The sequence below is a fragment of the Amblyomma maculatum genome, chromosome 5 (genome assembly GCF_055883805.1).
Source record: "Amblyomma maculatum isolate TAMU_Amacu chromosome 5, ASM5588380v1, whole genome shotgun sequence".
In the NCBI taxonomy this organism is placed as follows: domain Eukaryota; kingdom Metazoa; phylum Arthropoda; class Arachnida; order Ixodida; family Ixodidae; genus Amblyomma; species Amblyomma maculatum.
The window spans coordinates 102407849-102479937 of record NC_139348.1 but is presented as its reverse complement, the minus strand read 5'-3'; the positions used below and the strand labels follow the sequence as shown (position 1 = coordinate 102479937).

Here is a 72089-nt window from a genome sequence, read left to right as displayed (position 1 = left end):
ACTACAGTGATAAAGCCAGCCTGTCTCAAGGACAGAAATACCTACAAGCGAAGAATTAGCGATTATATCGCTTTCTTTCATGCCGCGCATCAAGACATGATTCTGACGTCACCGCCATCTCTCGTCTATCGTAACTGAAACCAGTGGAAAAAAAAATTCAATTAGAAACCATTTACTTGTCGGAAGCGAAAGCTACGTGCGAATCCGTATACAGGAATGACTTACGCATCTATACCAACAAAAAAATAATGCCGCCAAAATGTGGTGTCTATAGTACTTTTAAGTTGCGAAGTACAGAATTGAATGAAATCTTGTACCTGGAAAGTAATAAGCATCATAGATATAACAAAAACGCAAGATTATTACAAGGAATAACTACAACACAAACTTCGCACAGTGAAACAGTGTTCGGTCACAACAGCAACTTAAACTGATATCAACCTTAATGAGGTTGTAGTGCTACACATTGAGATAGTCTTTAACAGCACACGATATTCTAAAGTGAAACTAGAGGAAACATATAGGACTAAAATGATTTCAAATAATTTTCATAACTCAGCATATTTACGAACAACAACATTATGAGGGCATGCAGCCAACAGAACTTTTGTTCATTTATTTTACTACGCCCTTAATTCTGCAGAACATATTCTTTTATGCCCTGCAGCAATACGCTTCACAAAAAACAGGAAACTAACGACGTTCATGAAAGGGTTATTTATTACCCTCCAAATCCTGCTAGGTTTAAAATATTTTTTCATCATTGTAAGAATTTTAGGCTTGCCAATCAAGGCTAAAATAATAAGGTACTACGGTACATTTTCTGTCGACATCTTGATGTCGGTTACAACGATGTTGAATTCATGAGTCAGGTGTGATTTAAAATTTTCGCGGTCATTGTGTGTTTTCAACGCCGAATTGGGTGCAGCAACTGACAAGTTATTGAGTTCCAAAGATTTAACATAAAGATATTTTCTTGCTTATGTACATGTGAAGTATGGTTCATAATTCTTAATCAGAATAGTGTAGCTGTATGTAAATTGTAACGAGCCCGACAGGTGCCACATTCCAGAAGGAAGATAACATTAGTGCTTTCGGATGAAAAATTTTCCTTTTATCTGAAATTTTACAATTGAGGCGGCAATTCCTGCTAATAGATGCTGCATCATCATAGGAGAGGTTTTGTAAATGGGCTTGTTGCATAGTGTGGATATGGTAAAGATGCGGTTAGCACCAGAAGACTTCATTAACTCACGAATTCCACATGAGCCTAGGCACAAAATGCGGCGAAGTGAGAACTTCCTGCATGCTGTACCTCTGGAGAAGGAAGTTGAAGGCGTTTACTGATAATGGCGCTCATACTGGGGACTAATGCCAAATGAGTAAGGATCAAGGCAACGTGGGGTTCAAGGGTGCCTGATTTTGGCAGTTTTCGTGCCAGCGCGGGCCATACATTGAGTTTCTTTGAACTGAATTGTCGACAAATAACAGCGGGCATTTCTGACGTGTCAAACCCCACACACAATTGCGACCAATTGGATTTATTGTTGGTTGGTTTTCGATAAAAAGCTGTTTTAAGTTTGATTTGTGATTGTTAGTTGGATATCGAAAATGAATAGTGGAAACTGAATAGGAATACTAGAACGAAGTGTTAGCATGGGAATTTATGAGTTGCCAATAAACTTAGTAAGTTTTTCCTCAAGATGTACCCACCACAAAAACATGCCGTCTATAAACCTCTTATAATGAATGGCTTAAGTAGGCAATTCTTCGGAAACGGAGCAAACTTCAGGGATGGCTATGAATACTTGTAATTTGGTCCAAATTTGGTGCACAATTATGGTCTGCCTATTTTCACGTAATGCGGACGATTAAAAAGATGTTCTTGACTCCGATATCAATTTTAACTGCTCTTTTACGTGTCTTCATTGACCGGGACTTCCGAATATAAACACTTGTATGAATTGATGACTGCTTTCATGCTATGTGCGAGCGAAATGTTTGTGTACAGTGAGGCGATATTTCAAGTTTGTACTTTATTTCTTACATACAGGAAGATGAGTATAGTAAAATGTCAACGGAAGGAGCTCCACAGTACAAGAATTTCGGGTGACCTCCCTGAACAAAGGAAGTTTGGTGGAAATGCGTGAAACGGGTAGCAGTGTAACAAGCAATTAGTAAAAAAGTACAACTATGAAACAACAACGTTAGAATAAAGACATCAATGAAAAGTAAAGAAGAGAAATACACAGAGCATCAACTTCAGTACATAGAAACATAAAATAGCAAACTCAAAAATGCATTATAGCTGTTGAATCATATTCGCTATGCAGCACATTTAATAATGTGCTTTCATACATTAACGGACTGAGTGAACAGTATACGATGCCTTTATGTCTGAACACAAAGGATTCCAGTAGAATATGCCAACAAACAAGGTAGTAATTATTCCGCAATTAGAGCTCACTTTTGCCAAAGCTAGACTGTTGCGCGGTTGAAATATTGTATGATTAGTATTTACAAGCTGGTTGGTAATAACATCAATATGACATGATTATTGATTAGTGTGTACATGATTATGAAGAAGTTCAGGCTGGATAAATGTTCAAGCAAATATATGCTGAAGTTGTAATATAGTGTGAAATAGTGCGAATGGAATGAACTGACTGATATCAGCCTGATGCCTTGATTCTGAAGGCGTTGAAGTCTTTCATGTGTGCAATGTGTATTTCCGCCCGACGAAAAACTGTCCTTAACGTGACTGTGGATGTAGGCATTATATAATGAACCTATTACGTGAGGTTGAAAATATGCACGCGTTTTGATTATGACGTGAATTGCGAACGCAACTGTATGCATGAACGATTGAACTTGGAGACGAAACGTAAATTCTTATCGAGAGATACGCCCACAAACTTGGAAGTTTCTGAGATAGCGATTGATCAATCATTAGTTTTGACGGACTATTTATGAAAGTTAAAGGAAGGTAAATAACAAGAAAATAATTTCTTGGAGATTTATTTGTAGCTTGTTATTTCTGCACCACATTTAACGTTATTAATGTCAATTTTAAGCATATGCTGGACCTGTATTCCGAGTTTGCGTCGTTATCGAAGTGTCTCTATCTCACGTGACCTCGAGCGATCTGATTGGTCGAAAAGCCGGAACCACTACGGAACCAGAAGAGGTGTCAACATCATATTCCGGTCTTTCCACCAGTCATGGCACTTTCCGCTTTTTGGCATAGGGCTATAATGTCTTGAATCATCATCAGCCTGATTATACCCACTGCAGGGCGAAGGCCTCTCCCATATTTCTCCATTTAATCCGGTTCTGTGCTAGCTGCATCCACTTGACCCCTGCGAACTTCTTAATCTCATCCGCCCACCTAACTTTCTGCCGCCCCCTGCTACGCTTTCCTTCCTTTGGAATCCAGTTTGTTACCCTCAGCGACCATCGGTTATCCTCTCTTCGCACTACATGTCCTGCCCATGTCCATTTCTTCTTCTTAATTTCTACTAGAATGTCGGTAACTTGAGTTATTTCTCTGACCCACTCTGCACGCTTTCTATCTCTTAATGTTACCCCTACCATTTTTCGTTCCATAGCCCTCTGGGTTGTCCTCAACTTAATTAGAACTCTCTTGGTTAGCCTCCACGTTTCAGTCCCATAGGTGAGTACAGGCAAGATGCGACTGTTGTATACTTTCCTCTTGAGCGATACCGGTAAGCTGCTAGTCATAATCTGCGAGTGCTTGCCAAATGCGCTCCATCCCAATCGTATTCTTCTTGTCATTTCCTTTTCGTGGTCCGGGTCTGCGGTTACTACCTGTCCTAAGTAGACATATTCGCCTACTACTTCCAGTGTTTCGCTACCTAATGTAAACTGCTGTTCCTTCCCGAGGCTGTTGAACATTACCTTAGTCTTCTGCATATTGATTTTCAAGCCTACCTTTCTACTTTTCCTGTCTAGGTCATCAATCATTATTTGCAGTTCATCCCCCGAGTTGCTTAGCAAGGCAATGTCATCAGCAAATCGCAGATTACTGAGGTATTCTCCATCTACCCTTATCCCTAACTGCTCCCATTCCAAGTCTCTGAATACTTCCTCTAAACAAGCTGTGAATAGTACTGGGGAGATTGTGTCTCCTTGCCTAACACCTCTCTTTATGGGAATTTTGTTACTTTCTTTATGCAGAACTATGGTTGCCGTGCAGCCGCTATATATATCTTCCAGCACTTTCACATATGGCTCGTCTACCCCCTGATTTCGCAATGCCTGCATCACCGCCGATGTTTCAACTGAGTCAAATGCTTTTTCGTAATCAATGAATGCTATGTATAAGGGCTGGTTATATTCCGAGCATTTTTCTATCACCTGATTGATGGTATGGATATGATCGATAGTAGAGTACCGTTTCCGAAACCCTGCTTGATCCTTTGCTTGATTGCAGTCTAAGGTTGTCCTGATTCTATTAGCGATTACCTTAGTAAATACCTTATACGTAACAGACAGTAAGCTGATTGGTCTGTAATTTTTAAGGTCCTTAGAGTCCCCTTTCTTGTGAATGAGGATAATGTTTGCATTCTTCCATGGTTCCGGTACCGTCGATGACACCAGGCACTGCGTATACAGGGTGGCCAGGTTCTCTAGCACGATATCCCCCCCGTCCTTCAGCAAATCTGTAGTTATCTGATCCTCTCCAGCCGATTTCCCCCTTTTCATAGTTTCTAGTGCTTTCTTGACCTCGTCCTTCGTCACTGGTGGAACGTCTGACTGTTTTTCCCTACCGCCAATCTCATTACGGTCCTGACTACTTTGGCTACTGTAGAGATCTGTATAGAACTCCTCGGCTACTTTGACTATCTTTTCCATATTAGTGATGACGTTGCCCGCCTTGTCTCTTATCGCATACATCTGGTTTTTGCCTATGCCCAATTTCTTCTTTACCGCTTTAAGGCTTCCCCCGTTCTTTACAGCATGCTCAATTTTCTCCATGATATACTTCCTAATATCGGCCACCTTGCGTTTATTGATTATCTTTGATAGCTCGGCCAATTCGATCTGGTCTGTTGGATTGGAAGCTTTCATACTCTGGAGTTTCTTAATCAAATCTTTCGTCTCCTTAGACAGCTTACCGGTATCCTCTCTAACTATCCTACCGCCTACTTCTACCGCGCACTCAGTAATGATATCTCTGAAATTATTGTTCCTTGCCTCTAGGGTAATGTCGCCATCCTCAGTTAGAGCTGAAAACCTATTCTGTAGCGATATCCTGAACTCTTCTGCCCTCCCCCTCACCGCTAATTCGTTGATGGATTTCTTTCTTACTAATTTGTTGCGTTCCTTCTTCAGATTTAGGCTAATTCTGGACCTCACCATCCTGTGGTCACTGCATCGCACTTTCCCGATTACCTCTACATCTTGCATAATGGCCGGGGTTGAACACATTATGAAGTCGATTTCATTTTTAGTCTCTCCGTTAGGACTTTTCCATGTCCATTTCCGGTTCTTCCGTTTGCTGAAGAAGGTATTCATGATTCGTAAGTTATTGCGCTCTGCAAACTCAACTAGTAACTCCCCCCTGCTATTCCTAGAACCAATGCCATAGTCACCTACTACCTTGTCTCCTGCCTGTTTTTTCCCTACCTTGGCATTGAAATCGCCCATTAGTACAGTATACTGCGTCTTTACTTTTCGCATTGCCGATTCTACATCTTCATAGAAGCTTTCAACTGCCTGGTCATCATAACTACGTGTAGGTGCATAGGCCTGTACAACCTTCAGTTTATACCGCTTATTGAGCCGAATTACGATGCCTGCAACCCTCTCATTAATACTATAGAAATCATCTATATAACCCGCTATATACTTATTGACAAGGAAACCTACTCCTAGTTGTCGCCTCTCTGGTAAGCCTCGATAACACAGTACATGCCCATCTTTCAGTACAGTATATGCCTCATTCGTCCTCCTAACCTCACTAAGCCCTATGACATCCCATTTCATGCCCTCTAGTTCCTCTAACAGCACTGCTAAGCTAGCTTCACTAGCTAGGGTTCTAGCATTAAACGTTGCCAGGGTCAGTTTCCAATGGCGGCCTGTCCAGCGGAGCCAGACTTTCTTAGCACCCCCTGCTGCGTCACAGGTCTGACCGCCGCCGTGGTCAGTTGGTCCGCAGCCGCTGGTGACTGAGGGCCGGGGTTTTATGGAGCTTATCATAGGAGGTTGGGGCCAATTACTGCACCAGGGTGGCCAACTCCTGTTCTGGTGAGGGAATGCGTTGCCGGAGGTGTTCACCGGCATCAGGTCGCACCCCAAACCTGTTTATGCAATTCCATCAACACGCGGATTTTTTTTTCTTTCATCCGGTGGAGAATTGCGCGGCACCGGGATTTGAACCCCGGTCCTCTTGCATGCGAGGCGGATGTTGTACCGCTACGCCACCGCTGCACCCTACGCCACCGCTTCAATATACGTCAAATATGATTGGGTCGAAGACTGGGCACCGGATGTGAGGTCTTTTTGTGCGACAAGCTTGCGTCCGATCGGATTTCCAAATAGATCTCGGAGCTTCTCCATGCACATATCCCAGGATGTGAGATCGTCTTCATGCGTCTCAAACCAGACGCGCGCCGTACTCGTCAGATAATAGACGCTGTTTGCAAGCATGAGAGTCGCGTACTAATGTAGTGCTTGCCGATGCGCTCGTACATGGCGAGCTAGTCTTCTACGTCGACGTGGTTGGTGCCGCAAAAGGTACTAGAATCAAGCGTCTGCATTATGACGACGGTGGGAGCTGGTTGTCCCGCTTTAAAAGGTGTCGCTTCGGATGACATAGTGATAGTATCAATCTGGTGGCCACTACAGATATCCAGGTTTGGCTATTTTTGTGCTTCCAGCAATCCTCCATCAAATGTTAAGAAAACGTGAAAACGTACACAGGGGTAAACGCTAGTTCACACTAAGACACACATCACCAGAATGAATCCAGCTCAGCTCCAACGTCATCTCCTTCACCACACCACACCAGCACGTCGTCATCGTCTTATTATACCTGCTCGAAAATTACATTTTTCCATAACATTCATAAAATCCATGCATTTAGCTATTGCCTTTGTTACACTCTTGTTTAACAAACCATCTTGATCATACATAAGCCGAATTCTGCTTTTTACTTCTTTGCTTCAAATTTAATCACGTCTTCAAACCTGTTGCCCGAAAATATGAAGAAAGGCGCCCATTTCTGAAGCTGGACGAAACATGAGCAGCCTCGGGCGTGCCGGCTGAGCAGTAACAAAGGTGGCGGTTGTGGTACTTGTGACCCCCGTTACGGCTGCGATGGCCAGAGACGATGAATACAGCTGCGTCACAACTTTTAAAGCTCTACTGGACTAGACATATAATATGCATATAATGTGGAAGTTCGCACGCCACTTTGGACAGTGTTTCGTAGTTCGAGCCCCGTACAAGCTAACTGAAATCGCGAAACGTGAGAAGAGCTTACGCTCTAGAAATGGGTGAATGTGTGATATGTACTGTGCCTTTCCATTCCTACATGTGTAAAACATGAAAACATGGTGGTCTAATCCATGCAACGCTGAGCTTATTCTACTGCAGTATGAGGGTACCACCCAAGCGCATGCAAAGAATTTATGCAATAACGTTTTTCCCTCACTTACTCTAACACAAGAATGCATGCGCGCTGGCAGATGTTCTGCTGGCATAAACAAAGTACAGATTATGAGCAAACATATTATTAATCCCGTACCTACTGCTGTATGTCGCACTCCTGAGAGGCGACTAGCGGCATGTGATACCTGAAGGAACACATGTGGCACCCGCTGGTTACATCAGCTTGTTATACAAAGTTGTGAATACCACGTCCACTTCTGGCAGTGGCCTCAAGTGGGTTAATAACAGTTGAGAGCCCAAATAGTAGTTCCTGTAAGGACTAGCAAACGCTGTGATTTCTTAGCGTTGTCATTAAAGTCACCGCAGATGATGGCGGCAGTGCCCTGTATTCTTGCGTGATTAGTGTCTCACCTGTCGCTTCCGAAAGTCGTCATGTTCGTCAGGAAAGCTTTCATGACATTCGGCACCAGTTAAAGCCATTATGTGAGGTCATATAAAAGCGACTTAGCAACTCAGGGGGCAGTTTGAGTGGGATATGCAAAATGCAAGGTAATAATTCGTACGAGAATATTCGCGATTCCAGAAATGTATGCGGCACCTGGCGGCGAAGCCATGCATCGAGTTAAGAGGTCCAAGTAGTAGATGCCCCTCGCTCTGGAATGCCGCTAGCACAGCGCTCAGTGCACCTCGAAAAAAGAAGGCGAACCAATTATTCAGCGTTCCGCAGTGCGTGTAAGTGGAATGGCACATAGTTTGACGTCTTTCTTTCATGCTCTATCATTTTGCGCCAGAGAATAGATCTATTTACAATATTCGTGGAACGCATTGTAAGTGACGTCGACCATTTATTTATAGCATCGCCAGTTTTTGTTGTACAATTTCCCTCCTGGTATCAACTGCTTTCAACAAAGCTCCCTCAGGCACGGAACACCTAGGGATAAGCACGTGTAAAAAACAATACGTACTACGAACCACGGCATCTCGCGTCGCGTATAAATAAAGTCGATCGCTGCACGCATAAACACCTCCCAGCTGTGACAGCTTGATCATAGCTCTTTTTAAGTTTGTTCTGCTAAGAACGTCATCATGAAAGGCGTGTAATGGAACAGACTACGACGATCGGCTAAATTCTTCGCCTCATTACGCAGGTGTCTCGAGGTCTGGAGGCCAGGGAGCGCGTGAGAGTGTACTTTATCTTGAACCCCGCATGTAACGAGAATAGGGCCCGTTGCGTAATTGGTAGCCAATGCGGCCGCTCTCTTTCTCTTTTGCAGCTTATCACACTTCAATAATATTCCAAATTGGCATAGTTTGGTCGGTGGCTGGTGTGTGACAATTAGCTCGATGAACACGTCGAGCCGGCACTTTATTTTATTGTATTCCTATATAGACTGAAATTCGCCGGAGACAGAGTCCGCTTGCAGAACTCTTATTTGGTCTAGTGCTTCCCTTCGTATAACACCTCACAAATTACCAAAGCAGCAGTAATTGTAGTAATACATAAAACAGTCTGTAAAAAGAATAGAGTCCGGAGTATATCCTTCTGACGGACTTGTGCCTTTTAATGCATTTCTAGTGCATCGAATCTTTTAGCAGCAAAACATTTTTCTGTCATCTCTCTCCATTTGGAAGGACATATATAGGATACGAAATCAGACGCACTACACGGCTCATAAGCACATCCTCTGAGCTTCACAGTGTTGACAAAGGCTGTACATTTACGCGTCAAATTTAGAATTAGCTTAATTAGTATATTACTGTATAATAAGGGGTCGTTAATTTTAGCTCAAGAAGATATCGAAATCATCAGCTTATATAAGTCAGTGCTCATAAATAAACTTAGATGAGCTCATCTTTTAAACTCAAGTTCTTGACAGCCGTCATACGTGCCATTTAAACGTCTTTGCCCGAACAAATTTTGTTCCATGATATTTTATACATGTAATAAATGCTTGAGTAAAAGTGAAGTAAGCTTTCTGTAGCAAGAAAAGAATATCCGTAAAAGGAATTGTTATACAGATATACCCACCCATCCTCTTGTCAGTTAACTGGAGCGTAAAAGACCCCTGCATGTGAAGTGACAGCGATACAGATTGGCTGCACAAAACTGATGCACTCAACCTTCCTTGCTTGTACTTCGGCAATCAGTAGTGTGTGCTTTCTAGGAGTTTGTAATTATTTGCAAGAAATCAATTGAGGCTGCGCTAGAGGCTCGGACTCATAAAAAGCTATCCGGTGATGCATTATAGGACTAGGCCCACGAGCTGTAGGAGAAAGCCACAACACTCATATGTTTTTCGTGTTTCATGACACACTATTAAATAAAGGTGACGACTTTCTGCACAGCAGCTGAATATAATTCTTACCCTCCTTGAATGGTTCTCTGCATATTCAGAGCGCGACAGTATTGCAGGTGCGCATAAATATTCCCTATATAACCAGAGTACAATAAGGAGAAAATAGAAACACAGTATCATAGAAAAGCAAAGGGCTGAGCCTGAGCCAAAGTTCACAAGAAATCATTTTATTAAGAGGATATATCCTCACCTGAGGCAAAAAGAAGTCAACTTGTTGAAATGTTTGTTTGCGAGCTTCCCCTCAACGGTCGTTTTTTTTTTTAACTTCTAAGCTTCCAATTTCTACTTTTCTAATGTTGAATTCGGACAGGTTAATATCAAGTTAAAGGCACATAATCTGCCACAAAGAGTTAATTGCCGTGTGCCTCTAGACCTGATATCTGAATTCTTCCATTTACGGAGAGTATTTTCAATGTGTAAACCCAGCCAGACATACTGTTGCATCCTGGTAAGCGCTAATTAAGAGAAAGTCTAGGCAACAAGTTAACCTAGAGAGGTATCACAAACACATTTCAGTAAACTTAAACGTTCCTGCTAGCAAAGCACTCTCCTTCAATGTCTAAATGGAAGCGACATACCTTACATGATCACGTGCCTGTGCCTAACATGTAGTTCTCTTGAAAGTTGTTGCTTTCTACACCTGTCGTTAACGGACACACGGCCATTACCATGAATCTCCAGCGGGCACTCACCTCAACTACGCCTTTCTTCGCACCGCTGAACCGAGTATTGTCGAAGAAGCAGCCATCGCTCTGGCCTCCGCCACTAATGCACAAGCTACCATCATGTCAGATTCCCGCACTCCCTGACGTAAAAATCTTTGCGGACGGATCGGTGCCGCCAGCTGCCGAATCCTCTTCGCGAATCCTCCTATAAAGGATCAATGTGATCTAAATTTCGGGACACCAGTCGATGCCCGGCAATGAAGGCGGCCATCAAAACGCTCGCACGCTCGTTCCCCGAGCCTCCCTTCTCCTTCCTATCATCTTGTGTTGGTTCCCGTTAACTGAACTCTTCCATAGTCCACATCTCGGGGGCTCTCCGTCCATTACGCTCAGCAGTCTGGTATTACCGGTTGGCAAGCCTTTCCTCTCTCTGTACGCGCCTCTTCGCTGCTCTCTTCTCCTTCTTATGCCCATTCTTCTTTTTTTTCATCTGCTGTTGGCCGCTTGTTACGCTTTGCTGGCTGCTGCGTTTCGATATGTGCAAATTAAAGTGCCTGTCAGTTCTTAAAGAATCGGATCTTCGAGATCCGCTCATGTCACCCCTCTCGCTCGTATACCGGGACTGCGCACGTGCCTCTATCTCGTGACATCATAAAGGGTGGACTATGGACTGGGGTGTTGATTGATTCCGTTGGGTGTTCGATCCAGGCGTCCGTGTGGCGATATTCACTTGCCACTTCCTTGAAAGCCGCACCACACAGCATATAGAAGCAGAATGAGTGCAGCAGGCATCAGCGACGTGTCAAACTGGTTTACAGAAAAGAAAAGGTGCAGTATCTGTCCCAATTCTCCGCGGACACCTTAACCGAGTCGTAAGGAAAATGATAAAGGTGGGAGTGAAAATACAGAGAAAGAGATGCCGCAGTGGAGGGCTTTAGACCACCGCGCTGTAGAGATTTTTGCCTCAGAAGGACTGTACCGCTCTTCTTCAATCACTTTATTTAAAAGAAAAAAGCCAGTAGTTTTCAGTGCCTGGTCTTACAAGTCAATTCTCCAGTCAAAACATGTATGCTAGGTGGACACTACCCCACGGGTTGGGCTTAGCCTGAACCGAGAGCCCCACTAGCATTACGAACTACATCCAAAACGAATACAGCTGCACTACCTCCTGTAAGGATTTAGAACCCTCTCCTGTCGGGATGCTGTCTTATCATTTGCCCCGTGCACACCATCGCCTCATCAACACATATGTTTTTATACAAATTCTTTCTACTGAGGTGATCCCACGCGTCATCCATATTGTCTTCTGTCAACAAGAACTTAGAAAGGGCTGCAAAGCCGCCATGCTGAACCCGAGGGGAACACGGAGCAGGAGAGTAGAGGAGATGCTGGTTACCACGTTTTGTACTATGCAAGAGTGACGTTTGAATTGCTTCCTCAGGCGCCCTGGCGCCTTTGCGGCGAAGATAAAGGGAATCCCCAATTTCCACCCCACTCATTTATATTGTTACAAGGGCACACTAAGTGTTGTTATGGCGCCCACGTTAGTCCAGGTAGCGGCATGGACGGCTGAACGTCTTCCTAAGATTGGGCTCAGCCCACTACAGGAGAAGTATCTTAGGCAGGTGCTCGAGACATGCGAAGGCACATATCTCTATGTGACTGGCAGACCTACAATGTCTCTACTGCACAACAGTGACATACATATTAACTTTACAAATATAACAGCATCCTTCAAAGTCATATGATACAAATGAACTCCAGTCTCCATCAGCAGTAACCATGTATTAATCTTTAAAATCCAAGCGAACAGAAATGTCATGATAATAAAAGTCAGTGTAATAACTTCGATCAAGATAAGATTTGCTGGGATTAGGAAAATTAACAGCAAATGGTTGGAAGGAATTGAGCTAATTGTTTGAACAATATATGCTATGTGAAAAATGTTGGCAATAAACGCATGGGCTTGTAGAAAAACGGTGAAGCCTGCTGGTCTGCAAAAATTATTTTAAGATAAAAAAAACAAGCTTAATGCCCTTCAGATACAACGCGTGGTTTACATGAGGTACTAGAAAGTGTTTAGGTAGAAAATTGTCACCGTATGTCCCATAGTTTTAAGCCTTCTGCTGAGGGGGGCTTTTAAGAACAAAGTTATGAAGTATATAATATCATGCATAAACACAATACTGAGCTCCACGGAGGCTAGTTTGGCCGTCTAACAGCTTTATAACTCCTTAGTGAAGACCCGTTGCTGGGATAAGTATTTACCATCTCCCAGTGTATATTAGGAATGCCGATCAGTTTTCGTGCAGGAATTGTGATAATTTATGCTTAGTACAGTTTACAAACAAGTGTTCAGGTGCATGGAATGCAGCACTATCGGCACAGATTCACGCAGTATAAAGTAAGAATCACTGCAAAAGACAAAGCCTCCGTTTTTGGATCGCGTTCAGGCGAATTGTGCCGCCTATCAACCATTCACGTGCTTCATAACTAGGTTTATAAAGAACCCCAGGTGGTTGAAATTTCCGGAGTCCTCCACTACGGCATCTCTCATAGCCTGAGTTGCTTTGGGACGTTAAACCCCACAAACCAACCACAAACCAACCATATTTACGACCTTCATGGGCACAAAACAGCCAGTAATAGGAAATTGGTTTGATATGATGCCTATCATGTTCATCTCAACTCAATATTTCATACGCAGCCATTTTTGAATATAATGAATACAAAATTTTCTTTCCGTGTTCAAGTAATAGCAGCTAGTTGTAAAGACAGGTTTACTTTCAAGATTCAAAGAAAAAATTGATAAATGCCTGATAAGAATTTTGCATAACATATGTTTCCACCGACCGCAGATGCATAGTTTGTAAAAGTTGACAAACCATTAAAATTTATTTCTTATTATTGCATTACAGCACCATATTACCTCTCCGTTCTAAACCTGTACAAGCTAAAGAGCACCATTTGTTTTGCATTTTAAGACATTCGAGTCTTTAGGGGTGCTATTTTATATACACTATGTGCGCAAGAAACAAACCTTGCTGCCTGGTAAATCTGGTATGTGCAATAATTGTATTGAAGCGATCCTTTTGATATCCGAGTCACTCAAGATAATGTTTAGTGACATAGACTCGGCGTTTTTCCTGTCGCCATCTGTAGTAAGTGTGTAAACGTTACATTACGTTTACCAAATCTTGTGCAATCTGAATAAAAACATAAAAATTTCACAAAATAGTTTGAAGCTGAAATTTAAAAAAAAAAATATTCAATTCCTTCAGCAAAATTATGTAACTCTTTAACAATTGTGGTTAAAACAAAATATAAAACCATTTCCTGTTGTACTCTTCTATAAAGGTCCAGCAGGTCAAAAAAAGGGGCAAGTAGATCTTCTTGTTGTAAATTTGCATTTCGCAGTGGACCACCAGAGCAAGATGACCAGCGTGGCATGCTCCTCATTCTGAACAGCCCGTGACGAGCTGCGCTCCGAGCGCGCGCTGTAAATCTTTATTTTTCTCTAACACGGCTGGTCGCGCTGATCTCAGCGCCTCCGCTCTATAGCGTCGGCGGGTGTTATAGTCTTAGTGGCATTTCGCAGTCAAAAGAGAGCAACTTATATATCATGAACCAGAAACGTTTGAAGCTCCAAAGCTAGTACCAGAAAATAGCTCTCTTGCCACCCATCCTAAATCAGCGTTGCTATGCTGTTTTAATTGAAACCAAGCCAGTGGCAAACGTAATGAATGGGATGCCATGTAATACGTATCTGAGTGATTTATGCACGCCGATGTAGGCATCCGAATGATAAAGAAACTTGCATTCAGTGCGAGTCTCTTGCTACATTAGCTACAGCATAGAGTGCACAGTAGGTGAAACAAAATGTACCATAACTACACTTTCTCTTGAGTGATTGAATCACTTTGCTTTTCTCCTGCGTTGTTGAGTCACATGCTGCCGTCCCGCTGAAGCATTGGCGAAACAGTAACACCTCGCTTTTCTCCACGATATATTTCATAGAAAACGTTCGTCAGATATATCGCGATTTCTTGAGAATCACCAGTGGTGCCAGCGCCACAACTTCGAACTGGTAGTCCCTGGTCCACTATGCGCGAACCAGAATAAAGCGCGAACCGTAAAAAATACGACCACTCTTCACACAATCCCATACATTTAGCCAGAAGTTAGCAACAGCAATGCATATCTAACGGATGAGTTACGCACGGACCACTGTCACAGTGACTTCAACACTTCTGCCATATTGACCATTGTGGCTAGATTGCGAAGTGCCCCTGCAGTTCATTAGTGTTCTAAATACGGCGAATAATTATAGAAATGGCACTATGCAGTGCAGATAATTTCGGTTGTGATCCAGCTATTGGGCAGCCCCTGGGAGGCACCAGTTGTTTTGGTAAAGAAGACGACACACTTCGCTTTTGCGTTTATTACCGTCGCTTGAATAGCATAATAAAGAAGGACGTTTACACACTTCCCCGCATCGACGACCCACTGGATCGCCTCTGTAATGCTAACTATTTCTCATCGATGGAATTGAAGAGCGGGTACTGGCAAATGGAGGTCGACGAAAGAGACCGCGAGAAGACGGCGTTCATAACACCGGATGGCCTCTTCAAATTCAAGGTGTTGCCATTTCGCTTATGCTTGGCATCAGCCACGTTTCAACGCGCAATGAACACTGTTCTGGATGGCTTAAAGGGGCAGATTTGTTTGGTATATTTGGACAACGTCGTCGTGTTCTTGTACAGCTTTGAAGACCATTATGTTTTTAAAGCACGCGCAATGTTCAAGTTCTGCGGCACACGTTTTTAACGGGCAATCTCCGACATGAATAACGATATGCCTGCACTTTTGATCATTGTTATTTTTGAGCTCTCTCATTCGTTCGTTTGCACATACACCTGTGTGGGTACTGTACTTAGTTCAACATTTAAGAGGTATTGAACACGAAATGCCTTTGTGGTTTCCACAAACCAAACGCGGTGGTCTATTTTGCATCCTTGCTGCTCTACCGTCTCTTCAGAATTTACGCGTCGGCAAAGGCTGTTCCGTTTTTCCAGAGTACAACATTCACACCCGCTCTGAAACCAGACTTTTTCAGGCGATGGAAAATGTTTTGCACATAGGGCATGGTCACAAACCGTTGGTTTTCCGCTTCCGCTCAAGCAGCCTTGCTTGCCTCTCAGCGGCCGACCTAATTATGTGCGAGAGGTAGCCATACTCCCTAAAGTTGGCCTACCTAGCAATGAAAACTCGTTTCCATTACGTGAAGGCACGACTTCCTCAGAAACTTTGTTAACCAAAAGTTTGCGATGGGTCTTTTATCTAGTCTTAACCACCTTTTGTGAGCTGGCTACCCCTCGTACTTCCTAAGGTCGGTCGTCGAACGATTAAATAGGAACCTAAAACAGGAGCGTGCCAGAGGCTAAGAAGATCGCGAGAGTGACAAACTGAAAGACGAACGGAGGTTTTTGGCGCCCTGCTTTAAGTGCACAACATTTCTCACCGCTTGAAAAAGATTGGCACGGAGGCCGAAAGCTACTGGGTACACGCGACTGCCTTTGCAGAGCTCCGGCCAAGAACATTTTGCCATATCCCCTCCAGGCGACCAGCACAGGACGCTGCAGACGCTCCCGCAGTCTCGCTCGACAACCGACTGTGCGCTTAAACTGTCCAATCCGGAGGCAGGAGTTGAACGGCTAAAGAGGCCATATGGCGAACGCGGTGACCTCCTGCCGCGGCGCGATAGGGGAGAGAAGGGCGCTCCTCAAGGGCGCCAGCGTTGTGTGAAGGCGCCATTGAATCTGGCCTACGTGCTCACACGTGTCCGCACACTGAAGCGTCTCCTTGGTACTCGGGGGTCATGTGGAGCAGCACTGGGGCTTGTACAGGAGCGTCAGGAGATCGCCGGCTCCCGCTTGGTTGATGTCGACAGCTGCAGAAGCCGCCTGAACCGCGCCTAGGAGCCTAATCTCAACAGCTCGTCCACCGCCCGAAGAGGTCTTAAAAGGGGTCACACCTCCTCGTTGTCTCCTGAAGAGATCGTATAAGCTAGGCTGGTCTCCTGCTCTCGGTTTTGTCCAGAGGAGGGCTGGCCAGTGGTGGGGCGACCAAGTTGAATACACAGCTCTTGAGCGCTTTCACTCACACGCCCAACCATTGACAGGTTTCCGGAATGACCTTGTTCGAAGGAGATGAGGTGTTTTGATATTTGGGGAAATCTCGACCACCCAGTGACATTATTCTCTTAAGGCCGTGAGATGAGCTTCACTTGTAGGATGACCTGTACAGCACTACCAGCACCAAAACAACTACCAAGCATCTCACCATTGACGACAGTGGCCAGGTCGGCCGAAGCACCACCACACAACACGACGAGCAAACACCCCGACTGCGCCGAGATACACCAGGTTTTCGCAACAGATAAAATGCTGATTGTTAATCTCAGTTATTACCAAAATTTTGGTAATAACTGAGATCCAGAAGCAATAATGCTCTGCTGTACAGCGATGAAGATGTTTTTGAAATATTGCAGCCATGCAACTACAAAAATCAGCAATAAAGATTCCATCGCTGTGGCACAATCGGCACTTCGAAAAAGTCTGCTTAAACGTTTTACCCACTGCTCACACCCTCGTTAGAGCGATTGGCAATGAAAGAGCTCAAAATTGAGATAAAGCAGATCTGTAAAAACACGCACGATCAAGAAGTAACCTACAATATAATATCAAAGCAGATTCCTCTGCTGCCCCCGATATGTGTCCCATTTGACGAAGCCTTGGCCGGCACACAACAACAGTAATAACAAAACTAATCTTGTGCCAGTCCATACCTATACATTCTCTAAAGCACGTATTACTGTTCCGTCCTCTTTCATATGCATAAACGTGATGGTTTGGCTTAGCATAGCCTCACTTACATCACCGCAGCGCGACAAGTTGTACATGTCTCAACCGCGTTGAAAAAACAATGAGTTACTGATGAACGAGAAACCTGAACTACAAAATAGGAAGCAAAAACAGCTACCTTGAAAGGCTATAAATGGATCTCCCCTCTGCTGTGTTCAAATAATTATGCTTTTAGTCTCACCTTTTGCGGTCGCCACCTGTTTCTTTCATATCTGTGAAGGGGGAAAAAAAGAAAAGGGCGTAAATCCCTGACAGGCAGTGCCATCTAGCTGCCTTTCTAAAGCGCTCGAAAGCTGGGCAATACGTAGTCACCAGCACGACAAGCTGCTCTTTGCGGCCGTCTGAAACCAATCTGGCTGTCTCGCTGTGTCAGCGCAATTCCCAGAAAATAGGTTCCATGGGCAGGATGCATCTTTATTGCCTCGTGTTTGCGGCGTATTTGCCTAAACTTGCGACTCTTGCTGTTTGCCCCTACGCAGGACGTCGCGATATCTCGTCCTTTTCACTCGGGTCACCTCGTCCTCCCTAGTTTTCACGACGGTGTGGTCAGCTGCTCTCGCAGAGTGATACAGTTTGAAAAACCTGGCACCTGTACGGTTTGTGAAATTCTGTTTTCCATTACTGCAGCCCTCCTTCAATTCAACTACGCGCGCTACCTGCCAACCGTGCACAAGTTTTCGACGCGTTCTATGAAACGACTGTTCTTTTGCATTGCGCTGTTTAACTCCTCGTGAGAGCCGCCGCTCTTTTATGGACTTCGAGCGTCTGGCGAATTGGCAAAAGAGTTTTTTTTTTTTCATCACTCGTTTGAGAGCGCTAATACCCCGCGTGCTTCGTGTTACCATGAGCAGCGCCTGAGCTTACATGGCACGCGGCGCAAAGGGTTTCTGTTTGGCGCTGCAGAAGTATTTTCCCTCTGTTGTCACGAGCGTCGTTAGTGCCCCCGAATCAAGGGCCTATTATTCCGCCTGTCTGCACCTAGCCTTTGCCATTTTCCTTTTTCTGCGCTTGTAACGCTCTGCGTGCGCTGCCTGTTCAAAATAATCTTCCTCCTGGTCTTGAAATTCATTGTGGGTACCTCGAAATGAAGCCTCTCTGCTGTCGGTAAGCAGCCTCGGCGCTCCTGAATCAAAGGGTTGAGCTTAAGCCTCTAACGATTCTCTTGTTGCATTACGTTGCCACCTCTGTTCTGCTGCGCCTAGCTGATTACTCGTTAGTTGCTCCGGCCCATGTGGCTCATTAACCACTGGTGGCTGCTCGCGATCCGCGTTCGTGCGGCTTGAAAGCAAAGCGCTCTTGATTTCCAATTTCGTGAGTTTTATTTTTACTACAAGTCAACTGTGTTAATTTCGTGCCAGGTTTTATCTATTGTGTTCGAGTATCTAAACTATCCGCACTAGTAGCGCAACCAGAATCTATTTTTGTGACGCACAGTGCGGCAGGCCTTTTCCATGGGCTTAGAACTAGCCTCACCCTTGTTTTCATCCTCGACTGTTAGCGTGCGAAATCAAAAGGCGGGCGCTCTTGCCTCTCTAGTACCATGGCTGAAACACACAATCTACGCAGATGATAGCGCATTAAAGACCACAACTGGCAGCAATGGTCAGATTAGATGATATCCTGCAACGAGCTGTAGAAATAATACAGGCCCTGGCATGTAAAGCAGGGCTAACATACTCGCCCTCCAAGTCCTCATTATTCGTAATGAGAGAAAGCCTAAAGGCCCGCGAAGAAAAAATTAAAACCGCTGTCTCCACTGAACATCTGGGTGAACGGGCTCTCCTGTGGAGGAAACTCAAACTATAAGAATCCTGGCACTCTTCCTTCAGTCGAACAGGAAGAACAAGGAAAAACAGAAAGACATAAGACAACCATCAACATGATAGTAATACCATTTAGATGAACTGCGAGCAAAGCAATTGTAATCAAGAAGAAAAAACTCTGCTAAATAGTACTAGCATTTATGCAAGGTAAGCTTACCTACACACTCCTGTACCTGAAATTAAACATAGTAAAACCGCCAAAGTAGATGTTATACATACGGAAGCTTTCAAGGTAGCATTACGGCTACCAAAATGTACCTCCACTGAAAGGCTCGTGTGATTGAGAGCTTAGATGAACTAAAGGAGGCACACCTAGGAACTCAACGATGCCGGCTTTCCCGCACGAAAGCAGGAAAGCCCATGCTTAACCGTGTAAAACTAGGCATCGAGTTACCACCATAAGGTACCAAGGCACAGATACCCAAACGCATCGCTAAGGCAATAAGAGTCAAGCCACAACCTAAGAATATGCATCCTGCTCACATGAGGAATAAAGGAGGAATAGGGCAATAGCTCCACAGAGCATATTAAACCGAGATGAACTTTTGGCTTATGCCGATGCCGCAGAATATCCAGAAACATGCAAGGCTTCCGTGTGCTGTGCGATGTCAGCGCACGTTAAAGATCCCCAGGTGGTCGAAATTACTCCGTAGCCCTCCACTACGCCCCCCCCCCCTTTCTCTCTATCCACTTTCACTCCCACCTTCATCCCTTCCCTTACGGCGCGGTTCAGGTGTCCACAGAGCAAGTGTGACAGATACTGCGCCTTTCCCTTCCTATGAACCAACCAACCAACCAACTGATAATCACCGGCACTACCAAAACGTAAAGATCCCCGGAAATGGCAGAATTGGCGGCAATTGCCCTTGCCATTGTTGACACTGAAGCAACTACTATATTTAGCGACTCTAAATTCGCCATACGCAATTATGCTAGGGGCATATTTTCTCAAGAAGCAGTGAGGAAATTGGTTTGGTTGGGTTTGTGGAGTTTAACGTCCCAAAGCGACTCAGGCTATGAGAGACGCCGTAGTGGAGGACTCTGGAAGTTTCGACCACCTGGGGTTCTTTAACGTGCACTGACATCGCACAGCACACGGGCGCCTTGCTCTTCGCCTCCATCGAAAAGCAGCCGCCGAGGCCGGAATTCGATCCCGCATCCTTGGGAGCAGTAGTCGAGCGCCATAACCACTGCGCCACCCCGGCGGGCGGAAATTGGCTCAAACCAAGCACTTCGACAGAGATCGAACTGATATGAGGGCATTTCACTCGGGTAACCCTGTTAACGAAGCTGTGCACATCAAAGCTCGAGGATTCGTCAGCCGAGTAGGGGACATGATAGTTACTGAGAGTTTCTCGAAGGACGGACGGCTATCATTTTACGACATTCCTAATCATTTTAAGCTTGAAAGGAGGATATTCCCCCTCTAAGCAAAGCCTTAGATAACGAGCAGGAGACCACACGAAGGCGACTCCAAGTGCGATCCTTTATGACTCCCTGCCTGCTGTCAACGTTCAATCCTAGTGATTCGATCCTGAATACGTATACGCGATGTGCTGAAATAGCCTCTTATGATCACATTTTGTGGATCTGAAAAAAGGAGCCGCCCCTGCAATCTAAAATAAGTTGCTACTCTCAAGCAACGAGAGGCCTTGATGGTCACCTCAGGCCTGATAGTTCCAACCCGGGTCATTGATTGGGGATAGTCAGCCTTAGACTGAGTCACGTAGCACGGATCATCTGCATTCTGACTTTTCTGACCAAAAAAAATGTATTGCAATCTGCGTAATTGTAGCACTTTTCCTATTTAGTCTGCGTCTCTTACACGTGTACCTCGTGTTCGTCAGCTAACTCTTCGGGATTCTCATAAGCAATGCTATATACACTGCTCTCCCGGTTTACCAACGCTCATACATTGTAGGCAAGGCTGACTCGCCAAACTCAACTGAAGGAGTTCTCGCTGTCTCGGAGCTACGCAACTCACTGTTGCGAATCTGTCCTGACTACCTTCCTGCTCGTCTAGCTGTTCTATGTCACACCCACTGAAGTGATACTTTTCTGTATTGCCTTTTGCACTGTCCAAGGCCACCCCTGCACGCATGGGCACATTAATGGTTCTCTTTATACGTGTGTGTCTGATGGATGGTTGGACCAATTAGGCTCTTACTATTCACAACTATCCGACTCGGCAGTGATCTCGTGTGCCGTGTCTATTCGGACTGAGGTCAGCTGCTCAAAGTTTCCTCTCTGCGTCCACTGAACGCTCGCACTGTGTTTCCTACCCTGTCAATGCCATGACGAGGACGAGAGTCAGCTTCTTTCACTTATTCCGAATGTCTTTTGAGAGTTTTAGTATTTATTTTCCATCGTAAACGAATAAACAGTCTTTTCCTGTTCGCAGTGCTAGGGTTTATTTACAGACTTCAACCCCACCTTAGCCTGGTGCGCTGACGGAAAGATGACGAGCTTCCTCTTTCTCACACTTCCTATTTCTTCTCTTAAGCGCTTCCTAACATTTACCCCTAGGCAGACGAAGCCTACGGGGCTGTCACAGTTCCGCAAGTGGCATGCCTTTATTCTTGCGACAAGCACTACTTGCGTTCTCCACGAAGAGTGGCCTTGGGAAAACTGGCGAGACACTGCGTATTTCAAGTCATTGATCCGAGTGAGCACAATATATCGGCCTGTGTAGTGCTACAACTGCTTCTGGGACAAACCACGCTTGCAGAGAGGCTTTCAGAGCAACACTGACATCCTGGTGGCGACGCTCGTAACGCTGCTTGAGCGGTCCTACGAGGCCAGGGTGAGTAGCCAAGCGAGCCGATGGACCTTCTCAGCGCGAATGAGGGTGCTAGAAACAGAGGGTTCGGTGTCGAGAGTGAACGGTAAGGTGGGGTAAAGAAAACTTTGAGGCGTATATGCTTAAAGAGGAAAATGAGTTATAAGCAGTTTCATGCCTGGAATAGGCGTGTGCAATAAAGGGAAGCACATCCTCCCAGCTCTTATGAGAGTCGAGATCGCATGCATGTTCGGCAGTGTCAGATTTGTACATTCAACGAAGCCATTTTTCTCAGAATGGTATGCTGTAGAGTGACGCAAACGGCAAGAACAAAAGTGCCGACGTTTTTCTACATCTCTCGTAAACTGGCAGCCACGGTAACTAATAATGACACGACGAGGCCCATGATGGAGGACGACAGCGTGCAGAAGAGAGATGTCAGCGGGGGTGGCGGACGGGATGGCAGCAGTATCACAGCAACGAGTGGGACGCTCAATACATACCACGATCAAGCAACTGCCTTTGGACGAGCGAGCAAACGGGCCGATCTGGTCAACGCCCACTTGCTCATATGATGTGGTTAGTGGTGCCAGCGGTTGTAAGCGGCCCGGCGCGCAGGTAGTGGGAAGCTTCAACTGCTAGCGCTGCACTTGGGGGGTAAAAACGGTCCTTAATGCGGGTCTAGCTGTGACATCAGCGTACATACCGTGTAGAACAGAGGAGCAGAGGCTATGCGGAACGGCGAGCAGGAAACGCGTACCGTCAGAACAGTATTGTTTTCGGTAATGCAAACCATCGCGAATGTAGAAACGGTACGCAGATGTCCGATCACGAGCTTTTTCAAAAAGCGGTAGCATGTGTTTATCTTTGTACTGTTCTCGCTAGAAAACGGCAAGATCCGGAAATTGTAGGGAATCAGCGGGAAGGTAGTCATCAAAGTTGTTATCAGAAAGAGTAGTCGCGAGGGGCAGTTGCGACGGGAAGTCAGCTTCAGCGTGCTGGCGGCCACGTTTTACGACACAGTAAAGATGCACTCGTGATGAAGTAATGCCCAACAGGCCAACCGACCGCAAGGGTCGCGCAGATTCATCAGCCAACAAAGTAAATAATGAAGTGTGATGACTGAAAAGGCACGTCCATACAAGTACAAGCGAAATCGCTATACGGCGAAAACGATGGCAAGGCACTCTTGCTCCGTCACGGCATAATTGCGGTTAGACTTTCCGAGGGTGTGAATTGCGTAAGTGACCTGTTGATTCCCGCCATGACGTTGTATGAGCAGAGCACCTACGCCGATGCTGCTGGCGTCATTGGAGCTATAGGGCTGTATTGACGCGGTATGGGCCGCTAGTTAAGAAATTTGAGCTGGCAAAAGGTCTGGAGTACATTTGAAGGGAATGTCCTTTTTCAAGAACCATGTAAGCGGGTAAGCTATGTCAGCAAATATGGCGATGAAGCGCCGAAAGAGCAATGTCCCAAAAAGCTGCTAAGTTCTTTCAATTACTTCGGCTCTCTGACGCAGTTGACAACTTCAGTCTTCTGTGGATTAGGCATGACACCATCTTTGTCAACCAGATTTCCAAGCACAACAATTTGGCGTTCTCCGAAGCGGCACTTGTTAAATTTTAACAGGAAACTAGCTTTCTCTACGCAGTTGAGGGCAACTACTAAACGGCTGTTGTGTTCGGCAAAGGTTCTCTCGAAAATAGTCATCTGATAGCACATGCAAATTTGCCACTTCAGTCCTCATAGAAGGCTGTCCATAAATATTTCGAAGGTAGACGGAGCGTTGCTTAGGCCGAAACGTGACATTAAATGGATATAACACATTTGAAGTCAAGAACGCACTCTGCTATTTGCGTTTTAGACGCATTGAGATATGCCGATATCAGACTCTTAATCAACAGAGAAAAAGTAGGAAGCTGAATGAAGGCAGTCAATGGCATCCTCAACGCGCGAGAGTTGATAAATATCCTTCTTTGTGACAAGGTTGAGGCGGCGATAGTGGACACAAAATCGCCATGTGCCATGTTTCGTTATCACAAAAATCACAGGGGTAGCCCAGGGGTTCCATGATTCATGAATAATTCTTATTGCAGCATATAGCACACCAGGTCAATTACCTTATGTTCTGAAGGTGAGGCACAGCATGGCGTCTGTCTAATCGGGTGTGAAGACAAGTTGTCGGTCAAGTGAAAGGGTCATGAAGGTGCAATCGGTGGTGGCTGACCTCGAGCGAAGCCGGCCACGTCCCCATATTTTAAAAGAACTTCCATCAATATCCGGCGTTCGTTGGTGGGTAGTGATTTGCTCATCATGGGAGAGGAATTGGAAATCGCTAAGATCGGGGCGTCTAGTGGGACGAGCAACGCCGACACTCAGCTCGGCAATTGGCACAGAAAGGCGTTCTTCAAAGTCGGCGAGTTTCAAGCGACGCGACAATACGGCAGGCAATGCAAGAGGTACTAAGATCAAACCCAGTCCCTCCACCACGTTGTTAAGGTTTATTTGTAGAGTACGACGCCACCTCAGCCTTTTGCGCTAACGGAAAGATGGCGAGCTTCTACTGTTCCTCACACTTCCTCTTTCCTCTATCTGCGCTGCAGTTTTTCCAATTAGCAGCTCGGCGGTGGTCTGAAATTAAGCGGGTTTCACCTCGACAGGAGTTGCAACGAGCTTCCTCTTACCGTCGCAGCTACTCCGGCCACCTAGGTGCTCGCTCCTAACTAGGAAACGCTGGAACGAAGTCTTCACTCTGGTAATTGTTCATCCTCTCATCTGAGAGACAACTGTCTTCCCCTCGTTCTTTTTTAGTTCGTAGCTCTACTAGCCGCAATCACTGATTTCGCCGATGTCTGTCCAAAGCCGCTCACCCTCTCTCTCTCTCTGCTCGTCAACTTGAAGTGGAGAAAGAGAAGCTGGCGAGGCGCGCGTCGCTCGGATTGGTTGCGACGTCAGGAGATCACATGACATGGCCGAATTGGTAGGCGCTGCCAGCACAAGTTTAGACTTTGACATTTTGATGGGAGGAATGCTTGTACTTTTTGAGGACCCTCAAATCCAGAGTTAGATACCACCAAATCGGTCATGTTATGTAGTCTCTTGACGTCATGAGCAACACAAAAGGACGGCTAATCAGAGAACGGCGATGTCGGTAGCCTACTGTCACTTCCAGAGCATTCTCATTTGTAAGGGTTACTTAAAAGGGAGCTGCGTGTTTTTACGTCGGATGGCGTTTCACAAAATGAAGTGGCTTACTTATTGCATGATACTCTATATGCGCTAGGATAGTATGGACCCAAGTTCAAAGGTCAGTAATTAGGCGAGCCGCAAAGTGCATGTATGTAAACAAAGGTCTGCAATGGTAGCCGGCAAACAGGAGCCATTATTGATGTGCGTCGGTGCTCACGTCAAGCGTGTCGGCAATTTTCTGTGCCATCACCCTGTCGCAAAACAGCATCTCATTTCGTGGTAATAAATTATGTAAAGTTTTCGCACTAATGGCTTGTCTCAGCGATTGGATATGTTGCTTCTGCTATGAGCGACAGTGATAGCGCTTGCGTGCTTGCCTAATCAGATTTCCGCGTTATTTTCGCAGTTGACCATGCCCCTTCACAAACGATTACTCCACCAATCCTTGAATGTTCAGGACGTCTGCTGAACATCGTGTCATTGTCAATTCCAATGCTACAGATCCTGAAGTGACTGTTACATCATGCACGAAAATAACAAGTAAAGCTAAGAGAAGCATGTTTAAAAGTTAAAGTGATATTTATTGGATTAAAAGAGGCACAGTAGATTTGTTCACATCATAAGTCTTCGGGAAAATATACAAATCTTGTAAATTAGAAAACAGGTATTTTCCTATTGCTCCATCAGAAGAATATTGCTCCATTTCTGAAGAATAACATAAAAACACGTAAAACAAACGATTATAGAATGAAAAAAATGCAAGAAACAAAAATAAAAAATGAAAGAATAATGGAAGGCTGAGTATGAGCAGGTGGGCCGCTCGTCACTAAGGAGTTGTTTGCCTACAGCAGTTAGTCAATGCGGTAGGTTTCTAACAGAGGATATATTTTGGTGAGCGCCTCGCGAACCTCTTCACTTGTCTTGGCGCCTGCATGAAAAATAGATTCATCAGCACTCGTTTGCTTCGCAGCCTTTGAGGACAGTCAGTGTTTTGTGCGAGCATGCATACAGCTCTGATTATAATATTTAACTGTCTGGTATATTAGGCTGTGTTACATAAAGACAGGACTCTTAGTGGCGGAGAACTGAATATCGTTCCGCTTTGTTAACTCAATGGGGAGATAGGTTCTGGTTAGGAGATGAAAATCACAAAGCAAATCATGATAAAAACCATTAGCATCGTTTATCTACATTTTGATTTCAGCCGAAAATATATCAAATAAAGTCTTTGCATCCAAATGCGCATGCATCGATCTGAAAAAGTGTCGCCAAATAGTACCATTTATCAGATTTCATAATTGAGAAATAAAAGTAAGTATACTTACACTACCACTAGACGCAAAAATACTGAAAAAAAACTTCTAACTCGCTTATAGAACCAACATACTGCCCTCTGGTATTCTGGAAGTGTAGAACTGTCTTTGCGCTACGCGGCCTAGCCTCTAGCGCTATGAAGCCTCAGAAGACAATTCTTGGCATTTGATACAAGCAAAGTAAATACAGTTTTGACCGGCAAAGTGTGAGTACAATAATATCGTTACAATTAAAGTATATAGGCAGCTTCCGCAAAGCGTTTGCTACCAGAGAGGAGTACGGCAGGCGAGGGGTCCCGCTTGGCTTTCTTGGAAGTTAGCCTTCACAGCACGAAAGAGACGCATTGCGCGGAATTTACTTGCATGAGACCAACCGCACCCGTCACGGAGCCGCTCTCTCTTATCATGCGCGTTCGCTGCGCTAGGGCTACCACCAGATGCCCAAGGCTGAAATGCCGACTTCACTCCACGCGAGAAAGCTTATAGACAGCTCCGGGGTGGATTATCTCATTCATGTGGGCCTGCCGCTCTTGAATATATCTAATCTCTTTTGCTGAGCCTGACTTCGGTAAAAAGGACATCAGTATATTAGTTTTCTGCTTTTTCATTGCCTTTCTAAGGCGGTTTTCCGATCGCTGGACCCAATCAATATTTGAACATATACGCGCTCGGCTTTACTTCACTATCAATAAAATTAACATTTTGCGACACTGTACATGCCCAGAGTCCTATAAGGTACGAAATGAAATGAAGAAAAACGGGTAACCGATCTCACCTGTAAATATCACCTTTCCCGAGATGAATATCGACGCGCTGACTTTCGGCTGCCGGAGTTTGAGGATGAGTGCCCGATTCAACTCAGGCTCGTAGCTGAAACGACAAAGTGCGCGCACCTGGGGTTAATACCAGCGCAACAGGAAGGCAATAGTGATGGGAACGGGTTAGAAGATTTTCATACTATGGCGCAATTTCAATGCGGACACCGGCACAATACGACGACACAGATCCGCTGAGATAACGAGAGTTGGGTGGCAACAAAATAAGCCAACTTTGAAGAGTGGCAGAAGCACAATACACTGCTCGCAATTGTACTCAAATGTCATTCAACAAACTGAGTCCCGTTCTTTATATGCTGTGCACGTCGACAATCACTTTGAATATGTGGTACATACATCGACATGAAGTAATTATCAATATTCTGGAGGCCGCAGCCACAATAATAGCAGTCATGACATAAAATAGGCAAATATTTTGTTGGAAAATAAATTCCTCTTTGAGGATATGACACGATGCGTTAAGTCCTTCCGTCTGCGGCTCCTCTCGCGGATTCCATCATGCGCGTTATTGTACAATCGCAATACTGTTTCGCTAATGACTAATTGATCATTTCTGCCTCTATAATCTTTCTGTAGCTTTGAGCATTATTTGTCAGCTAGACATTATGCGAAGAGCCGCCAACATGAATATAAAGCATGGCTTTAACCAAGCAGCTCTGACTCGCTTGCCTGGCTACGATGCAATATCGAGTCTGGTTATGGGATAATGAGCCCCGGATGCGATTCCTTTCTGGTCCACTGTAAACTCGTTACAACTCAGCTATATTAGGCGATATATTTGTGTCAAAAACAACCATTGAATACTCAGTTGCACGTCCATGTTACCTGCCAAAGACTTACTGGCAGAGACAGTCTCTATTAAAAGCCAACTAATACAATGCCCACACCATTTTTTCTGCGACAATGCCAGCCTCACTCGGACCAAAGTTCACCCTTACACCCAAGAAAACAGCCCCAGAACTGGTCGCCATGATTCATCATGCCTCCCGTTTTGCTGCCGACTCGGAAAAAGAAAGATACATTCCCGAGGGCATGGACGCCAAAAGAGATAAGGGCGATCCAGCTGTAATATTCCTATTAGCCATACAGTCTCCTAGTTAACAGGATAAGTCGCTTTGTTTGTTGATGTTAGCACCCATCCTGTATGCCTCATTGTGACCGTGGCTGTTTAGAACTATGTGGCAAGGCAGCCTTCCTTTCTGAGCGTTCAAACAAATGATAGATCAACGTGGTGTAAGATATCTGCTTACCGCAATGTATCCACAAGGGAAATATTGAGAGAAGAGTATATAATGTGATCACATAAGGGCCTGTCAAAATAGCAAAACAGGACGCAGATTTAGTCTGCTAACAGCGTGTCTTACTGATGTCTACGTCTATGTCATACTGTCCCGATGGTCGTCCAACTCCCATGCCACACCAGCGCAAGCCAACGTGCGAAACCACCCAACTACCGTTCCTATTCGTAATACTTTTTTTTTCTGCCATGCGAAATTCTTCTTTCTTTAACTACTCCAGTTTTTAATTTACTTGATTTTTTCTCATAATCTGGAAGTTAATGGACGCTTTATTTTTAATTCTATTTAATATATTGTACAGTACCAAAACAAGCGCCTCATCAGTTGCGATTATGGGCCGAGACTGAACACTGGCCAGTAGTTCCCGGCTTTGGTTGCTTGGTCAGAGCGGCAGTGTTCGAAAATAAAAGCTGTCCATGAAAAATCATCATCATCATCAGCCTGACTATACTCACTGCAGGGCGAAGGCGTCTCCCATATTTCTCCACTTAACCCGGTTCTGTGCTAGCTGCATCCACTTGACCCCTGCGAACTTCTTATCTCATCCGCCTACCTAACTTTCTGCCACCCCCTGCTACGCTTTCCTTTCCTTGGAATCCAGTTTGTTGCCCTAAGCGACCATCGGTTATCCTCTCCTCGCAATATATGTCCTGCCCATGCCCATTTCTTATTCTTAATTGTCATTACAATGTCAGTAACGTGAGTTATTTCTCTGACCCACTCTGCACGCTTCCTATCTCTTATTGTTACCGCTACCATTTTTCGTTCCATAGCACTCTGAGTTGCCCTCAACTTAAGTAGAACCACGTTGATTAGCCTCCACGTTTCAACACCATAGGTGAGTACGGGTAAGATGCAACTGTTGTATACTTTCCTCTTGAGCGATATCAGTAAGCTGGTAGTCATAATCTGCGAGTGGTTACAAAATGCGGTCCATCCCAATCTTATTCTTCTTGTTATTTTCCTTTTCATGGTCCGGATCTGCGGTTACTACCTGTCCTAAGTAGACATATTCGCCTACTACTTCCAGTGCTCCGCTACTCAACGTAAACTGCTGTTCCATCCCGAGGCTGTTGAACATTATCTTAGTCTTCTGCATATTACGACGAATAAGAGATAGTGTATATTAAAAAAGCAGAAAGAGAAACAAACAAATAGACACGCTACACAGTCTTCGGGATCGAACTTGTGACCTCTGGTTTGATAGCCACCTGCGCTAACCACTAAACACACAATTTAGGCCTAACCAGTGTTTTCAGAGGTTGAGATTGTTTTAGCTGATATGCTGTCTCGCAGTGTGAAAGTGGCGAAGGCAATAGCAGCGATAGCAGTTTACCGCTTAACTGTAGACCGTCTAGCGTACTGAGAGCAAACAGCTGACAGTTTGAATCATGCCGTTTTGAGCAGTAGTAGGTAAAAACTTCGGCGGATTTCGTAAAACCTTGAAAAGATTTCACAGGGCCGGCCAAGGGACCCCGGCTGCTGCTGGTTTTGCAGTAAAGGTTAAACGCATGTTCTGCTCTTTTCTTGCGCACGTAATTCTTGAAGCACATTGAATTATGGTACAAAAATTTCTTGCGCGATGCGTAACATATATAGCTTTGAAATTGGCTTGCGAAATGGCGACGCAGCGACTAACCGTTATGACTGAACACAACGATCGAAGCGCAGAAGGATTGGAAGCTCTAGGCTGGCTCCATGAAAATATTCACTTCTTAGTCATTTCTGTGTCATGTACTTTATTCATTGTGCACTGTTTTGTACAGTTCGGAAACGCTGAAAGGTAGCCCGCGGGTGCAACGCGCGCTGAAAATCTACGCGCTCCGAATACAGTCGCATCAAATGAAAAAATGCTGCCGTTGACATTCCACACGCATTTGGAAGCCCCAAACATTTTCGCATACGCTCCCGTGTTGGTCAGGGATTTACATCAATCATATTTTTTACGTATAGTAGCGCTGAAAGGTATTTGGCGTCGACATGGTGCACACAGTTGACTTCGCGTCTCGAGAAAGTTTTTGCTCTGCGGCCGATCTCGCGAACACTCGGCCACCCACTGTTGACAGTCTGGTTTTGTTGGTGTCCCCGGCCTCAAAACCTGTCACACTGCGAACGTATCTGGTTTGCAGTTGTGTTGCCCTTGTCAAGCTTGTGTAACATCTAAGTCGGCCGCAGACATGGTCAGCCGACGAGCTGGCCTATCGTCGGTGTCGTGGTCGGGTCTGCGTCGGTGTCGTGTCGTGCTCGTGTGTCAGGCTCTTTAGCTCTGAACCTACAGTAATAAAAACCAGCAAATTTTTTGAGTAAAATTTTAATGTCTGCGCGAGCACTCAAATATAAAGATCAACATCACTTATTTTGCGTTACTTAATTGCAAGCTCTCGTTGCAAATACTGGTATACTTCTGTGCATGGTGAGCCCTCAAGCGCGAAAATATTGCGTGTGCAGCTTCCCCCAAACTTGCGCTTTAGAGTCAAACGCAGCTGCTGCTAGCAAAACAATCTAAAGCTATATGATTTAAAACAAATACTAGACAATTTTAACAAATCTCTCGCAACAAAGGCATGCGCAGAAGGAGGGATAATGCATCGTAAAACAAAGCACTCTAGGTAAGGCACATCGCAATGGGTCACCAAGCTATTGCTAACACAACGTTTTCCTGTCATTGATAGAGCAAAAGCTTCCAACAAGACTATATCGAATTCGTCTTGAAATGGGGGGACACTTGGCATAAACTATGAATTATCAACACAGTCGGCAAGTATTTTACTGATGACACCTGAAAACATTTTCCTTAACCGTGGTCTCCAGTCGTGGGATTTGAAAACCTAAAATTGCACAGGCCGATACAAGAAGCGTAGTAATAGTAAAAAAAAAAATTTTAATTGATACATGGGCAAAGATGGGGCTGGTCGATCTCTCAGTCTGAGACACCGTTGGTTGATGCAGCTGCCCGAGCTTTCTCAAGCAAGGTCCTTTGGCCCGCACGGTCGGAGCTGCACGGGCTATCCCCAATCCACCCACATTGGGTATTCTCTTCTTTTAATCCTAAACCCCGGTACAGACTGAGCGCTTTTCACAAGCGAACATAATGAGCGTTTATTGAGGGAATCTGTGTTCTTTCATAGCACAGGCACGTGTCGGCTTCTGCGGCAGCGTTCGGTGTGGTATGTGGCTGGTACGCACTGCGCATGCGTATCTTGTACATCTTCTCCTGTTTGTGAATAGTTTGAAACGTCAGCGATTTACTTGGTTGCCGTTCTAGTCGTAGTGGAGCCTATTTGATCGGCTTTTGTTTCTCCACCATCCAATCAGCTTTCCTTTCGACAGTGCAGACCTTGACATTGAGGATTTCGAACCTGTCCTCCTCCTGAACTACCGCACTGTGTGCCGACTCTTTCTAGCACCAAGTCACGAAATGCCTGAGCCCTTTGCGCGAAAAACATGTCTTTTCAGACGTTGGACACCTTTTCCGCTCATGCGTCCGATTGCATCTGCTGCAACGGAATCATGGACGCTGTTCCCTCGAAGCCACTTGCTTTACTATTTGGCCCCAGGCCTGATTCTACTGACACTTCAGCAGCTTTACGGAGCTGTTCTGCATTAAGCAGCATAAGGTCTTTCACTTCGAACATCTTCTCCCGGAGCTTCGGGTTATTTGTGCTGAACAGAATTTGGTCCCGGCTAATCGAGTCATTCAATGATGCGAAATTGCAACTCTGGGCTTGCTATCGCAGATCGCCCATAAAATGTTCAAAGAGTTCGCCTTCTGCCTGGATTCTTGTGCAAAACACATATCTCTCATAAACCTCATTCTGTTGCTCTTGACAGTATACTTCGAACTTTTATAAGAATATTGCATAGCCATCTCTGTTCTCTTCGTCCGAAAAAGTGCGTTAATAAATACCTCAAGAGCTTAGCTCCCAGCTACACTCAGAAACAGAGCCGTCTTATCCGATTCTGTCCTTGGTTCCTTGTTCGACGCTGTAGCAGTCAGGAAGAACTCGAACTTCTGTCTAAACAGCGTCCATTCCTTTGCTATGTCCCCAGGCAGAATAAGTTGTTCGGGCGGCTTGAGTAGCTCCATCCGTCCTAACGGTTAGCGGCACCTTCGTGTTTCTTCTTTAACAATTAAGGGCTTATGACGAGCTCAGCTCGTCACAAGCGATTGACACTTTTTTTTCTTATGACGAGCTGAGGTCGTCATAGCTTTTCCGCAATGTTTCAAGGGGCTTTTGGCGAGCCCAGCTTTTGAGACGGTACAATTTACCACATAAAACATAGATGGCAGCATGGGTGCCATCGTTGGCGTTTTTCTTGAATGCGATTTGAACACTAGATGGCGGAGTTCCTGCATCCCATTTCCGCGTTTTCTAAAACATGGCATCATGCGTGCGTGGATCTGGTGCGGGAGATTATTCTGCGTCGGATGATAGCGCAAGTGGTGATGATGCTGTTTTTTGTTCTTCAAGTGAAGAGGATAGTGATGACATTTTTACCGACAGCGAGTCAAAAGCGGAAGACAGCAGCGTTGACACGATGGCGAGCTGCCGTGAATGGTGCCGGATAGGTGGTGCGAGAAGGCCCTCTGCGCAGTGCCATGCTTCGAACTCTACCACACGGACAGTGGTCTCATATAGTTTGAATGCATCTAGAAGCAATGGTGCATCTTTTGCACGGCAATTCTATGCCACTACGTACTATCTGTACTTTCAAAAATTTATTTTTTATTTCTCAATGCTCCTCAAAGGCGTAAGATATGGAGTATTGCACAAGGGGGCAGGTAATGACTAATAAATTATAATTATCCGCCAGCAATTTTTTCTGTGATTTTTTTTACAAAAGCATTTTAAATAATAAAAAAAACTGACACTTTGGGAACATAATTTTCGTATTTATTTGGCCCATAAGGGGTCAAGCACTGCTTGAAACGCCAACAGTCGGCCCATTTCTGACACCCTATTACAGTTAGACAGAACAGAATGAGCGTTTATTGAGGGAAACTGTGTTCTTTTTATAGCACAGGCACGTGTAGGCGTCGGCGGCAGCGTTCGGTGTGGAATGTGGCTGGCACGCAACGCATTGCGCATGGGTATCTTCTACATCTTCGTCGTTGCGGCTAAGCGCGGAGGCGGCGCTATGCTGGGCACGTGAAAATGCAAGCAAAAAAAAAAAATAAGCATAGCTTCTCGCAAAGATCAGTTGAACTCGTCGTGTTTTGGCCTTTGCAAAACGGCAACTGTAACATAGAAACACAGCAGTTCGCAGGAAAGAGCGGTTCGGTTCCAAAGAGGATGCGGATGCAATATTTGTCTCCACATGAGAACACGCAAGTCTGGGGGCCATCCGTTTACGGCCACCGAAAACATAACTTTTGGCGCTGTTATTTCTTACACGCGGCGCGAATCTCCGGAGTTCTTTCACCTTGAACTTCCGAGGCTGCTCCATGGTCCTTCTTTCCGTCGTCGCGAAGCCGGAGGCCTAGTTGAGAACAAGGGTAGTCGACCCCAACACAAGCCCCTCCGCGAAACTCTCACTGGCCAGGCAATTCTTACTGCGGCGTACAGTTCCGCTTCTATCTTAATGTCAGGACGGGACAGTCACGCCTACACAGTGGGAACCCCACACAACGACGGCTGCCTGCCCGACGCTGAGTCGCCTCCGCGAGATTCAACCGGTCACTTGACACGTTACGTCCAGTATCCTGGCGCTCAGTTCGAGGCCTAGGCTCGAAGCTCTGCATCTAGGAATTTTTAGCTAATCACAGGCGGTGGCGATGTAGACGACGGATCATCTGCGCCATGGGAAGCAAATGCAGACGCGCCAATCCACACGAGCACACACCCGTCCCGCAGAGTGGCCGAAAAGTGCATTAGAAAAAACACTTTTTATATTCATATATGGCAAGGTTAGTGCACGAAGGTTAGTCCAGGTTGACGCAGCACACAAAGCACAGAATCACAACAGCGTTAACCTTCTTCTAGCAATAAACGTTGCTACCACTTTGTCGTCTTCTGTGTCACTGTTTCTGATAGTTGTCTTCTTTAGCGTCCAGCGATGCAGGGCATATATGTCACAATATTTATGATGATATAACAGGCACTAGCGGGAAAGTGTAGTATCACAGATTATGTGGTGATTGCATGAAAGTGCGGTGCGGGGTGGGGTGACGCCGCCAGTCTGGATAATGTCCTTTGGCTCGAAGGAAAGACATCCGAAGACCGGCAACCCCAACTATAAGATTTGATGCATATTTATTATCGTGGTCGTAATAAATTCAGGCACCTTCAGGCACGCACCTCCCCATCAGCTAGATGACTCGAAGCCTAACTGGGTGTAGACAAGCGTATAGGTACACACAAATAGAACCACGAATTACAGAAATCCCGGCAAGCGCATTCACAGCTTGTTATTGTAATGCGATCACACGGTGTAAACAGGTGTCCCCGTGCGTTTCCGTATAACCCTTCCCAATTTAAGGAAAAGTAAAATCTAAAGGAGGAATTCTTACCTGGCCGAAGGTCCGCACGCCACGATCAGGCCTTCCAGGCGGATGTTAAATCCAACGTTGCAGCTGGCCAGCATGTTGGACACATTGAACTTCAAGAAATGCACCTGCGAAGTCATCATTGGGCACAGGTAAGCCCGTGGTTGATAGTAATACTCATGTATGTACTGCCGTAGACTGAATGGTCATAAAACCTGTACAATATTTTGGTCTGGAGACAGAAAATTTTTCATGTTATCCCAAAGTTAATCGAGGAAAGACTATCGGGAACTAATTGAATGGGTTACTCAGGTCGCTGTCAGCAGTAGACCCACAGCTACCAAGCACGGAGCATCTGCATTTTTCATTTGTTACGAAATATATCTTTTGCAATCAAATGTATCTTTTTCTGCACAGGTTTATAGTTAGTGAGTCTGTTCTCTTTTCCGCACGACCATGATTGTTTCGTTCGCACTCTTCGCGAAAAATTAATCACGTATAACACAACGGGCTGATTCTGTCGTCCCTGCCTCGTTGTGTTTAGCGCGCTATTTTCATGCTCTCGTCGACTAAATTTCCCAAAAGTTAGCTCCGCAGGGAGGCTATGGATCGTTCTCGCTGGGCAATGCGTTTCCGCACGGGCTACTACATATGAACACTCAATCTTTACCCTTCTACACAAAGTTAAAAAATTAAGAACCAAAATTTTACTTTGCTACAGGAAAGCAACTATATTCCAACCAAGCCTGCTCAACTAACGGGCATTCCTGTTCGCATGCTTAACACCGTTGCCTATAGTGCCTAAAGCTCAGTGCCGCTGCAAGGCATAACGAAAATAGTTATGACGAGGACCACATTAGGCTCTAATGTAACCTTTTCAAATAAGGCGCCCTTCATACCCCCTATTGCATGGGTAGAAGCCGGCTCTATCTTTTTGAAGCAGACACAAGAGTCGGAAAATATTTCATGCGAAAGCATTACTTCGCTAAGTTCACCAATTTTTGTCCGCAGAACGAGTCAGCAAAATCGTGTCCACAGCAGTTGTGAGTAATTGAGAAGTGATAGAGGTTAATGAGTGGTGCAATCAATAGAAGGTGACGTAATGTTGCGTCCGAAAAATAAATAGGCCAAGTTAATTAAGTAATTAATTAGAGGCAAAACATGCAAAATCGTGTTCGCAGCAGTGGTGAGTAATTAAGAAGTGGTAGAGGTTAATAAGTGGTATCAACCCATAAAGAGGGACGCAATGTTGTGTCCAAAAGAATATTAAGGCTGATAAGTTAATTAGGTAATTATTTAGAGGCAGGAACTGTAACAGTAAAGACGAAAATGGCCTCAGTAGCCAATGGCTTGGCGCCCCATTTGAATGTACTAAATACTAAAATAGTTAATTAAATCAGACAATTAGGGAGACGTGAAGGACTTGACATCACGCAACCTCAAGTCGCGCCAAAACAGAGCATAGGAAATTGAATGTCAACACCAGCAGCGATGGTTAGGGCAGGCGCTAATTGAGCTCTTCCGTTTAACAATAATTCTGCAATTTGACAGCAGATGGCACTATTCAGGAGACCCTACATGAACCCTACCTTAGGAGATCATAAAGATTAAGACAAGGTTGTCCTCTATCACTGCTGCTCTTCATGCTTTATATGATAAATATGGAACGGAGGATACAAGAAAGTAACCTATGTTTTAACCTGTCATATAGATTAGGCGGAAAGGCGGCGCCTCCCTGGTTTAGTGTATTCAAACGATATTGTGCTGTTAGCAGATATCCAGAAAGATTTGCTAACTCTAGTTCTAAAAGTATTGCGGTCACAAAGGGAACGCTGTAGGCTTCATTTTTAACCTAAAAAAAAACTAACATGATAGCATCTGGTGCCACCTCGTTTCAAATGCCACGCTCCAATATTCCATCCACCCTTATCGGTCTGCGAAGGGTGCAACAGAAGGAAAAGGGAAAAAAAGGGGGGGGGGGGGAGGTGTATGTATGTTGATGCACCAAGGAACAAATTGGGAAAGCATGAAATCATCTTGCAAAGAACATATCTGGGTACCAGGAACAATTGCCGGCATAAGTGCACGGCTAGGGGTAATATATTTAGGAACAGCACACAAATACAGGCAGGAAAACAAGGATATTGTTGAATGTCTCGGTCACAATATAAGCCAGTTTGGAGACGGGGACGATATTGTTACGATGAAATAGCAAAGGGGTGTTTATTTACAGTGATATGGCAGTGGGATAAGGTGAAGCCTACTAGCCCCAGGCACCAACGCTTCGTCTTCTTCTTCTGCCTCACCATCACCATCCCTCATCGTCGTCATTAGCGTGACATTTCCCCCCTACTCAGACGAAGCCCTCTGGGCGTGTTCGTGAGTCGTGCGAGGCTGACACGGCTTCAAGCGGGCAACATGACACAGTTCGGTTTTGGCAGACCGGCGACCCGATGCTGTCAGGCGGGCTATCCCATAAGTTAAATCACTAAGGCGTTTGATAACCACATATGGGCCGTCATAATGGGCCAAGAGTTTTTGATGTAGGCCACGGCGCCGAATTGGACGCCATAGCCAGACTAAATCACCTACAGAGTACGTGACCCGCCGGTGACTGGAATCGTATCGCACTTTGGAACGTTCTTGTGAAGCACCAGACCGTAATCGGGCGATTCTCCGAGCTTCTTCGGCGAGACAGAGGGTCTCAGCCAGGCAGGGGTCTTCACGGCTTGTGAAGGGCAGGATAGTATCCAGAGAGTAGCGTGGCGGTCTGGCGTAAAGCAGAAAAAATGGACTGTACCCAGTCGTCTCATGCGTGGCGGTATTAAACGCATACGTGATGAAGGGCAGTATGGTGTCCCAGTTCTTATGCCCTGCGTCCACATACATGACTAGCATGTTGATAAGCGTTCTGTTGACGCGCTCAGTCAAGCCATTTGTCTGGGGATGGTATGGCGTCGAGTGTCGGAAAGTTACGGCGCATAAACGCATGAGCTCTTCAACAACATCAGCAGTGAATTGTCGGCCCCGGTCAGTTATGACAATTCGTGGCGGCCCGTGTCGTAAGATGACTGAGTGCAGCAAGAAAAGCGACACCTGATGCGCCGTAGCAGATGGAAGAGCGGCGGTTTCACAGTAACGTGTGAGATAGTCCACGCAGATTACAATCCAGCGATTTCCATCCACGGACTTCGGAAACGGACCTACGAGGTCAATGCCTACTTGATCAAACGGTGCTGTCGGGGTCTTCACAGGGTGCAGCAAGCCAGACGGAGTTGCAGTTGGACGTTTGTGGCGTTGACATTGCTTGCAGCTGGCAACGTATGGTTCAACCGTCGAGCGCATTCTGGGCCAGTAAAATCTTTCTTGAGCACGGTGGAGTGTTCTAACCGATCCCAAATGCCCAGAAGTTGGATTATCATGCATAACACGCAATACGTCCGTGCACAACGTCTTGGGAACTACGAGTAGGTATCGCTGGCCGACAGGCGAATAACTCTTTTTCCATAGGAGGCCATCATGCACACAAAAACGGCTTGTAGGTACGTTGGCTTGGGCAAAGAGAGGCTGCAGACTGGTATCATTTTGCTGTTCCGTTTTGAAAACATTCGTGTCGGGGAACGCTGGCTCGAGGGTCGATATATAATTGTCGAAATCGTCGCTTTCAGGTCCAGTCGTGGCCATTGGCATCCTAGAAAGACAATCTGCGTCTGCATGACGCCTCCCGCTTTTGTAAACCACGGCAAAGTCATATTCCTGTAACCGGAGGGCCCAGCGTGCGAGGCGACCACATGGGTCTCGAAGGTTCCGCAACCAACAGAGTGAATGATGGTCAGTTACGATAGTAAACGAACGTCCGTACAAATATGAACGGAAACGCTGCACAGCGAAAACTACAGCTAGGCATTCCTGCTCGGTGACTGTGTAGTTTCGCTCCGGCTTGCTCAGGGTACGACTTGCGTACGCGATAACATGCTCTCGTTCATTGTGCCGTTGGACAAGGACTGCACCAAGACCGATTCCACTAGCGTCCGTGTGTACTTCTGTCATTGCAGTAGGATCGAAGTGACGTAAGATAGGTTTCGATATTAAAAGAAACTTCAGTTGACGGAATGACGCGTCGCAGTCTGGTGTCCAGTTAAAAGTAGAGTTTTTGTGGAGAAGGCACGTCAATGGGTAAGCAACGTCAGCAAAGCGATGTATAAAGCGTCTAAAATACGAGCACAACCCTAGAAAACTGCGCAACTCCTTCACTGTCTGCGGGGGTTTAAAAGACTCAACAGCGGCAGTTTTCTGGGGATCCGGCATTACACCATCACCATTGACAAGGTGTCCTAGCACCAGCGCTTGGCGCTCTCCAAAGCGGCACTTTTTGGAGTTCAGAATTAGGGCGGCGTTGTGCAGGCAATTCAAGACACGTACTAGACGGTCATTGTGTTCTTGGAAGGATTTCCCAAATATCACGACATCGTCCAGATAGCAAAGACAAATGTCCCATTTTAAGCCGCGCAAAACTGTGTCCATAAAGCGTTCGAATGTAGCTGGTGCATTACACAGCCCGAATGGCATAACATTAAACTCATAAAGGCCATCTGGCGTTACGAAGGCTGTTTTTTTCTTATCTGCAGGGTCCATTGGAATTTGCCAGTAGCCAGATCTGAGATCAAGACAAGAAAAATAGGACGCACCAGAGAGGCAGTCGAGGGCATCGTTTATGCGAGGAAGAGGATAGACGTCCTTTTTCGTAACAGAATTTAAACGCCGATAATCGACGCAGAATCGCCACGAACCGTCTTTCTTGCGTACAAGAATAACAGGGGCAGCCCAGGGGCTAGATGACTCCTGTATCACCTTTTTCTGTAGCATGTCCTCCACTTGCTCATGAATGACTTTGCGCTCAGATGGGGACACGCGATATGGTTTTTGACGAATGGGACGAGCCGAACCAGTGTCGATGCTATGATGGGTCCGATGTGCAGGGCGAGAGGTTGGTCCATCTGTTTCAGAAAAGTCAAACATAGGCGAAAAAGGTAGAAGAATATCCACAAGAGTACGGCGTTGAGGTGAGCTGAGATCGGCGCTGATCATGCGGGAGATTGAAGTTTCATCAGCAGGCAAAGGTACGGTGGCACTCGTAGCATCTGTGACCAAAGCAACGACGTGGGGCGCATCGGGTCCACAAGAGGCAAGCTTCAATCCCGTTGGTAAAACTGCGGGCTCGGACGATGGGTTGATGGTCCATAACGAGGCACTACCATGATGCACGGATATCATACAGTGAGGGATAATTACATTTTTCTTCAGGCATGCTGAGTGAACTGGGTGCACCATGGCCTGGAATGAAACCTTCTCAAGAAGTGGAACGGACACGGGGACGAACATGGCAGACAAGGGTGGAACTACTGTGTCTTCGGTAATACTAAAAACTGTTTCTTCATCACGGCCACTTTCAAAAAGTGTCGGCAGATGCGAGCCATCAAAATGAACCTCTTGACTTCGGCAGTCCACGGTAGCGCCACAAAACTTCAAGAAGTCCATTCCTAAAATGATGTCATGCGTAGAGTGGGGTAAGACTACGAATTCGGCTTGAAAAATTGCACCACCCACAGACACTTGCGCACTACACACACCCAGTGGCCGCAACGCCTCTCCACTCACACCACAAAACGTTGAAGCACGGTCATATTCAAACATCACTTTGCGTCCCAACAAGCGCCTAAACTGATTACTCATCACAGACACAGTCGCACCCGTATCCACCAAAGCTAATGTATACACACCATCAATAAACACACGAATTTTGTTTTTGAGCATTATAGTTGGAGGGATGTTGCCACACAGCACATTTCCAGCGGCCTCACCACCATTGGTCGCGCTGGTTAGTTTTCCTGCTGAGGATGCTGAGGCGACATGGGGCGCCGTCGTGGTGATGGAGAACGACGCGCACGGAAGGCGGGTGGTGGAGTAACACTTCTATCAGATGCAGGGGAGTGGTCGCGGATATTCTGGTTATGGATGTTGCAGTAATACCCACGCTGAATATTTGATTGTTGAAAAACGGGATTGTATTGCCGATTGTTGGGTACTGTTGGAAGCGCCGGACGGTTATAGCGAGGTGGGAACCTACTGCGGCAGTATCTGGCGATGTGACCTTCGACGCCGCAGCGGTAGCATATCGGCGGAGAAGGTAGAAAATGCTGTTGCGAATAAGAGCAGGGAACAGCTGGGTGCGTCGTAGGTCTGTCTGAATGCTCATACTGCTCAGGAATCCTGGTAGATCGAATGGAAGATCTATGGGCACTTGAGGCGACGTCATACCTTGGGGCGTCAGGCACCGACGCATTCCGGTTGGCGAAATGCATAGGAGGATAGTCAATGGAAGCTGCAACTTCAGGAGCTTGTGGGAAAGGCTGAACGGTAATCGCTTGTGGTGGTGAAGCCGGCCGTCTAGATACCCTCTGGACAGAGACCTCAGCAGATTCGTGCAGGGGAAGTGGGTTGAGCCGCAGGAGTTCTTCCCGCACGATTTGCCGGATCGTCGACGGAAGATCTAGTTGGGCGTGGTCATCAAGGCTGGCCACGGTAGGCACGTTGGCCATCCGCCCAAATTTTGGCACAATACGACGCGTTCTCAGAGCTTGAAAAGCGCGGATGTGTTTAATGACATCGGAGACGGTTTCAAGGCTGTCTTTGGCGATTAAAAAGTTGTATACGTCAGCCGCGATACCCTTCAAAATGTGGCCGACTCTATCTTCTTCGGGCATGTTGGAATTGACACATCTGCACAATCGGAGGATCTCTTCTGTATAAGTGGTACAAGTTTCATCCGGCAACTGAGCTCTTTGGGCAAGGGTCTGCTCAGCCCGTTTTTTGCTCGGTACAGAGTCACCAAAACGCTGTTTGATCTCGGTGGCAAACCGTTCCCAAGTTGTCAAATTGTCCTCGTTATTCTCGAACCATGTCATCGCCGTGTGAGTTAGAAAGAAGACGACATTTGTGAGCATGGTGATAGGGTCCCACCGGTTGTACCGACTAACTCGTTCATAATGAAGTAGCCACTTCTCAACGTCCTCACCTTCCTCTCCTGCAAACGGTCGTGGTTCCCGGTAAGGCTGGCAGGGAATAGAGCTGGAGGGGGCAGGCCTGTCACCAGCCTGGCTTGCAGCGTCGCGGCCGGCGCGGTTAGAATCGCTGTGGTCCATGATGTTTGGAAGCGGTGGCAGTCCAGCAAGGCGGCGACTACGTCGAAACTCCAGTGGTTCTTGCTGCGCCGTACTTGGGGATCGAACGGAGCACCTCCACCAAGTTGTTACGATGAAATAGCAAAGGGGTGTTTATTTACAGTGATATGGCAGTGGGATAAGGTGAAGCCTACTAGCCCCAGGCACCAACGCTTCGTCTTCTTCTTCTGCCTCACCATCACCATCCCTCATCGTCGTCATTAGCGTGACAATATTATTCAAATGGGGGATGTGAACGGCCACATCGACGATCTTGGGTGGATACGCGGATTGTAACGGGAATGTGAGGGATATATAGATAACAGGGGAATTCCAGAACCGGCAGACGACCATTGACTACTGTGTTGTGTCGCAGGGAATTTATAGCAAGCTCGCAAAAATGGAAATAGACGAAGTCTGGGAATCGATCATAAATTTATTAGCCTGCAGATGGCGCCCTTGATGAAAAGAGGAATGAAACTTAGACCAAGAGTAAACGCAAAATTAAACGACGATCAAATTGCGCAGATAGCAGCACACCTAGAGGAAGCAATACATAAAAGCCCCATGGAAGACTTGGATTATGAACAAGTATAACTACTCATCAGGAGAAAAATTAAGGAGGTTAAGTAGCAAATCACTGGAATGGAAAGAAGCCATGAGATGGTGAAATAAGGAAATCAGGGAAGCAATCGAACTACGACGGGCAGTTTCAAGGGAACACCAAGAGGTAATGAAAGCACAGGTATCTCAGGAGGAAATAGATCAAAAATGGGAATCGTATCGACAAAAGAAACCTGATGTACAGGCCCTCGACCAAAGTAAAATAAAACAGTCAACTGATCGCTGGAAGGCTGACATACACGATGCCTCTAGAGGCGGACCAAGAAAGTTCTGAAACCTTATAAGCTGGCTAGGGAAAATAATCAAATAAAGCAGGACAGGATTCAAGATAACGAACGAAATTGTTTAAATGGAGACAACGCAGTGAACTATATTACCTCAGTTATAGCCGAGCCATTTACAAGTGACAATGGGGTAATCTCCGAAAATCACGAAGCAACACAAAATAGCCGAATACAAATCAACCTAAAACTGACCAATCTAAACAGGAAAAAAGACAGCAAAATATTTTACAAGAACATCTAGAGGAATAGATGAAATTCCGATCAAGCTGAATAATGAACTTGGGCCAAGAAGCAAGGAAACGTCGTTAAAATCCTTGGAAACAGTCATAACGAATACGCAAATTCCGGACAGCTGGCGGTAGAATGAACTGAATTTGATTTATAAAGGGAGAGCAGAAACGATGCTTATAATATTCTACAGGCCGATTTCCATGACATCTGTTATGTACAAGTTGGCCATGCAGGCGGTGAAATTAAAGGTGCAAGCATGGGTAGAAGTAACAAGATACTCGGCGAACTTCAGAACGGCTTTAGAAATGGTAGGCGCTTAGATGATAGCCTGTTCGGGCTTACCCAATGCATCGAAATATCTAGAATGGAAAACTGACCTTTGTATTTCGCCTTCCAGGACATAAACGGGGCGTACGACAACGTAAGCAGGGAACTGCTGTTCAATATATTAAAAGAGGAAGGTATCGGTCATGAGATAACCGAATTTCTACAGGAAATATATCGGGATTACAAAGTAGAAAATACATGTAAAGGGATCAGAAGTTTGGAAGCTGTCAAGGTATCCAAATTATAAGGAAAAGGTTGTCCTCTATCACTGCTACTGTTCATGCCTTATATGAAAAATATGGAACGGAGAATATAAGAAAGTAACTTGTGTTTTAACCTATCATATAGCTTAGGCGGAAAGGTGATAGAGAAGCTCCTCCCTGCTTTAATGTATGCAGCCGATATTGTGCTCTTAGCAGATAGCCAGGAAGACTTGCAAATTCTAGTTAAGCATTGCGGAGACGTAGGGGATACTCAAGGCCTAAGTTTTAGCGCAGATTTCCAACGGCTTGCGACGGTCTCTCGGGGTATCTCGGGGTATGGATAAACAAAGGATTGGCGTTCATTGGAAAGCATGAGCAATGACTTAGAGCAAAAGGGCGAAGAAATGCCGAGATAAGTGTAGGGCACTGTGGGGATACAACAGGTACCAGGTGCTGAGGGATATTTGGAATGAAATTATGGTATCCGGGCTTACTTTCGGAACTGAGATTTTGTGCCTGAAATCAGAGGTACAGTCAATACAGTCAACACTAGAAATAAATCAGAGAGCCGTCGGACCATTAGCACTGGGTGCCCACGGCAAAACCACAAAGCGGGCGGTACAGGAAGATATGGACTGGGCATCTTTCTGGTACAGGAAGCTCAGAGTAAAATATTATATGAGGAACGCCTGATGAAATTGGACAGTGATAGGTACCTAAAAAGCTTTGACTCACAATGAAGGACAAAAAACTAGCAAACCAACCAGTAAGTATGTGGTCACAAGGACGAAAAAATAAAGAGCATTAAGCAACAGATGGAAAACACAGGATGCAGCGATTGGATAAGGTCTATGAAAAAGAAACAGAGTGTAGAACTATACCTAAAGAAGAAAAGGCAGGTAAAAAAAAAAGGCTTTCTTCGACAACTCAAAAGGGAGTGCCGCACGTTGTGAAGTTAGATCAGGGTGCCATAGAACACGCAGCTACTAAAAGAAATTTAACCATGAAGATGACACACGTGCAGTACATGGTAAATCCACGGAAACAATTAACCATCTTATACTCGAATGTGATGGCATCTATCCGAAAGTCGATGCAGGCGCCGTCACTCTTCATGAGGCCCTGAGGTTTAGAGATACCAGTGGCCAGGTGAATGAACCTGCGGTAGAAGCTAGCAAGAAACGATTGGAAGATTGGTGGCTTAAAAGCTGAAAAGCAACATAATGATAGTAATGTATAGAGAAAAATTCATTAAGTAGAATGATGGTGTTGGTAACCGATATAAAACAATAATTACATATATAAGGAAAAAAAACAAGCATGGTAGTAACTGCTACCTTCCGTTTCAGTGCGCACCCAATTGCAGCTTCTCTATAGCGTAAATTAAAAGCAAATTCAAAACTGCGACTGAGCTCTATTTAGGAAATGGCGAACTTCCGATCGTCGTCATACCTGCCACGGCGCAGACAATGAGCACGGGCGCAACTGCTACATGCAATTCAGGTTCGGTGAGATTTATTTTGGCGATTGCTGGTGGCGCGTGTTGTACCTGAGTATTAGCCTCCTTCCAAAATAATCAGAGTGAGCACACTGATGTCGGAGTTACGTTTGGTTTGTGAGGTAACGTCCCAAAGCGACTTAGGCTATGAGAGACGCCGTAGTGGAGGACTCCAGGAATTTCAACCACCTGGGGTTCTTTAACGCACGTGCACTGACATCGTATATACAGCACGCGGGCGCGTTGCTTGTCGCCTCCAGCGAAAAGCTGCCGCCGAGGCCGGGATTCGGGGTAATGTCCCGCCTATTCGGGGTAATGTCCCGCCAACATAGACTTGCATGTTCATCGGCCGAGATTGTGCTCCAAGTTCACATTATCTGAAGTTCAGTGTCAACAGGTTTCGACATGAAGAGACTATCTTAGTACAAACACTGCAAAAAAACTGTTTCTGCATCTCATTGGCCGGAGTTATATAACAGTGCAATGGTTAGAAAGATTTTTCGTCCAGCTCATGGAGTAAAAATGTACAAATTACAGCTACAAAAACATTAGTCGAATCTATTAGCGGCTAAAAGCAAAGACGATAACATGTTTAGGACAATCACCAAGATTATATTGGTGCGGAATATATTACACCACGAGTAACCACGAGTAACCTTAAAAGTAGCCACGAGTAACCAAATTGTCCTTAAAGAAGATGTAGCCGGCGCCCAGTGTTGCCAAACCGAGCAGAATACTATGCTAAATTTGGCATTTCGTACTTGCCAGGTTCAATTATCGCGTAAATAGCGAAATGCGCGCAGCTTGGCATAACAAGCAACATTGGCACAGAGTAGCGCTATTGGCGCCGCAGTGCCCAAATAACAATTGGTTTCAAGATATGTACACCCGAGACCTGCACGCTAGAGACGATGTTAGAGCACAGAATGGTAAAATACAATTTTCTTTCCACCAAGAGGCTGCCCAGGCACCTTTTCCTCAAGTGTTTGTTTTACGCTGTGACGTTGTTTAAATGTTAGCGTTTAGTGAGTGTTAAGGGACCTCTTTCATATTTCGCGCAAAGAAAATGCTCTTACGTTGAATCCACACTTCTGTATGATGCGGGCGAACCTCCTCGCCGCACGCTTGCTTTCCAGGGCCCTGCAACGAGAAATATGGATTACAATTGGCTTCGTTTATTTAATTCCATTGTATTTATTATAGAAGTGTTCCGTACGGCTATTTAACTGAGCAAATTATCAGATGTACCTACTTGATGAAGCTTGTATGTCTTGATATAAAGGTCTCCTAGCTGGATCCCGAATAGTTGATGCTAGCGCATATAGTCTGGCAACTTCTCATTTCAATGACGATTCGTGATATGGTTTTGAGCAGGCGTCTCAGCTAACCTGTTTTGAATTCACGGTAAGCGTTTCATATTGCCACACACACGCACGCACACATGCACACACATTTCGCTCACGGTCACCGGCATTTGTATATAATTTCATTCTGCCTCCGCAGGCTGTGCATGCAATCAAATAATGAAGAAAGGTTATTAGTAAACATTTACCACCACGAAAGAAATAAAACGCGTTTTCCACAAAAGACTTTAGCTTGAAAATCAGTCAGCATCGAAAGAGGAGAAAACTGCAACCACGCTCAGTTTTAAGAAAGTTTATTTCCTTGCCTAAAGGATGGAACAGAAATACCGTCGATGTGGAATGAGTGCTGAAATATTTATCTGAAACACTGTAAACGTTTCAGCGCCCTATAGATAATTTTTCGAAGTTATTGTAGATATCTACGAGTTCCGCCCTTGCCAAATGTAACCAGGCTGCGTGACTTGCTTATAATTTGTATTGAGGAGCCCTCGATGCTTCCCTGAAGACGAAACAAGACTTCAATGGAGGATACGGACTCAAATTGGCATAGACAAATGTACAGAGCCATTCAGGGACAATATGGGTGGCATAAGCGTTCAATTATACAGAAGGATATAAATTTTGATGAGTAGGTATAGCGTCACCTTGAAAGTAGCAACAAAACAAGTAGGTGAAACAAGACAGGACAGACGCTGACTCACAAGTAAATAAATTATATATATATATATATATATATATATATATATATATATATATATATATATATATATATATATATATATATATATATATATAGGCCACTTAACACCGCAAACCCCTCAGTCACCGATGAGCACAAATCAAAGCATGATTGACTAAACCCCCAGAACAATTCACTGATTTAGATCAACCAACTGACAGTCTGTTAACACGATGAACGGTTCACTAACACATTTGATTCCTAGTCCTAAGATATCTCTTGTTTTAATTATCTCCCGGTTCATCTGCAATTGATGAACAACTAAAATGCGCGTAGACAAAAAAAAAAAAACGGCAAGCAACCAGCGCATTCATTACAGTGCAAAGGCATGTTCGTACCTTTACCTATATATACGTCCATCTCGTGCTCCCATAATCAAACATTTAAACACCTTCCATAATGACCCACATAAACCGTATCGCAAAGTAACGGTATCGATATGAAACAATTTTTGTTTACATGATGTGTACAAAAGTTCATGTTTCACTCAATATGCATGTTTTTCCGATACCAATTAGCCAATTTATTCTGCAATATATTAAAAATTCTTGGGAATTCATTAGGGGCCGAGAGTCTCATGCCTTCTGCCTATATTTTTCAAATTATGCGACAGTCTAAGCACACATGATAACCCATCTGGTCTATCACTCCGTCCGGCCACTGCCTGATGCTGAAATCCAGGCAACGGTTTCAATTTCTTTACCAATTTGTCGCACGTCCTTACAATAACTACAACTGGAATACTGGAATGCAAAAAAGAACAATGTGATTGGCATACCACGATATTTCGGTCGGGTTTATGAGGGAAGTATTTAAGGAGTTTATATGTACGGTTACGGGAGCACGAAAGGTGTCTATTACACGTATAGGTACCAACATGGCCGCGTATTGTGGGGAATGTGTTGGTTGCTTTCCGTTTATTTCACCTACGCATATTTTGGCTGTTCATCCAGTGCAGATCGACTAGGAAGTCATTGAAGTTAGATCACGCCTAGGTTACGAATACGTTAGTGAGACGTCATCGCGTTAACATGTGGTGAGCTGGGTTATCTAGATCGGGTAAGTATTTCAGTAACTGTTGGAGAATCTTGTAACTTGTTTTTATGGCTGCTGATCGCTGATTGAGTGTTTGTCAGTGTTGCGTGACTTTTTTATATAGTTGACGTCAGCTTCAGTAAACTTTTCTTGTGAGTTAACGACTGTCTCCTCCTTTTTCATGTCCTTGTCTTATCGTACTGCAACTCTTAACTTCAGTCAATTATACGACTTAGAAGGCGTTACAGGGTTTCAAAAAGCGATAATCAGAGGTCAAGCTACGGACGAAATGCGGGTACCTGCTCAGTCTCTCCTCCATATCTGGTATTACTATAAGTGTCGATTGCGCACCATGCCCTTACACAGGTGGACACATGGAAGTAGTCCGGAATAGGGAAGGAAGAACCGGGCACATCTTCGCTCGGAAACCAGAATCAAATATCATAACAGAGCATGTATTTTTGCTGCATGAAGTTACATCCGGACTTCATGCATACTGCTGCTTGCGGAAGAAAGGCCTCACAACAAACAGTTGGCCAACACTGATAACACATGCAGCCAGATAAAGGTGTCGACGTGAAAACTCGGACAGCAATATCCGTCTACAGATGCGGCTTCAAAAAAAAAATAATAACACAGTCACTATCTACCGTAGTTATGCCTCGCTGCAAAAGAAAGCATACGAAATAGTCAAGGCTGAGAGCAGCCCGAACAATCTAGAGAGCCAGAGCGTATCGCATAAGAATCATAAAATCATGAATAGCTAAGCACACAAGCCATGGTTAACACAGCATATTATGTAGCGCGGGACCGAACTTGGAATGCATGACGGCGAACAGCGTGTCAACAATAAATTTTCGCAATAAAAAAATAAAAACGAGTAAATGAGAGCAACAAAGGTTCAGCGCCTATTGAAAATACAGAGCACTGGAGAAGACAGCTTTTTCATTTCTCATGCATAGTTTTGGAAGCCACATATGCACTCAATTATTAACTTCGTTAGAAGTATAACGACTATCATGAAGCCGTTAAGTATTTAAACTTTGCGGGTTGCTTTCGAATGATCCAAGGAAATGGAAATATGAAACAAGATGTGGCGTCTTCACAGCCCGCTTAAAGGGCCACTGTCCAGGGAAGGCCCTTTTAAACAAAGGAGCCCAGTGTTTCGATCAGGTACCGGAGATAGTCTGTGCAAAATTCTACAGCGACACGCGCGCCGAAAAGCGTCGAAAATACAATTCAAAGCTCCCTCATGCTCTCCTTTGAGAAGCCAGCTTCACCGCTTCCTGCGCTGGCCCGACGGGCCCCGATAATGACGTACGTATCGGGAACGACGTCCATTGGTCCGTCTCGCTGACTGACGGGAGAAGGATGGGTGTCTACCGCTCGCAGCGCGCTTTTCCCTCGCCACGGCCAGACTGAATCCAGCGACCTCCCGCCAAATGCGGAGGAGGAAGGGGAATTTGTATTGTGGAGGCTAGACGACCTCGGGCAGGAGAGTGAAAAGCCTTGGCGAGGGAACGGAAGGAGAGAGGCAGGATAGAATCGGGTGATTGCGGTGGCTGTAACTGCGCTATTAGTTACTCTTTTCAAAAACATTTTGCGGCCTTGCGTTTCAGGGGCGAAGTCTCACAGTCACCGGGGAAGAAAATATTTTCGACCGGAGGGTGGACAGTGGGCCTTTAAGGTCCTCATTTGAATTCTAGCGCACCACATTGGGTTAACGTTGTTAAGGAGAAAAAAATGTCGCCAAATACATGTCATTTGAAGTTGACAGTTTGACGCGCAGATAATTTCCATCGCAATGCATTTAAAACGGTGCCATTGTGTGCCACACTATAGGCATCCTGCTCATCTAAGGGCGAGCGCGTCCCATGTGCCCCGACGACGGTGCCCGCAGTGTTGGTGCCGTGCTGTGCGCGTCGCCATGAATGAGCGCTGCGCCTCTTTCTCAATCACAGATGCCGCAAGCAGCCGTACACACTGCTGTGTTGCAGGCTGAAGCAATACTTACAGGAAAATTTGGAGGACGCTTAAGCTTCGCCTTCAAGAGTGGAACGCGATAGTATTATTGCACCTCGTCGAGAAAGCTTAATAAATGCAAGAGTATTGGGGCATCCTCGCACCGGTACCCGCGCGGCCCGAAGGGGAGAAGCGGGTGAGCGAAGACAGTGATCTAAAGAAAAGAAAGACGCTTAATTCTACAACCCGTGAGGGTGCACGGCGAAACGTCAGGGGCGAGTGGCGCGCCACGTGTCGGGGCAGCGCCGCACATTGCGAGGAGGGGTTCTTCTGTGTTTGCTGCAAGATGGCTCTGCATGTGCGCAGAGCGCAGAAGAAATATAGCGGAAACGTACTTCGCTACTCGTGTAACTGCGACTTCTGTAAGTAACATGGTCATAATTACCGATATACACCGCAGTATAAGGTTCTATGGCACGTTTTTAAGGCAACACCGCATTCACTAGAAGCGCTTTTGTACCGCTTTCAAGCATCGAACTCGTGGCTGAGGTTTTCTTATGAATATTTATTTTGTGTTAGCAGGAAGAAGCTGTACAAGGATTTGTGCGACGTAGTTCTACCCATACCAATGTACAGGGCCTTATACAGTGGAGGACCAGGACGCGACGTACTTAAGCGGGTGAAGGCGATGCAGGTCCCGTCAAATGCAAAAACGTTTTTCTTTAAGTTACACACGGAAACACTGCCAGTAAAGAAGTTCTTGGAAAGGAAGAATTTATTTTTACCTTGGGGTTCGCATTGCTTAATTTCTAAACAGCCAGAAACTATAGACCACGTTTTCCTGCATTGTTGGGAAGGGGTGTACTTTTGGGATATTTTACAAAGGACTTTAAAAAGGAATTTCCATTAGACTCGCATGGTATTAGGTACAATTGCCAGTAGAGAATGAGGATGGGGTGCCGTTTGACCTTATTATGCTAATGGCCCTCCACTGTATTTGGCGCTCGAGAATGGCAGGATACCATTGCGATCCTGACGCACGGCCAGCACGGATCTATTTTCGGGAAGCCATGAATAGATATATTGAAATTCAGAAACTTGCTCCTGAAGCTCCCGAGTGGCTCGGAAGATTGGAGCCATTAGTGACCCTGAGAGAATTTTAGCACGACGACGCCACAACCCACCTGGATGATTGTTGTATTAATGAATGCTCGTTGTGCCCAGTAAGTGGTTTTGTGTATTGTGCTGAAGTCAGGCAATAAAGAAAAAAAAACTCGTGGCTGAGTGGTAGCGTCTCTGTCTCACACTCCGGAGACCCTGGTTCGATTCCCACCCAGCCCATCTTGGAGGTTGCTTTTTATGTATGAAGTGCATGTTTATTTACGCAGTGCATGCCGGGATTTATCGCTCTAGGCCAACGCCGCCGAACGACACCGGCTTTTCTGCGACACGAGCTCTTTGACGCTACCGCGTTAAAAAGCGATAAAAGCAAGCACTGTTGGGAGAGAGGGACCCTCGATCACATAGACTGGGCATGTGCCAGCTCCTCAGAGGCTAAAACAAATATAAATTGTATAGAAGCCTGGGAAGCCCTGCTGCGGAGCGAGGTCCCTGCTTCACTGCAACAAGACATCCGCCTGGCGGAAGAAGCCGCGAAGAACGAAGACCTATTTGCCATCTTCTGATCGCGGAGGTCCAGGGGCCCCCGTCCTTTAGGCCTGCGTGCCAGGAGCCGGGACTAGGGGGCGTCCTTATCTGGTGGAATTAGAAAGCTGTTATCACATAACCGAATGTGGACGCGACACCGACACGCGAAAAAAAAAAAGAAAGGTTTAGTAGAAGCAGTCCTCGCAAGAGCTTCATTTAGGAGGAGTTATCAGAATGACGACGGTCTGTTTCGCGTCGCTCCGTAGGCATAACCCCCACATTCTGTAGTACTGCAGAAAATAACCACAAGTTTGGCTGGACATTATGCGTGATCAAAAGCGACGATGACAGCGCAGTTGTTTCGCAGGGATGTTCCATACAGAATTGTATCGTCAGGCGATTCTGCAGAGAATAGGGTTTCGTGGCTCCCTTACCCTTTGGCTCCGGTGACAACCATCTTCCCGGTGCGGAAGACCAACGCCGTGGCCCTGGGCTCCCGGATGCGCATGATGAGTCCTGCGAAACGGCGCGGATTGTACTCCGCGTTTCGAGCACGCTGGGCGATGGCCTTCAAATCCAGCTTGCAGCCCAGGTTCACCGCTGCCATCGAATTCCTGGGAACAGTTTGGACAGAAATACTTCATCACCCTTCCCTCCAACTGCTTCGGGGTGAAGGTCTTGCGTGGGGTTTGCGAAGCGTAGCAATAATGAGACCAGCAGAAAATGAATGCGAACTTTGCGCGTTACTTATTCGTAGCCTTTGTTCTATTTATATAATCTTATACTGCGAAAAACGGTCCAAGTTTGTTCCGAATAGTTTCGTTGTTATGGTTTGTGCTTGGAGATAAGGTAAAAGAGAAGATAGATAAACGAGCTTTGGAACTTGGTAAAAAGTAAAATGTGTGAGTTTTTGGCACGCCCATCGTGTATACGACATTGCTAGTCAAGGACGGCATAATATCAAGCCTTGCTCTTTATTGTTTCAGATCAATTTTATCACAGTGGTGTCGCCTAACAATTTTTCATTTCTATCCGAACTTGAATAAGTTTTTCGTGAACAATAAAGTTCCTTAAAATGCATTTAGAGTATAACGTAAGTCGGTACAGCACTGAATCCCCCTTGCAAGCTTTAGTAAATATTTGGTGCAGACATTTCAGCATAGCCATTCAGACGTGAATGACATGCTGCGAACTGTTTAATAACTGAACCGATTTGGGTTATGGAGCCTTCATTTAGAGGTCTCCCTTAAAGAAATGCTAAGGAAACAGTTTGAAGTTGCCACGGAATTTAACATTTCTTATGGTGGTCGGTTTTGAGTTATCAATTACACTTTGGTATGTTAATAGTACTTGCTCGACTGGTACCACAACACCTATTTTGATATCAATTGGCACCATCGCGTCCATTCGCCTGGAAAGAGTGAGAACGTCATTTTCAAGTGATTAACAATATTTTTCTCCCCTGCCTTGTGCCCCGCCGCTGTGGTGCAGTGGTAAGACGCCCAACTACTGTGTCGAAGTACCCAGGTCCGATCCCGACCGCCGGCGGCTGCGTTTTGATGGAGGCGAAACGGAGAGGCGTCCGTGTGCTGTGCGATGCCAGCGTTGTGGTTGTTGTGGCTGTAGGAAGAAAGAAAAGAAAATGCACGGGCCTGCTACCGGCTCTGTATCTGAGCCACCTCCGCTGCCTCGTGCGAACAAGAGAGAGAAAGCAGAGAAGAAAGAAAAGAAGACGGAGATAAAGACACGCGCCCCAACAGCCATCGTCCACCACCGGTGGCGGGTGCAATGACGGCCTACAATAGATAACAATTCGGTGGCAGGCTAGCTCCCGCCGCAAGCGGCGTTGACCTACCATCCCAACCATCCTTCCCGATGTCAGCGCAAGTTAAAGATCCCCAGGTAGTCGAAATTACTCTGTAGCCCAGCAGTACCGCTCCACTTTCTCTCTTTCCACATTCAGTCCCACCTTCCTCCCTTTCCTTACGGCGCGGGTTAGGTGTCCACAGAAACAGGTGTGACAGATAATGCGCCTTCCCTTTCCTGCGAAACAATTATTACGCTCCTGTCCTGTGACCCTAGATGAAAAGTGGTGTTAGCAGTGGTCCCAAGAAATAAAATCAATTCATGCGGTAAATGCCTTCCGTGTTCTCTTTTGCGCAATGTATAAGCCAAAGAACTAACGGCAGGAAACGACAGTGATTGATTCTAGAACACCAAAGATGTCCTGCTCGTTGATTCTTAGCAAAACAGCACTTTAGAGGCGGAACACGATGCCAGAGTTCTCCAGATTTTTAGGGGACATAAGCGACAAGAGCAGAAATTTACTGTGAAACGCGCCATCCTCTTCACGAAACTACCCCGGCTCACAAGAGCCGTGTTACCGATGACGCCGTTCGAGAGTGTCTCTCCGAAGTGTCGAGCCAGTGGTTCAGGTTTTGGACCAAGGTGAACTTTTCATTTGAAAACGGGAACAAACATCGAAAGAGCAATTTTATGTGCAATGGGCGCACTTCAATCTGCCAAAGAGCGGTTTTAACACATGGAAGAAAATTCCAAAGCGATGGTTTTACTACATGCAAACGTCGACCTTCATTCAGGATGTTCGCGTTTCCCTGTCCTGCCACCTTGCGTAGCCGCATAGCAGTATAGGCTGACTGATGAATTGAGTGATTGATTGATTTTTAGAAAGGGAAAGGCGCGGTAACTGTCTCACTTGATTTCTGTGGACACTTCGACCGCGCCGTAAGGGAAGGGAGGAAGGTGGGAGTGAAAGTGGAAAGAGAGAAAGAGAAGCCATAGTAGAGGGCTTCGGAGTAATTTCGACAACCTGGGGACTTAGCAACTGGTTGAATTACAACAAACAGGGAACGTGCGAGCACAAATTGTCGATGGCTGAACCGAGTGCACCGAGTGCTCATGCTCGTTGCGTAGAAAATGCTATGAAAGTGTTACAGCGGTGCATTCCAACACCGGAAATTTTACTTTAACGCAAAATGACTCCCGAGTGTGTCCCTCGTCATCAAGTATGCTATCATACAGGTGTGACAAATCTTAAATATTTTAAAATTTACGTCTAGCTTAACTCTCAGTATCCCTGCTGGGTGCGCTGCAACAATCACGAAGTTTGACAGCGGAGATAGCTTCGTTTCGGCTCGTGGGACTCTGTGCGGGTTACCGAAATCTCTTATGATTAAAGTAATTTTTTTGATTAAGGTGATTTAACCTCTACTATTCAGAAAATGCCGCCCGGTGCCCCAAAATAGCGCTCTATAAAAAGTAGGCTACATTTATTGCCTTCCAGACTGAGCTTTGTCATCATCTGACGCGAGACCTAGCTAAGCCTAAAACTACGCAGCCGGTCACAATGGTTCTCCATCCCGGCCTCGGCGGCAGCTTTTCGATGGAGGCGAAAAGCAAGGCGCCCGTGTGCTGTGCGATGTCAGTGCACGTTAAAGAACCCCAGGTGGTCGAAATTTCCGGAGTCCTCCACTACGGCGTCTCTCATAGCCTGAGTCGCTTTGGGACGTTAAACCCCACAAACCAACCAACCAACCAAGAAACGCTATAGCGATGCCGATTGCTGTGGGTGCGATGCCGAGAACATGGCATGGTCTGAAGTAGCGGGAGGCCGGTCTTCGTCTGAGTCCTCAACTTCGACGCAGGAGTAGTAGATGAAGGCTTTATCTCGTTATTGCCACTTCGTAAATGTTAACATACACCTCAACACCTCGACTATTAGCCCTTTAACCATCAATTAATTTTCCGAAACACATACCAAAACCACCAATTTTTTTTCTAAGTGAGCATAATTTTCTCCCTGTAATTATGGTTCCGTAAATATATTACATCGATGGTTTGTGGTTAAAAATAACACTAAACGTGTGGCTTTCCCTCAGTGCATGCCATGAACGCACTGAAATACGGCGTATTTATTTCATAATCGCCAATTTTTTTGAAGTGAAAGTAAATTTGTCCAAGTAATTATGGTTTTGAAAATATATTACTTCGATGATTTGTCGTTAAATATAACACAAAAAGTTAACAAAAAACTTCACGAAGGTGGCTTTCCCACAGTGCATGCGCATTGTGAAATAACTGTTTTGAGACTTCAATTAGGCGCCAAAACCGCAAAATGCGTTTTTTTATGGTCGACTAACTCCCTCTAGTTTTCAAAATCGCAACCAATGCAATTGACGCCCGTAACTCGTCTTTCGAGATGGCAGCACCGCAATATCAGGCAGGACGAGTGCAACTCGTCATTGGCGATTTTGGTACGATCTGCCATGACGAGTATATCTCGGGATTGGCGGTTAAAGGTCCGATGTTTCTGTGTTTACAAACGCTGAAAGCACCAACCATAAGCTGTGACATGGCGGCCCACCGCTGTGCCTCTACTTTACAAAGTTCTCATGATCGTCATCAAGCCTCGAGTGACGATCTGCCTTCGAAAACGTGACATTCGTGTTTTGTTCACCGCATATGTAAGTGCCTTTTTAATGGACAATCTAGTGGGCAGACACTCATGAAACCACGATATCATGATTACAATAATTGAATACATCAAATCGGCGACCGCGCTCGCTCGTGAATTTGCATTTAATCTTGTCAAGGCCCATCCCGAGGGTACGTCGCGTCAAATTCCAGATGAAGTCTTCGGGAGGATTCTGCGGTTCATGAGTGGGAAACTTCTACCACATGAAATATAAAGTGTAAACGCGGGGAGGAAATATAGCCTTCATCCGCAAGCTGGGAATATAGGCGGTTGTCCTGCTCACTTTCTTGGGGCACGTAATACCATGTTACGTACGTTGTAATAGTATGTGGACTGTTGTTCTCGAATACAAGCGGACTATTCTCGCATGTTTACGATGCGTCACTATAGGTCACCGGGCCGACTTGTCCACGAATTCTCAATACAAACGGCCCGCCTTGTTGGCGTTGGGTTAGGACACTCCACTGCTCTAACCAAGGATGCGCGATCGAATCTGGGCAGTGTAGGCTTCTTTTGAATGGAGGCAAAAATGAAGGAGCCCGTATGCTGTGCGATGTCAGTGCACGCGAAAGAAACCCTTCATCCTCTTAGTCTATTCAGAAACACCATGGTGTGACCGGCAGGTAATAAGCCCTTTATTCTTTCTTTTCTCAGCTCCTTTTCTAAATTCCCTAATGGATTTACTGAAACACTTGTGTTCTAAATTTATACGGTGAGTTTACAAAAGGGCGGAAAAATTTCCCAGTGAGGAAGTACTTACATAAAAAAAAAGCCAAAAGGCTGCCCTACTGAAAAAGTTGTATGAGGCAAGACTCACATTTTCTAACACAATCTCACTCAATTCCCATAAGACATCACATACAAGTAACATATAATTGCATAACGTCTCATAGTTTCTTGTACATTATCATAGCTTATTTGAGATACTTTATGATAATGATGCGCACAGTATGAGAGTCTATGCGATTAGATGAGATTTTATGAGGTTATTTCCCCGTACAAGTTTTGGTTTTTCAGTAGGGTTACATTGCGTTCTTCCACAAATCGACTCGCTTCTTTCCTTCTGAATTTAATGTAGGGGTGTTCGAAGTGCTGTTTACTCGGTGGAATATGTTGGTAGATTAAGCAGAGTAAGCTTTCAGCACTCAAAGCTGTTGAAGCAATCTTAGTCATTAGTTTCGAGAAAATGACCATACATTGGAGAGCATTCCCATTCCGCAAAGTAGGCTCTAAAAGGCGTCAGCTGCGTGTTGACGTTTTCTTTCTTGGAGTTTCTATATCCGAGGCATCATTCACCTCGATGTCACCTTTCTGTATTCAGTTTTGAGCTAAGCCAACAAAAGGAAGCTATCGATTCTATCAAAACCCTAGTGACTCAAATGGTCACAAACTCCTATCTATTGGTGGTCTTTGCGAGGCTTGAAAACAAAGCTCGCGAAATACAAAATTACCACGTTGTCGCAGTGCATTTTAGTCACGCTAAAACGGACGCCTTCAGAACAAAACTCGTCCACCTGAATAGAGTTATCTCCGAAGACGATTTTGTTTATTCTGGCAGAAATATATACGTCAGCTTTACTCTCTGGTAGGCTTGCTTTCGTAAATATAAAGGAAGTGACGTATTTTATTACAATGGTCTGCAACTTCTCAGACAAGACTTTTTGCCGTAGCTAATATTAAGAACTCTAGCTTATGAGCCTTTATTAAAAAAACAAATTTTTCTTTACAAAAAACGTAAAAAATATGAAACAAAAGACTGCCCTTTATACCTATTGAATCCATATAGCATTGAAATATTTTTATGTATCAGGACTGTACATCAATCCAAAAATGTTATAGCATTTAGCTAGGCCATCAAGCATTTACCACACATCTACCACATTTACCACACAAAATGGCAAATCACCCATCCCAAGCTGAACTCAAGGGATATCTAACTCACTGGATGATAATACGGACGTCATTTCCTGTAGGCGCAGAGGTGCTGGGCACTGCCAGTGGACCTGCCATTGATGCAAGGTGGAGAGGGTGCGTCGTCAAAGCAGCTTGGCGAGTATGAGAGGTTTCTCCATCAAGGGCGGGCTGCAAGATAATAAAGGCGTCGAACGTGACGAATAGTAGGTTTCTGCCTTACGGTTCAAAAAGAGAGCAAATACAAGACTACGCGAACACACCAAACCAAACATGATATGTCTTCACGCGATCTTATATTCTGATTCGATGCCAGCGTGAACAAACAGCAACAAAAACAATATCTATGCGATGTGCTCACCAAAATAATTTTGCTGGGAAATCGGAAAACCATAGGTTTAAAACCTTGCTCACTTATCCTGCATGAAATAGGAGAAAAATATGGATTGCTGAAAGTAGGTAGAATGCACATTTAGCAACGCCATGTTAAAATCTAGATTAAAAAAAAAATAAAGTTCTCAAAGAACTCCTTGAGCGCACCTAGCCCACACAACATATGTTAGAGTCGCCAACAAGGGAAGCATCTCTGACAGCATGAAAATAAGACAAAGAAGGCGTCAAAGTGTTTCTGGTCACTAAACATTACCATCCGCAGCCTGTCTGCGACCACTGCAGGAAAAAGGCAGGTGGCGTACCCGTGCAATTTACCCTATACCTACCGAGATCGGTTGCCGCACCGCGCAAACTTCTAATTTTATTCGCCCACCAAACATTCTGCCACCGGATGTTACTCTGGCCTTCCCTCCGAAGCTATTCTGTTGACATCAATGATTAGGGATTGCTTTGTATTACCATTACGTGTTTCTCCGTATGACGGTTTCGTCTTTTCGGTTTCGGGCTAAAATAACTAAACTGGCTTGTACCTCCATCCACTCTGCTTTCTCCCCATGTCTTAAACATTGCATTTAATGTTCACTTACCTTGCTGTGTTGCCGTTAATATTTACTTTTATGCCCCATAAATGAGTACATTTAAAAAAACAGCTACAACATTGTGTGGTTCTAAATATTCATTGCGCATTTGTCGTTTGAAAACCACTGCGAGATGCTTGTTTGCAGTCCGCTAATGACCATTCGATGAAACAAAGTACGTAATTTACGATAGAGAATAAAACACAAAATAACTAAAATTATCTAATTCCAACTAATTTTTGTGTCTATACCCGAAGCGAATAATGTATTTAAGTCGCTATGTGAAAGCGGTGTAACTGCATGTGGTTCGTGTTTTATAAATCTCAAACTACACCTCTTGCTCTAAGATTTGAAACGTTCAAACAGAATTGGGGAGGATTTTAGCCAGATCATCTTGCTAACAAGAGCTTAATAAATTCAACAGGTTTAAAGGTCCCATTCTTAAGACAAAGCGGAGGGGCGAGGGCTTCAGCGCCGCCCCAATGAATCGATACTACGGGCATGCTTATGGAGTGTCCTATCTGGTGTGTGAGATGGCAGATATATTAATGGTGGGCGGGTAATTCGACATCACAATGTTTACGGAGACGACCGACTTTGCAATTGGATGACGACAACGACAGCACTGTGCAAACCTAGATTCATGGTGTTGGTCAGAGGTTGGTGTCCCAAGCAAAAAGACTAAACTAGTGGAAAGTGGTAATGAAAGCTATCTACGTCTGCAGATATAGCACCAAAAGCGGGACAGCATAGTGTTGTCCGCTGGGGTGTAAAGCAACAGCTAGATCCTAATTGCATTAGGCGCTCCCAGTGGGTAAAGAAAAGCTTGTTTTAGTGGTGCCTTCTTGAGCGGCAATGCCTGCTGAGCAATGGTTGTTAACTGCCTCAATATTACAAATTTGTGCGAACAGCGGCGTCTCCTAAGTAAAGTCCTCAGACCCTTTCTCATCTTCCCCGTTGTGTGCCTCCCCTCAGGCATCCCAGTTCATCTGCGGCAGTGCGGTTATACGCGGTCGGTATGGCTCTCCCCGCATCATCGCCACCATGACACTGTTCCCACACTCATGGAGCACTGCAGCTGCCGCCAACACTGCGCGCAATTTCCTGGCTTTCCGTCGGACTGACGTTGCCTCCGGCCAAAAATAAACCGCTCATCATGCCCGGCGCAGCCATTGCCACTCACCACCATGCCTGCCTGCACGGCATTCGTATTTCAAGCAAGAAAACTCACGTGCGAGCGAAAATTGACAATCACATATATCTAACTGTCTCGCCGTAGGTAGTCTTTGAAGTGACTTTATTATTCGTGCGCGCATCATCCACGCGAGAGGTCGCGATGAGCGCTATGGCTTCGGTTATTCAAGGCGATAGCTTCATCCACAGCGCAGTACTCCAATTTTTCGCAGGACGAGTTTTTATTGCGAAAGCAATACTGCTTGCACTTTCTGCCATTGATGGTCGTGGCGCCTCCTCACACAGCTGCGCGCCACGTGACCGTGGGACGTCACGACAGACCGAGAGACGGGGCCCCGGCTCTCGCCATCGATGGCGGAGGTGAGTCTTCACAAGAGCCGGAGCGGTGACGTCACGCCGCTGCACGTAACCGCGTGATGTCACAACAGACCCAGAGACGGGGTAAAGTCCTTTGATAATTTGAAAGTAGCGACACTCTCCTCCGCGCCACGCTTTCCTCCTCGATTCTCCTCGCGCGGCGGCGGCAAGCGCTGCGCACGACACGCTTTTTCTCCTTGACGCCCGCCGGCCGGCCGCAGCAGTTAGTGAAGCGCGAGCTTTTGGGCCAGGCCTGCGCTCCAGGAGTGCACAAAATTTTTGAAAAATTGCGAGAAAAGCATTGAGAATGCCGAAAGTAAAGTTCATGAATTGATTGGTTTCTTCTTAAAACTGTTTGAATGGAGAATACTAATAAACAAAGCTTTCAGGCGAGTTCTGTGCTAGACACTTTTTAAGTCACACGATAAGGTTTTACTTTGTGCACCTAATCTAGTACTGCCTCTGACTTTGTGTTTTTTTTTAGAGAGTGAAATCTGTCACCGAGAGAAAACTTCGGAAAACAATCCAGGCTGGTGCTTTGAACTTCAAGATCAGAGAAGGCCAAAGCAGGACCTAGTCTATTTCGCTACTGTCAAGCTATCTCTCTAAGCATAGTATATGTCACGTGATCAACCATGAGATTGGATTATTGGTTAATTGTACATGTATTTTGATCAATTACTGGGCCAAATTAATTGATATTTAGTAAATTGCAATTAAAATCTAAATTTTAGCAGCAACATCAAACCGTATACCATTGGAAAGCTTAGGCCAAGTGTGATGGCACTGTGCTAGTTAGCGATCCGCGATAATCTGCGTTAATTAGTTAATTTTGTATAAAACCAAATTTTGAGCTGTTCCTTGCCGCTTCGAGGCAAGGAACAGGTTTGCCACGGCAGTGAGTACGCGGCCACTGACTTCACGTGTGGTTAAATGACAGCAGGGTACACTGGGAGAAGTGGTGGACCCTATTGCCGACACACTGAAGTTCTGGGGCAAGCATGCTGGGGCCTCATGCGCTATGTAAGAGAGCTGGATTTCATTGAACGCGACAATAAAATAAAAAAATTACAGGGTGCACATAGGTCTTCAACGTGCGGAAATGAGAAAGCATATTACTGCCAATTCATTAACTATCGCTATCTTATCTATCACTACATCTACTAATGCCAGAGACCTATCGTAACTGTCACTATATGCAACGAACACTATCACCTCACTATCCGGGCCTATTACTATCATTTACTATTATTATCCGTAACAGTCACCATGATTACCTATCACTATTCATAACCACTATTTAATCTGATGCCATCCCATGACCCATTGATATACTTAAATTTTCATTGACTTACGTTGTCTGGCATATCTCTATTATAATGTCTGACGAGATAACTATACATTGACTTCTAATTCTTATACCTTCTTGTTTTCTCATAAATGGAGGTGGGAAAAGGGCAAGCCATAGAAATAACTGACTACTATCAGCGCGAGGTTCATGTCTCTGTCGAGGAGGCTTCCTTTACTTCAGGACAGGTCGGTGAGAGAAAATTGATGGAACTGCGTTGGGCCTGTTTTTTTTTTTTCGAGTTCGTGTAATATTGGCGGCTCAAACTGGTCTTCAGTGAAATGTAGCTAGAACATAGAGCGATGAGTTAATCACTCAGGCTAGGTGAAAAAAAAAGTTTGCGTACAATTGAAATGAGTAATATGTTACAGTGCTAAGAATTGTTGCTCGCAAAATGTTCCCCTATTTTTACATCATAACTATAATCATTATTGATTGTTTAAGCTTCGTAAATACAGAAAATTTATGCAATGATTCCGGCTGATTTGAAATAGATGGGAGAACTTTTCTCGCAGTAAATGAATACGCGGAATCGCGGTTTTAGAGCCCCAGCTTTAAAAGCGAAGGTAACCTGCCAACGCCTAGTAGTCATGGTCAAAGTGAAGCGTGTGTGATCATGTGAACACCTCCTGTACATTGGCCGTATGCCTGATAAAACGAAATCATACTTTCTAACCCACGCGTGCGTCGAAGCATGGCAAGACACATTCAAGAATTGAAAAAAAAAAAACGTGCCGTACGACCTAAGTAGTGCAGATTACCCGCAATACCTCGGGTTTACTTGCCAGAGTTTTTCAGGGCCAGCATTCATTGCTCCCGAGTAAGTGACGCACACTACAAGTACAAGCTGGAAAGGCTACATCCTCTACAAGCCCGATTTTTGATTTTTAGTGAAGGAGGCCAGGGATCCTAGCATAATCGCGACAAATGCAATTGAGAGACTGTAATTTTCCAGTTATCTCTGACAGCAAAAAGCAGCTTATAGCGCCCTATTTCTGACTGTACAGAAATCGAAGCGTGGTAAATGATGGAGCCTTGGAGCCTCGCAGAATATTCAGCATGCTGCAGAGGACAATCTTATTTTTATACAGTGAACATGTTGCCGGCGCAAAAATATTGAGGAGCAAGCAGGAATAAAAAACGCAGCGTCAGGTGACGCGTTATTACGGGGAGTGAGAAAGGCAGATTTCGTCGCAAACAACTCTGTTCTTTCTAGGAATAAACGTCTTTAGACTAATCTAGTGAATCAATTTACTCGTGCGCAAGCCGTCACGCTTGCCTTGAGATATCATGATTACCGCATAACCATCTTCAGGCCGCTTGCTGCAGTTGTATGCGCAACAGCACGGCATAGAGCTTGCACGCTGCAATGAAAGCGCAGCGCGCAATATTCGCTCGCCGAGACTAGGAGAAAAATGGCGCGAAGGAAAAAGAAAACACAAGGAAAACGCCGGACGCGCGTCGTTTTCCAAGGGCAACGGCAGGGAGACCAATCGCCGCTAAGGAAATCGGGCGGAGAGCCGGCCTTCAGCGAAGGGGTGCGCAAGGGGCGAGGAGGAGGCGAGGAGGTAGCGCGGCGGCGGCAAAGTTCAATCGTTGCGTAACTTTAAAAGTATCAAGGGGTTTTAAGACGGGGAACCAGCAAGCGCCATCGATGGCGGAGGTGAGGCTTCACAGGCCGGCTGCGCCACTGCCGAGAGAAAGCGCTCGCTAGAGCGGGATAAAACGGGGGGCTGCAGCTGCGCTCCTCTCAGTGCGCTATGTCGGATGATGTGTACAAGGCGAGGCTGGAACGTTCTGCTGCGGCCAAGTGACGGCGCCGTGCAGAAGAAACAGACGAAGAGCGGGAAGAACGCCGAGCTAAACACCGTGCGTATGTATCAGCCTGGCGAGCACGCCGGTCAAGATCGCTGGATACGGAACGGCCATGATGTCTATATATCTCCCCAAACAGGAGACGACGCCGCTCTTGCAATACTATCCAACGGCCTGCCGAGGCGAAGTGATAAACGGATGCTTATCGGCACGGGAGACTACAAGGATCCTACCAGAGACCCTCAATTCATCCAAGCACTTGACGAGAAATACTGTCTCCAGTTACGCCCCTTGTAGCCAAAGAGTAGCACCCAATGGAGTAGCAGTCTAGATTTCGTAATGTATAAGCATTCTAACGACTATGTCATCACCGATGTACAGACCAAAAGCCATTTCTTCCCGGATCACCAAAGCGTAATCATCAGATTAAATATATCAAAATTACCTTAGAACCATGTGTCCAGAGTGAATTCATGCATAAGCCATACGGGGCAACCATGTTCAAACTACCAGCTGAACGAAGGCGTCGCTTTCGCAATCTTTCAGGCTTAACCAATCATATTTTTTTTTTAGCTACAAAGTTTCTGAGAAAGTTGTTTTAGCTTGCTTTTGTAGCCGTATGGCTGCGCTTGGGTGGATGTCAAATGTGTAATTACTCCCTTATAGCAAATCTACTCCATCTTGGAGGTTTCCCCTAAATATTGGATCAGTTCTCGGTTCTGGCGTTTAAACTTGGGAATTCGTTTTGACGGCGTTTGAACGCAGAGCTCCACTTTCTACACAGACTCCCTCGAAAATCGAGCTGCGTGCAATGTACGCCCTAGTTGAAAGATGTCACTTATCGCTCCACACGCAGACATGTTCCGGAATGCAACCTTCCATTCGCTCACTTTGAGGAAAGCTTTAAACAAGAATCGACGAAACAGGGAACGCGTTCTTCGGCTTGGCCAAGTCCCTCGAGTCTACACTTGCTTCCCTTATGCCTATAGGCAGAGTTTCCTTAATGCTTTAAGGGCTAGAGTGCCCTTACCAAAGCGCATGTATTAAAGAGCGCAGCTACTGACATCATGCTGCATGCAGCAGCGAGGCCTCCTCATGTACTTGAGCAAAGAGTGGAGGCATATATGAGGAAATGATCTCACGGACCAAGCCATGAACTAGGCGGAGGTGCTGGTCGTAATAAATGGACCATCGACCACAATAGCATGCACGGTACCGAAAATCAGTCGACAGAAACTTCCTCGAGAGCAGCGTAGGCAGTAGGTCTTCACGTCGCAGCGGAGCTACTTTTGGTTACAATGGTTGTAAAACGCGACGCGGTCGTCGCAGGACTCCACGATGGTATTCAATCTAGCTTAATTTCACGAATGCTTAAAAACACTAGTCTAGACCGAACGGCACTGGCTCTCGCCTTAAACCGGAGCCGTCCCAATAAATAAAATAATTTGTCTGTGGCATAGCTCCGCTAGACCAGGATATATGTAGCGAGAGGTAGGTGCGTTTCCCTGCCGGAGCTTGCTATGGTCACTTCATGATTTGCAATGAGATCATTGAGCATGCACATATTGTATTCATTTTCATTTCAGAGACGAAGAGTGCCCAATGATCTCTGAAGTATAGTACAGCGGTCTCAATTTTGTCTATAAAATATTTCGATTTGGTAGTCTCTTTGACATACAAGGTCTATAGAAGTTCCTTATTGCGTAGTCTGGGCGTGAGGGTCCGAAGATAAATTAAAGTCCATATTTTCTTTCAAGTCCTGTTTCCTGTTGAAATCACCCTAAGTAACACACAACTCCAAAACCGTACCATAGGCTGGTGTACACGTGGCAACGAGAGCAATCGTCTGCATGCCTATTTCATCTCCGCCTTTTATATACAATGCTCGCATGCAATGCACGGCAAGGAGGTTTCAAGTGTTAGTGCGGCAAGGCGGCGACGAAGCGCACGGCGCGGCGCACCTGCGGGCTCTCTCTGGTTACCATGGTATCAGCACATGCGCAAACTGCTCATACGCGTGACGTCACGCGGAGCTCCGACGGTTGAGCCGTGGAAGAAGGAAGAACTTCCTCCATGGCTTGAGCCGTGGTGAGCGGACCCGCGGCTGCGGCGATCATGGCGGCGATGGCAAAGCGCGTCTACTGGTCCTCTCCGGTGGTCATGGTAACAGTGCGCACGCACAATTTGTGTCTCCCGAAAACCACGAAATTTCGGTGGCTAGATTAGTAGGTGTGCCGAACGGCAAGTCACAATGTATAGTTCCTTTCGCCTCCGCATTATGACGACTTGATGTCGACAAACTTGGCGCTGCACTTCTCCGCCCGGTAGATTCACTGGAAAATTTTCAGATTACCGCAAAGGTGCCTGGGGGCGTCATTTTCTTTCGAGATCGACGAACCCAGCCGCCGTCTGAACCGCGAGTGACCGCCTACGTAGGCTTGGAACATGTTTTTAAACTATGCATGCACGAGCAAGTGAGTGATTCCGCATAACTGAATATAGATATATATGACTGGCTGGCTAGATATTTACCGTAATTTCAGGGTAGCTTGTGCAAAATTCCGTAAGTAAAATGGACGCTGCATATTCCAGCGCACGTGCGGCACACTGCGTTGGAAGGTAAACACATCAGGCACACCATTTTCACTATGAGTATTTTCCGCGCTTCTTTCACGGCTAAACGAACAAAATTTGGGACCTATGAACCAGCGTATCTTGCACAAGGAGGTTTCCCTGGATGTTACGAACTTTGAAGCGAAAGCGTTAATACCCGTGTCAGACCGCAGTTTCGCGCGGTTCCACATAAACTAGTTCTACGCATGCGCGTGACGTCACGACCAAGGCCAGCTACGCCGCCCTCTCGTCAAACTCTTCCAGCGTTGCCTAGCAACACTTAAGAGGTATGGGACTCCTCCTCATTCAAAAGAAAATAGTCTCCACCGCGAATCGAACCTCCACCCGTTCGATCCCTCAGCCGAGCGCTTTACCCCTATACCACGCCTCGGATCGTGAAACGCTCTTCATAATTCCGCTTGTATTCTGTGAGCCAATGGCATTGCGCCACATTTGAATGTATGAAATACTAAAATAGTTAAGGCAGTCAATTAGGGTGGCGTCGATATGTATAAAATACTAAAAAGTTAATAAAATCAGTCAATTAAGCTCACGTCACGCAACCTGAAGTCGAGACAAAAAAAGGTCATATGAAGGAATAAGCGCGCAATTTGAAAGTACCAAAGACTAAAATGGCTAAACAAGATGTGAAATAATAGGGCGATTTTTTTAAATCTACACCAGCTATACCAGTGCAGCAAAAATCCATTATAGGTATAGGAAATTTCCTACACTGCTTTAGCTGGTGAGGTTAAACAAACTGCCTATTGTGACGTAGAAGATGTGACGTCACGCAACCGAAAGTGGAGGCTAAAAAGGGCATAGGAAGGGATTGGCCAGCACGTTCAGAGTACCGAAGAGTAAAATGAGTAAACGAGAAGTGAATTAAGCAACTAAGCAACCAACAGCTGCATCCGTGCTTTCGCATTACTGCAAAGGAGATTCTGTAGTGCTCTAATTTTTTCCCGCTTCGTTATGTGAAACCACACTGACCCCCGATGCAGATCACTTTTTGGTTCAGGCACAGAGTAAACGCCTTTCCCGAATCAGCCCTGATGCCTCACCCAGAGGCACAGCAGAATTCCTGACGTGTACGCTGCGAGAAACAATCCCACAAAGAGAACTCTCGCACCAGACAAGTATTCTGCGGGCGAGCCTGGAAGTGATATGGCGACGCAAAGTTAAGTGACGTGCATCAGCCAATAGGCAATCCAGAGGCACGCGGGAAACGAACACGGTACTCTGAAATTTTTCAGTGAATCTACCGCCCGCTGCTCGCCGGCGAAAATCGTCTGCTACTTGTCGCAATTACGTCGCACGATTCGCTAACCTCAATGTTCCTCAGAAACAATTTTCGTTGCACGCCCAGTCACACGAAACATTATTTGGAACTCGCGGTTTTGCACTCTGGCATTGAAACAAATAACAGATGACAGTTACCTTTCTTGCCGTCTGCTTACCCTCTGTGATACGTCTCCTTACCCTCTGAAACGGCCGGGATCGAACCCCCCATTCTCGAAATCAGCAGTAGCGCCTTACCATTGAGACACCGCAAAGGTTCACCAGCAAAAAAAAAAAAATAAAATAATAAAATAAGTGGTACTCAGACAATTCTATCGTGGAGACAGAAGGCACAGAGTGGCTTGTTCAAACTGCATTTTGCTATGCTGTAGCCAGCGGTCGCATGTTTCATTAGTTGAGGTATTCCAAACAGAAATGGGAGCATACGATTTTTGAGCGTTTTCATTAGGTTGCATTGACAGCAGCAACCTGTTTTGCTATCACACGGCGCCTAACGACAACAGCGATTCGTTTGAGACACCGCTTGTTAAAGAATTTCAAGCGCCGAAGACCACCACTGATGATGTCCTTTCCAGCGTAGCAGACATACTCGATATGGACAAGTATTTTTTTTTTAATAGAGCGTGGGGTGATAGCCTGTTGATATTTCTTTTGCAAGAGGCAGATTAGGTAAGCAAACGCGCACAGTAACCTCCAAACAAACAAAACGCCCTCTTGTAGATGCTGCAAGCACGCACTTAAATCACTGCGGGCTGACACGCGACGCGAACACACATCCACTCTGGGTAGGGTTCGCCGCTTTGCTGCTAGATGGCTACTCTTCTCGATCTCGAGGCCAATAGCCTCGATGAGCGCGTAGCGCGTACTCAGTAGATGTGTGAATGATACTGTGATTTTTCTTTTCCGTAAATAAATTTATATGAAAACCGCGGATTGAAGAAGCGCTGTCACAGGGGCTATGCTATGGCTACTATACTCACAGCTTCCGCTCTACACTTGGTTCATGCCTTGCTTAAACAGCCACAGCTTTTTTTTTCTTTTTTCTTTTTTCTTTTTTTTACTGCAGCGGCGTAGCGACATCCGCGACGAGAAATCCAGCACACTTGTGGAGAAAAGAGATGTCTCGGACTCACGGGGGAGGTTTTTAATGTCAGTATGCCTGCGCAATCCCACTTACCAAGGCTAATATAAACTCGCCCTTGGCGTTGGTTTAAGAGTGCAAACTATGGATGTGATCATTTACACCGCAAGCGATATCGTACCTATAACGTGATCGCAGCGACAGTGGGAATTGAGCACCCGTACCGCCTCGACCACCGTATAGTCATGATGCACTCCCTCGTAACCCGACTACAGGATTGTTCGCTTGAGTTCCATTTCGTGGCTCAAAGCTAATCAAAATCTGTAGGGCTGCGGTGCTGCGGCAATGGTCAATACGACGCACTTTTTTGAGTGGGCACAGATCTCAGACCGAGCACAGATCACAGAGTCGGAAATAATGAGCGAGTGTATGCGTGGCTGGCTGGGAGCGAAATTTTCTACATAATCTCAGCCGAGCGACGAGCCAAGCGACTCATGCATTTCTGTTCCAGCAAAGGCTTCGCGCGACTCTTGCCGCCTTCGCGTTCACGTAAAATTTCGCCTGCTTAAGTTCCGACTTCATTGGTGTAAACAATTCCCATACTGAATAATTCCAATTCTTGATTATTGCACGCCTACTTGTCCTGCTATTCCGTTATAGTTTTTGCAAATCTGCACCCTGAGCTGAAGCGTTAAGAAAATGACATTTCCGCACCAGCATCAAAGACAGCAGCACCAAACGGCCGCGCAATGAGCAGCACCCTCAGTTTCCTGTTTGTAATCGACGGCGTGTCTTTGTCCTCCGACTACAACATCGAAAAAGTATCACAGCAGTGCTCGTTGCTTACCGTCACCTCTGGTTTCCTAGCAGAATGCTCTTCCGAAGACTGGAACTCTTGACAAACCTACGAAGCACAAGTTTTGCTATATTCCGCTGTACTCTTCCAAATAAAACAGTATATAGAGCATATAGTTACGTACCTGCTTTGTCTTGTTCATCATGAAGCTATCAGTTGCATGAAATAGCGCGAGCGCGCCAAAATATTCCGAACGACTGATGAAAACGCGCGCAAAATGGCAAGTACAATTAAATACCCCGGCGCGGAGCCGGCGCTACAGTCGTCGGCGTGTCTTTCCAGCGCAGCTCGTCGTCAGCTTGTGCGCTTGTTCTGAGCATTGTTAAATGAATTTCACGACATAGGAAGATATATATGTATGCATTGCTTTTTTTGTCTAATATTATGTTTGATGGTACCACATATACAAAACGCGCATAAAAAGTGCAGTTCACCACAATTCTAACCAAATATTTCGCACCACGAAGGTACATTGGCGCTGCGGTCAGTAGTGAGGTAGGGTGGCTCTTAGCGACGCCGCCGTTCAGTGTGGAGTAGAGTGGATACCAACGTTATAGAACAAACTCAGTTTCACAGCTCCGCCCGATGATGTGTCCCCAGTGGCTGTCAGGTGAACTAAAAGTGCGCCAGCACGGCCGGTCTCGAGGGAGAGCGCGCTCTCTTTCTTATGGCTTTCTCAATCGCAGCGGGAACAATGGGAACGGCCTTACGGCCTTCACAATCGCCGCCGCAAGGGGCGCGACCTGCTCACTGTTCGCTTCGCGTCTGCTTCAGCGGCGGCGGGTGGCTTTTGCCTGGTTTCGCGCTGTCGCTCGCCAGTTTCGTGGTGAGTGCAGCCCCGAAATAAAAGAACACAGAAGGTAGATGCTGCAGCGGTGTGTCGTCAACGTACTACACACGTGAACGGATATAAAAAAACACTGTCGTTCAGCAACCGTTCGACCAGGATGATGTAAATTGCTGCATGGTAGCTACTTTTGTCCATATTAATCCGAATTTTTGTCATGCCTGTACATTATTAGGAACAAAAAAAACTGAATGAGCAGTGATCACATCAAAGCTTCTTCAAGGCTAACAGGACAACAACTTGTCTGCATGCTACAACAAAGCCGTCTCTCAGCGCTAGATGCGAAACCATCCATGTAGCACCGAAGATGAAAATAATTTCATAAAAAATTTTATGTAAATTGCAAAATGCTTGCATGATATAAAGTATTAGTATAGATCGTTTTACCGAGAGCGAGCCGGAGAGGAGGAAAATACTCTCTAACCAGATTCCTTGCGCTGGCCCATTGTTGCCAGTACAGTGTGGGCTGTGCATTCGCAAGCTTCATGGATAGCAGAGCGGCCTTGCACTTTGGTATATTGTCGTTTGAGAGACTTAAATACCTTTATTAGCGCCTCTCTTAGTGGTAATGTCATCGGGACAGCAATGCGTGATCGTGGACTGCGCAAAGAATCAAAGAAATCGAAACATGATTGCCGAGAGCGTATGCGGGGAGCATGCATCGACAGTCCGGGTTCGGCTGTGATATGTTTCTGCTTCACCTCTTTCCAGAGTAACCTTATTTAATTCGCTTATGACCGTTTTGTGTAAGCCAGATAAACGTAGTACCAATGACGGACTCACGAATATGATGCCCACTTCACTTCCTCCGCCGTAGTAGCCACGCACGCCGGGCAGGCCGTGCCTCCCGCAAGCCC

General features: G+C 45.6%; 1 pseudogene; it reads right to left on the bottom strand.

Annotated features, from left to right (window-relative positions):
• Window positions 1–44740: 44740 nt before the first annotated feature.
• Window positions 44741–53049, bottom strand: LOC146189050 (uncharacterized; annotated as a pseudogene).
• Window positions 53050–72089: the final 19040 nt, after the last annotated feature.